General features: G+C 53.3%; 3 protein-coding genes across 7 annotated transcripts in view; all 3 read left to right on the top strand.

Annotated features, from left to right (window-relative positions):
- Positions 1 to 210: 210 nt before the first annotated feature.
- Positions 211 to 14,444, top strand: CLPTM1 (CLPTM1 regulator of GABA type A receptor forward trafficking). The gene is made up of 14 exons (XM_031963223.1): positions 211 to 342; positions 3,426 to 3,538; positions 6,293 to 6,416; positions 6,699 to 6,857; positions 7,613 to 7,730; positions 8,298 to 8,383; positions 9,985 to 10,105; positions 10,221 to 10,465; positions 10,957 to 11,050; positions 11,583 to 11,773; positions 12,165 to 12,260; positions 12,561 to 12,696; positions 13,364 to 13,531; positions 13,877 to 14,444. The coding sequence occupies exons 1-14, from the start codon at positions 262 to 264 to the stop codon at positions 14,077 to 14,079; spliced, it is 1,935 nt and encodes a 644-aa protein (XP_031819083.1). The 5' UTR covers positions 211 to 261; the 3' UTR covers positions 14,080 to 14,444.
- Positions 14,445 to 14,508: 64 nt separating this feature from the next.
- Positions 14,509 to 33,828, top strand: RELB (RELB proto-oncogene, NF-kB subunit). 3 transcript variants are annotated; one of them, XM_031963226.1, is made up of 12 exons: positions 14,509 to 15,250; positions 15,734 to 15,781; positions 17,565 to 17,573; positions 17,736 to 18,034; positions 18,109 to 18,266; positions 19,497 to 19,588; positions 19,722 to 19,853; positions 21,041 to 21,145; positions 22,268 to 22,483; positions 23,969 to 24,037; positions 24,986 to 25,063; positions 32,586 to 33,828. In XM_031963226.1, exons 1-12 carry the CDS (start codon positions 15,172 to 15,174, stop codon positions 32,927 to 32,929), a joined length of 1,629 nt encoding a protein of 542 aa, XP_031819086.1. In that variant the 5' UTR covers positions 14,509 to 15,171; the 3' UTR covers positions 32,930 to 33,828. The 3 variants fall into 3 exon arrangements, with proteins under 3 accessions (XP_031819086.1, XP_031819084.1, XP_031819085.1); XM_031963224.1 differs by having other exon boundaries at positions 32,565 to 33,828; XM_031963225.1 differs by lacking the exon at positions 17,565 to 17,573 and having other exon boundaries at positions 32,565 to 33,828.
- Positions 33,829 to 50,059: 16,231 nt separating this feature from the next.
- Positions 50,060 to 60,948, top strand: part of CLASRP (CLK4 associating serine/arginine rich protein) — a 15,405-nt gene continuing 4,516 nt past the window's right edge. For 2 of the 3 annotated variants that reach the window (XR_004233416.1, XM_031963221.1), the window contains exons 1-12: positions 50,060 to 50,254; positions 54,726 to 54,838; positions 57,085 to 57,182; positions 57,490 to 57,591; positions 57,749 to 57,828; positions 57,979 to 58,063; positions 58,146 to 58,294; positions 58,833 to 58,929; positions 59,971 to 60,049; positions 60,137 to 60,210; positions 60,490 to 60,531; positions 60,730 to 60,948. The exon at positions 60,730 to 60,948 is cut by the window's right edge and continues 15 nt beyond it. Coding sequence is in view for 2 of the 3 variants with exons in the window: in XM_031963221.1 (XP_031819081.1) it covers positions 54,740 to 54,838; positions 57,085 to 57,182; positions 57,490 to 57,591; positions 57,749 to 57,828; positions 57,979 to 58,063; positions 58,146 to 58,294; positions 58,833 to 58,929; positions 59,971 to 60,049; positions 60,137 to 60,210; positions 60,490 to 60,531; positions 60,730 to 60,948 (1,124 nt within the window). In the remaining variant the exon portion in view is untranslated. Of the gene's footprint in view, positions 50,255 to 51,035; positions 52,858 to 54,725; positions 54,839 to 57,084; positions 57,183 to 57,489; positions 57,592 to 57,748; positions 57,829 to 57,978; positions 58,064 to 58,145; positions 58,295 to 58,832; positions 58,930 to 59,970; positions 60,050 to 60,136; positions 60,211 to 60,489; positions 60,532 to 60,729 lie in introns of those variants that run through there. The other variant, XM_031963222.1, reaches the window with a different exon arrangement.

Here is a 60,948-nt window from a genome sequence, read left to right as displayed (position 1 = left end):
CGGCCGTTCCGCGCCTCGGAAATGAGGCGTCCGCGCAAGGGCGCCTGACGGCGGGAAGCCGGGCGGCAGCGGCAGCGGCCTCGGGCCCCTGGGAGCTGGAGAGCGGCCTCGGGAGAGAGCGCACTCGGGGCGGGGGGCGGGACTCCGAGCAGGATACGGTGGCCCGTAGGACCAGGGGCGCCGGCGGCCCCGGACAGTTCTCGCGAGATCGCGAGCGACGGGGAGGGGCCTGTTGGGGGGGCGGGGACACGGAGCAGGAAGATGGCGGCTGCGCAGGAGGCGGACGGGAGCCCCAGCGAAGTGGCGGCTGCGGCGACGGTGACCGGAGGCGGTTCCGGGCAGGTAGGCGGACGGGCGGCGGGCGGGGGGAGAGCAGAGGGCCCCGCCGGCGGCTCGGGGCGGCCGGAGCCGGGGCGGCGCGGCGCGGCCTCCCCGGCGGGGCCCTTCCCGCGCCGGGCCCGAGCCCCGCGACGCCTCCGGGCGGCCCCCCGGCCCCCTCCCGGCCCCCTCCCCCGCCCCCCGCTGCGCCGCGGGCCCCTCCCCCAGCGCCTGCGGCTGCCCCCGGCCCCCGGCCCGCGTCTCCTGCCCGGGGGCTTTGCCCGCTCCCGGAGGGCGAGGGTCTCCCTGAGGCTGCCCTTCGCCCCCGCCCGCCTCGTGTCCCCCTCCTCCCCCGGGTGGGCCGCCCCCTGAGGGGCAGTTCCGGAAACCCCCGTCCTCGTGTCTGTCAAAGCTCGGGCCCCGGAAGCCCCTCGGTCTCCCCCGTCGGTTCTCGAGGGGTCGGTCCTGTCCCTGCCCCTCCGTGCGGGGGTCGGGGTGGGGGGGGCTGCCTCACACGTGCACTTAGCCCTGTTCGCAGGCGGGGAAACTGAGGCAGGCGCGGCGCGCAGCAGGGCCGCGCCAGCGTGGGAGGGGCTGCAGCTCGTCCGTCCAAAGTCCGGGCTTTGGGCTCGGGCCGCTCCCTCCCTCCGGCCCCCGCGGGGTTCCCTGCCCGCCTGCCTCTGCTTCCAGCCTCTGCCCCGGCTGTGCCCCCAGACCCCGCGCCCCTGGCTGCCTTCCTGGGCCTGACGCTCGGGGCCTTTGGGCAAAGCAGCCTCTGTGCCCCCCCTGCGGGGACGCGGGCCCGTGGCGCCCCCTTCTGGGGGCCCCCCTGCCCCAAGGCGGTTCGGGGGGACCCCCAGGATCTCGGCCCCGCGGACTTCCAGAGCCGGGAGGGCCCTTGGGTTTGGCGCAGGCCCACTTTACAGGGGGGGAAACTGAGGTCCGTAGGGAGGGGCGCGCTAGCGTCTGCGGAGGAGGTAACTGCTTCCAGGCTCAGGTTCTGTGTTTGCCGGGCCAGCTTAGCTGTGGGGGGAGGGGGGGTCTCCCAGGCTGAGAGAGCTCGGACCCGTGAGGGGCTAGAAGGAGGGAGGGGGGTAGAGAGGGAGCGGGGGTGCGGCCGGCGCGCTCTGGCCCCCTCAGCGCCTGGCTGACGAATGGCACCAGAATCTCGGGGGCCCGGATGAGCCAGGGCAGCTTCCTGGAGCAGGGCACAAGCTGGGACCCAGAGCCAGGGGCCGCCCGTGTCCGGCTGGTCGGGGCCCTTGGGTGGCCCAGGCAGCTGCCCACCCGTCCCAGAAGCCACGGGTCCTGCCCGCCCACTTTGTGCCCTGGAAGCTGCCTCAAAGGGCAGACCTAGGCCAGGGGACGGGGGAGGGGGCTGGATGGGGGAGGGCGGAGGCACTGGGCCCCCTGGGGCTGGGGGGAGGCAGGGGAGGAGTTGGCCTCCAGGCCAGCCTGCTCCTCTGAGGGGTGGGGGGCTCGCCCAAGGTCACCCACTGGGAGCCCCCAACTGACCCTCAGGGAAGGGGACTGCCCAAGGCCTCAGGGGAGTCGGATGGCCCCCAGCCCAGTCCCTTCCTCCTGTGGGGGCCAGAGCAGTGGCTGCAAAATCTGAGGGTGCAGAAGCGGGGTCCGGCCCCTGTGGGTTACTGCCCTTTCCTGGCCTCCTGCACAGGAGGGGGAATCGGGCCACAGGGCCTGACCTGGAGAAAGGTCCCTGGCCGGGGGCTTCTGGGGGGCTTCCTGAGCAAGTGTTGGGGAGGGGGTAGCTGGCCTGACCTGCCCGAGACATGGCCTGCCTTCCAGGCCAGAAGTGACAAAGCATCATGGGAGCAGAAGGCAGGACTGGCAGCTGCAGGGGGGTGAGGAGGGGGGCTGGGCCAGAGAAGCTGGGGGGCACGGCTGGGCTGCAGGGGCGTGCCCTCCCTCAGATTGCTCTGGACCTTGGGAAAGGCTTTTCCGTAAGAGTTCTTTTGGAAACTTGTTTTAAAGCCTTTTTTGAGTGTCTCAGAATAAAAAGGAGGAGCAGGAGAGGGTCAGGAGGTTGGTTCCGTCCCAGGCTCTGGGCTGCTCCGTCTGTCAGCTGGGACTTGGGCTCAGTGCCTGCTCACAGCCCCCACCCCCGCCTGGGAAGGAGCCTCAGTCTGGTCTGGGCGGAGTGACCTTGAAGGTGTCATTTGCCTTCCCCTTGTTGGAGTTGGCCTCCAGGCCCGGAGCCAAGGCAGGAGGCTGCCTATCCCCCAGGAGCCCCAGCACCCGGGACGTGCTTCTGAGGTTCTTCCCCAGCAGCCCCTGGGGAAGAGCGGGGCCCAGGGAGCCTCAAGGGCTTGGCCAAGGTCACCAAGAAGTCCTGGCCGCCAGGCCTCGAAGGCGGGGTCTGGCAAAGCCCTTCCCTCCCCTGGGCCTTAGTTTCCCTGCCTGTCAGATGAGGGTGGGGCCCTGGGTCCTGCGAGCCTGAGTCTTTGGGCGGGAGGTGGCTGGGTCACCTTGCCAGGGCCGAGGTCTTCCTCCTTCTGTCCTTTCGTGTGCTGTGGGAGTGAAGCACCCGCGAGGGTGGGAAATGGCCCTTTATGTCCGGAGGCCATGATTGATTGTCCCAGGGCCAGCCTGGGAGACTTTTCCCGGGGCCTGATGGAACTGGGAACAAAGGACTGGGAGAGGGCTCCGGGGGGAGGCCGGCAGGGGCTGGGCTGGGCACGGTGGAGACCGGGCAGCCCGACCTGCCCCCCTGGGAGGCCTCTGCCAGGGCCTGCATCCTCCTGGAACCTCAGTTGCCTTAACTGTAAGAGGCAGATGATAGTGGGTGGGCTCTTTACCTCTCGGGACTGAGAAGGGTCCTCGAAGACCAGACGTGGCTGCCGTGGGGGGCTCTGGGGTGGCCGGAGGGTCCTGAGCGTCTGGTTCGGTGAGGCCAGGGCTGGGTGGCAGAGCAGGCAGGGGGCCGGTCTTGGGGCCATCTGCAGGTCCTCTGGGCCCCCTTGGACTCCGCGATGCCCTGTGCGGGCTGGAGCTTTCTCACGCCTCCTCCGGTAACATGGCGGGGCCCCGTAGGCTGGACTGGAGCGGGGCCCCTTCCTGACCCACCGCGGTTCTGTCCCGGCTCCCAGGTAACCAGCAATGGCAGCGTTGGAGGAGAAACGCCCACAGAGACTCAGCAACAGAACCGGGCCCCGCAGGCCGCCCCCAACGCCTGGCAGGTCATCAAAGGTGTGTTGTTCAGGTAAGGGATCCCCTCCCCCTGCATCCCCGCCGGGCTCCTGCAGTGGCCCGGCCCCTCGGCGTCCCTCAACCTGCGCGGCTGGGCCAGACAGGGCATCGCTCCAGGGGCTCGGCCTGGATCAGGGTGGCCCGGGCGGGCTCAGCAGCTTTAGTGTCTCGTCCCCATCGTGGCGTGGGCCCCTTGTGGTGTCCAGTGTCCTTGGCTACGGGGCCTGCTCTGTGCCAGGCCCCAGGTGGGGAGGAGCTGGCCGGGCCATCTCAGAAGGGCTTCTCCCAGAGGCCCCTGAGGCCTCGGCCTAAGGAAAGGTAGGTTCCCTGGGGAGACGTATAGTCTCTACTGTGTGCCAGCCACTGAGAGGACTTCGCAGATTTTATTTCTTCTGATGCTCACCCCCGAGAGGTAGGGGCTGAAACGATTCCCATTTAACAGTTGGGGAAACTGAGGCAGGCACTGTGAAGTGACACAGCTTGCAAACGTCCGGAGGTTCAGAAGGGACTCGCCCTGGTCTGGGAGAGGCTGGTGGCGGCTCTGTCGCCTTCCCTGATGCCGAGGAGCGGAGCCCCAGCCCCTACCCCCCGAGGGTGCGGCCTGCTTCCTCCTCGTGAGGGGTTCCCCCCCCTCCCCCAGCTCAGTGACTCTTGGCCCAGCTCAGGGTGTGAGGGGGAGGAGCCATGTGGTTCTGGCTGCCCTGAGCTGGGGGCTTGTCCTGAGCCTCTTGTTCCTGCCTTAAGACGAGCCGCGGGGTTGGGGAGGGTGGCCTTGTTCCATCTGCGTTCCTGGGGTGTTCTTGCTTGTCGGGTTCAGTTGCTAACTGGTGAGCATCCTTGGGGGGCAGTCCCCAGCCTGTGGAGCCCCCTGCTGGCTCCGGGAGCTTCTGTGTGGTGCAACATGCTGCCCGTTCTGGTCCAAGGGGCTGTGTGGGAGGGGACGTCAGACCTAGGCGGCGTGGAGGGGGTGGGGGGGAGGGAGCTGTGATAGTCCAGCAGAGAAGAGAGGGGCCCGAGGGCAAAGTGGGGCTTTCTGGGGGCCTCGTAGGGGCCTGTGGTACCGCCAGGGGGCAAAGGGCGCAGATGGGGACAAGGCGGGAGGCAGTGCTGGGGGCAGCGGGAGGGCCCAGAGATCCCTCTTGCTTGGGGGGGAGGGGTTGGCTAAGGAGGAGGAGGAGAAAGCATCAGGGCCTCGGAGGAAGGACATGGGGGGGGTCTCAGAGGCTTGGGAGGAAGGAGGGGAGCTTGGGCCTAGAGAGGACAGGGCACCCCAGGGGCAAGGCAGCCTTGCTGACAGCTCTGACCTCTGACCTTGTGGGGCTAAGATTCTGGAAGCGTGGGTGGAGACTTGGTGAGGAGGGGGCCTGAGGGAGGGTCAGAGGCCACTGGCAGGGACAAGAGCACTTGGGAAGGCCCAGCCGGCTGTCCCCCTCCCCACCAAGGGGAGCCCTGATCTGTGGGGCTCTGGGGGCAGGGGCAGGGCCCATTGGACATCAGAGGGGCCCGGACCCTCGCCCTCGCCCACCTTGAGCCCCCGACTCTCATCTCCCTGACTCTCTTGGATTGGGGGGGGGGGCGGGCAGAAGAGAGCCGGTGCTCAGGCCGGATTGTCTGCAGATGGGCTCCCCCGGGGCTGGACCTGCCTTATCTCCCAGCTGCCTCCAGCCTCCGGCTCCGGGCTTCTGGCTCTGCCCAGGACCTGGAAGCTCCCTCCCCGGCACACCTGTAGTGCAGGCACAGCTTGGGAGTCGTCCCTCAGGGGGTGTAGGGAGCGTCCCCTGGCACCGTCTCTTCCATCCACAGTGGGAAGGACTCGTCCAGCCCCCCCTTAGAGATGTGATCTTGGCTCCCCAGTTAAATGTCAGAGGCAGGATTTGTACCCAGGTCCTCAGACCCCCTCTTTGGGTTAGAGTAGGGGGGTGGGGGGGCCTGGCATTAAGAGCAAGGCAGTTGGGCCTCCCCCGGGTTCAGCGGCTGCCAGCCAGCTCAAAGGCTCCCCCAGCCCGGCCTCCCAGTGAGGCCCCGGCCCCAGCAGAGCTAGGGCTGAGTGAGGCTGGGCTGGTCCCAAGCTGCTGCCAGTGACCGCCCCTGTGTGTCTCCTGTTTGTGCCGCCCCGGGGAGCTGGGGTAAGGGAGGCAGCCCTCAGGGCTTGGGCTGGCCAAGTTGGGGGGAGGACGGGCCCTCTGCCCTTCCCCTGCTCCAAAGTGAGTCTCTTTAGTCCCTGCTTTTCTAAAGCTCCAACTTTTTCATCCTTTATTTTCAGCTGCAACCCCCCCTCCCCCCAGCGAGAAGCCAGGAGACCAGAGCGGGGCCGGGGAGCGATTGCTCTTGGCTGCGGGGAGAGCTCCTGTCTGTGTGGGGGTCCTGCCTCGCTTGGGGCCCCATGGGGGGGGGGGCAGCCACAGGGAGCCGGCACTTCCAGGAGCAGGGAGGGCTCTGGGGGTCTCTGCAAGGCCCCAGGGCCCTTGGGCTTCCCGTGGCTCGCTGGGGTTTTGCTGGCCTGACTTCAGTGTTCTCGGATGTCCAGCCCAGCTCCCCAGGGCCCAGAGACTCTGCTGACTCGCCTGTGGTCACACGGCACCGAGGTGCCAGGCAGCACAGCCCGGGGGGGAGAGCTGGCCTTGGAGGGGCCCTCACTGCCCGCTCTGCCCGTGGTCCGTGCCCAGGAAGACCCCTCCCCCAGCCCTGGCTCGCCGCCCCAGGGGCTCTCCCAACCCCTGCAGGCTTCCTGGGGCGCCTCCCTCACCCATCACCCTCTCATCCTCAGGATCTTCATTATCTGGGCCATCAGCTGTTGGTTTCGTCGTGGGCCGGCTCCACAGGACCCAACCAGCCCGGGTGGTGCCCCCCGGGTCCCCAGCCGCAACCTCTTCCCAAAAGACACTTTAATGGTGAGAGTTGGGGCGGCGGGCGCAGGGAGGGGCGTTCCTGCTGAGCCCCCGGGGGGAGGGCCTGGAGGGTGGTGGTGTCCAGGGAAGGGCACACCCCCACCCCACCCCCCCCCCCGCTTTGTCGACCCTCGGGAGGTTTAGCTCGGGCCGAGCAGGTTCTTCAGCACTTCAGCAGAGCCCACGCTGACCATAGGGCTGGGCCTCGGGGTCCTTCTTGTCCCCTGGGGGATGGGACCTCGGGCCGAGGTATAGAGGAGCCAGACGGAGCCCTTGTCCCCCCAGAACCTGCACGTGTACATCTCCGAGCATGAGCACTTTACAGACTTCAACACCACCTCAGCGCTGTTCTGGGAGCAGCAAGACCTGGTCTACGGGGACTGGACCAGCGGGGAGAACGCGGACGGCTGCTACGAGCACTATGCTGAGCTGGACATCCCGCCGGTGAGACCCCGCCTGCCTGCGCGCCTCCCCTGTGGGCCTCGGTCCCTGGGACATTTCACGTTAGGGACCCAGCCTGGCCCAGGGGGACATTCGAGGGGGGGTGGGTAGACGTGTATGTGGTTGGGTCTGACCCAGCCAGGAACACTGACAAAGCACCTATAGTGTGCTAAACTTCAGGGAAACATAAGGAGAAAAACGGCGCCTGTGGCCACCAGGGAATCCTAGGCCTGGAGTCTCAGACCCTTCCTAGCTGGGTGACCCGGGCACGTCCCTTCACCCCGTCTGCCTCAGTTTCCTCATCTGTAAAATGAACTGGATAAGGAAAGGGCGAATGAACCAAAACGAGAACAGACCCAGCCTGTGGGAGTTCCCAGTCTCCGGGAGGGACAGCGCAGGTGGCTCTGAACAGAGAAGATAGTTACGGGGGCAGGAACAGCTTCTCGTAAAGGGGGCTGTAGCAGGGGCCCAGGAGGCAGAGAGGCCCAGGAAGGGGCGGGTACTTGTGCCAACAGGGAAGGCTCCCGCCCTTGGAAGCCTGGGGCACCCTTAGGACCCCATGGCTAAGGCTACTCAGCGGCCGCCACAAAGGCCCCTGAGCCCAGGGATCAAGAGCAGCCCCATTTGTCAGGTGGGGAAGCTCATGGTGGCAGAGCCCGGCACAGAGCCGAGACTGCCCAGTGAGGGGCCGGGGCCCTGAGGGGAGGCCACCCGGTGCTGCAGGGGAGTCACCGGCCCTGCGTCCGTCTGTCCTCCAGAGCGTCCAGCAGAACGGCTCCATGTACATCCATGTGTACTTCACCAAGAGCGGCTTCCACCCAGACCCCAAACAGAAGGCTCTGTACAGGCGGCTGGCCACTGTACACACATCCCGAAGTAAGGCCCCTGCCGGCCCGGCACCCACACCCAATGGGCAGGGCTAGGGAGGGCAGACGGGCCCTTCCCTCCTCTACCTGAATGGAGCCCCCTGGCTGTGTCCTGGCAGGGGAGTCCCTCAGGTTGGGGAGCTGAAGGCAAGGGGGAGGGGGAAGTGGGCTGGGCCAGTGTGAGAAGGCTGCCGAAGGGCAGGGTGGGAGAACTGGGCCGGTGATAGCAGAATTGTGAGGGCACAAATGATAGCAGGTGCTGGAGGCCCTGAATGTCAGTCATGCTGAGCCTCCATGGTGGGGGGGGGGGGGGGGGGGGGGGGGGGTGGAGCCTGCAAGGGAGGAGGGAGCTTCTGCAGGCTCCTCTGCTCCTGTGAGAGCAGGCTGGAGGAGGCCAGTGGTGAATCTGTGGGCCCCAGGAGCCTGGGTGCAGAGGTGGGCCCAGGGTCACCACAGGGACCTACCAGGCAGTGCTGGGAAGGGAGACAGGCTGCTGGGGAAGGGGTCACTGGGCCTCCCGGGCCCATGCTCCAAACCTGGATGTCCCATGGCCCTCATGGTCTCTCCCTCTTTGCAGTGATCAACAAGTATAAACGAAGGCGATTTCAGAAGACCAAGAACCTGCTGACAGGCGAGACGGAAGCAGACCCAGAGATGATCAAGGTAATTGGAGAAGACGGCCGTTCCCAGAGGGTTAGGCGGCCAGCTCCTGCTCCAGGCTCCCTGCCTACTCCCGGGTCCCTTGTTCCAAGACCCTTCCTGGCACTGCCTTGGGTGGTCCTGGGGCATGGGGGAAGTTCTTCAGGAGCTCTGACAGGGCCAGAAATGAGCAGCAGAGGAAGTCCGGGTCAGCCTCTCCTGCGGCCAGAGAAGTCCTCGCAAAATCCTGGGGATGGAAGGGGGCCCTTGGGTTCTCTCAGTGGGGTCACGTATGAGGTCATGCGGCCCACCTTCCCAGTGGGAGGCAGGAAGATGCGGTAGGGGCAGCCGGGCCCACAGGCCGACGAGGGGCCACCCCCCAGCCCCCCGGCCCAGGCAGGACAAGGCAGACTCTTTGTGTCCAAGGTGGGGTCTAGTGCGTCTGAGGGCTGCCTCGGCCTTCCTCCTGGAGCTGACCTCGGTCTCCTGGGCCTCCCTCCCTCCTGGCTGCCAGGGCCTGCACTCCAGCCTCCGAGCCCAGGGAGCCAGTGCAGGCCCAGCCGTCCTCCCTTCCCTCCTCCCCGAGAGGGCAGCACCGCCCCGTCCCCCAGAGGAGCTTCGCCTCCGAAAGATTCTTGGGATGGGAGTAAAGTCAGAGAGACGGAGGCCAGAAAGGGGGATGGCGGCTTTGCCCCTTACCCTTTGGAGAGTGGCAGTGCCAGCTGAGGTCGCCCTCTCCAGGGCCAGTTGCTCCCTCTCCCTAGTGGGCACTGGGGCACTGGGAACCGCTGAGAGAGGGCAGAGAGGCCGTCATGGAGACGGGCTGAGGAGGTGAGAGGTCATGAAGGAGAGACCTCGGGCCTGGGGAGAGGGGAAGAGGTCACAGGCGGACCCGGTCCTTGTGTCGGTGGTCAGCCTGATGCCCGGGGAGCCGGGTTCCAGTGAAGTCCCCTGTGGAGAATCAGGAAACAGGCCCCCAGTTTTACCAGGAAATTTGGGGGCAGGGGGGAATTGCCTGGGGCTTCACAAGGGTGGGGGGTTTGGGGGTCATTGGCCCAGTGAGGGGGCTGACCCCAAGAATCCCCAGCTGAAGCCCCAGAGATCTCCGCTCCCAGGGGCAGCAGCTCCTGAGGTGGCGTGGAGGGACAGGGAACCTGAAGGGGCTGAGAAGCTTTGAAGGGGCCAAGCCAGAGAGGAGAGAACAGACCAAGGACAGGGCCCCGGCCAGGGGAACCTAGAGAGAGGAGGGAGAACCGGGCTCCGCACAGACCCCGGGGGAACCAGGGACCCTGAGGGGCGGTCCGGGAGGGGAGGGTTGCCTTGGCCTGCTGAGCCATAGCCCCTTCCCACCCCCCAAAATTTGCCCCTCCCCACCCCCGAGGCCCCTTCTTTCCAGCTTCAGGAGGGCAGTTTGGGGAAGGCCAGGGAAGGCCCCCTGGGGGGTTACGGGCCCCCGGCAGAAGGAGGTATGTTTTGAATCTGGCCCTGGGAAGAACAGGAGGGAGGGGCACTGTCCAGCGGCCCTGAGCACCATTCCCGAGGCGGCACATGGGGGAATGGGCAGGAGCTCTGGGTGCAGGCGGGGCCCCCCTCCGGCTCACATGCCAGTGCTCTTGCCCCCGCAGCGAGCAGAAGACTTTGGCCCGGTGGAGGTCATCTCCCATTGGCACCCGAATCTCACCATCAACATCGTGGACGACCACACGCCCTGGGTGAAGGGCAGCGTCCCTCCGCCACTGGACCAGTGTAAGCCCCCCTCCCCTACTTCTGAGTTCTGCCCCCCTCTCAGCCCCCCCTCCCCCGCCCCCCACAGGCTCCCCTCGCTGCTTCGGGCCCTGAGCCCCCTCTCCTGCCCCCGCAGATGTGCAGTTCGACGCGGTCAGTGGGGACTACTACCCCATCATCTACTTCAACGACTACTGGAACCTGCAGAGGGACTACTACCCCATCAACGAGACGCTGGCCAGCCTGCCGCTGCGCCTCTCCTTCTGCCCCCTGTCTCTGTGGCGCTGGCAGCTCTACGCAGCCCAGAGCACCCGCTCCCCCTGGAACTTCCTGGGCGAGGACCTGTACGAGCAGTCAGATGAGGAGCAGGACTCGGTCAAGGTGACGCCCAGCCCCTTCCCGGGCCCGGGTGGGAGTCCCGCTGTGTGCCTCAGTGTTCCCACCTGAAAGGGCCAAGCCACGCCCCTTTCCCAGGGTTCCTGTGAAGAGAAATGAGAGATTTAGAGAGCACTCAGCACTCTGGGAGACAGGAGGTGCTTAAGGGGGGGTTGCTCTCCTCCCACTCTCCCACCTCCAGGGAGAACCCATCCCTAAGCTTGGAGTCCTCAGTGCCTCCACTTGGAGGACTAGACCTGGGGGTGCCTACTAGGGAAGTGCCTGGGGGCCAGCTGTGGAAAGGAAGCCTTGAGGGTCATGGTGAGAGGAGGCTCCCCCAGGGAGCATGAGGGGGCCCCCTGTCTTTGACTGGGCCCGGCTTCCCCCACCTGCTCTGCTCTGTCCCCTTCCCCTCTTCCTCCTCCGTTTCTCCTCCTCATCCCTTCTAACTCCTGAGGACTCACTCCCAGTGACCCTGCGTGCTCCGCCTGTTCTAGGTGGCCCTCCTGGAGACGAACCCCTACCTCCTGGCCCTCACCATCATCGTCTCCATCGTCCACAGCATCTTTGAGTTCCTGGCATTCAAGAATGGTAGGGGCCCACTCTCTGTGCTGGGGAAGAGGCTCTCGCGCCACCTAGGACCCAGGCCAAGGACCCCCGGCCTCGAGGGAGCCCCTGCCCACTGTGGCCAGGGAGGGGGGAAGGAGGGGTTGCGTGGGAGCCAAGTGATGCTGCCCTTTGGTCCTGCCCCATTCTCCAGAGAGAGCGCTGGCTCCCAGGCTGGTGGAGGCTTGACAGCTGCGGGGCAGCCTGGGAAAGGGACTGGGGAAGGGTGGGGTGACAGGCGGGCACTTCCAGGCAGAGGCCAGGGAAGCTCCACCCTACCCCCACCCCGGCTTCAGGGGATCAGGGAATGGGCCAGAGGAGCCCGAGCCGGGCCAAGGGGAACTCCGGGGCTCTGGGACTGAAGAGAGGGTCCCAGCACCAGGGGGCGCCCTGGGTCAAAGTAGAGGCCGGCCTCCCTCCGCCAGCCAAGGGGGAGCCCAGACACACGGTCCTGTTCCCTGGAGCCCCCTCGTCTATGGCTTCCTTCCCCAACCCCCTCCTCCCCCTGGACTTACAGACATCCAGTTCTGGAACAGCCGGCAGTCCCTGGAGGGTCTCTCTGTCCGCTCGGTCTTCTTTGGTGTGTTCCAGTCCCTCGTGGTCCTTCTCTACATCCTGGACAATGAAACCAACTTTGTGGTCCAGGTCAGCGTCTTCATTGGCGTTTTGATCGACCTGTGGAAGATAACCAAGGTCATGGATGTCCGGGTAAGGGTCCCCACTCTGCTGGGATGGCACTGACCCCCAGCCCCCCCTGGGGAAAGTACAGACCCCTGACCTGCAGACCCCTGACCCCCAGTTCCCCCCCCCCCCAAGGAAAGCGCAGGCCCCTGACCTGCAGAAGCTCAGCCCCACTGGGGAGAGCACAGACCCGTGCCCCTCAGCCCCACTGGGTGAGTGCAGACCCCTTTGTCCCGGCTCCCAGGGCAGGACCAGGGAGTTTCCAGAACCACACTCCCATAAGGATCGGGGGAATTTGTACTGGGGATTTTCTGAGACAGGAGGAGCCCCTTGGGGCTCAGGGAATAAAGGGGCATTGGCGTGCTCCTTGTGGGGAAGGGCCTTCCTCCCTCGCCCACTCTTCTCTCCCCTCCTCTAGCTGGACCGAGAGAACAAGGTGGCCGGCGTGTTCCCCCGCCTGACCTTCAAGGACAAGTCCACGTACATCGAATCCTCCACCAAAGTTTATGATGATGTGAGCACAGGGGGCAGGGCCTGGGGTGGGGGAGGGGGGGGGCAGGGCAAGCCCTGGATGCTGAAGGACATCAGGGAAGGGGGGAGGCTGTGACCCCTGGGGGACTACAGAGGGAGGGAGCGCCACCATGTGCCCCGCGAACATGTGCACACCCTGATGCCTGCGCAGGCAAAGAAGCTCAAAGTCCTGTGTGTTACCTGGGAAGTCCCGTGGGTGGGGAGCAAGCCTGGGAGGCAGGGTGGAAGGGGAGGGAGGGGCTGGAGTGAGCCGGCCCCCCCTCTTCCCCCCCTCCCCCCCCAGATGGCGTTCAGGTACCTGTCCTGGATCCTGTTTCCCCTGCTGGGCTGCTACGCTGTCTACAGCCTCCTGTACATGGAGCACAAGGGCTGGTACTCGTGGGTGCTCAGCATGCTCTATGGCTTTCTGCTGACCTTCGGTGAGCCCCTTCCTCGGGGCCGAGTGCCCTCCTGCCATGCTTATCGCTCTGGGGCCCCCAACTTTCCTGGGGTTGGCCGAGGACCCCCTGCTGTCCATGAGGCACACAGACAGGAGCAGACAGAGCTCTGAGGGGGCCCAACGGCTCCCCAACCCCCGCTTGGACACATTGGGGGGCCGGGCCCCCGCAGCCCTGTTTGCACTGAGATAGCTTAGGGCTGGTGATGGGGGGAGGGGGGAACTGAGGCCCCACCAGGACCGGGCCCAGTTGCTGAAGGCTGCCCTGCCCCGGGAGGGTGGGCCGTGCTGGAGATGTGGACCCAGGGGTCCTGGCTGAGGGACAATAGGGGAGCTTGTGGGTCCCTCCCAACCGCGTGTCTGCCCCGCAGCGTGGGAGCCGGAGTGCTGCTTGTGGGTCAGATGCACGGACAGCAAACACTCTCCCGCTGCCCTGAGCCGTCCCCCAAGCTCCATGCTCCCATCTGGACCAGGCAGCCATCAAGCGGCCTGGACAGCCCATGCCCTGGGATGGCCCGTGGACGAATGGGCTCTGAGCTCACCCAGAGGCCTTGTGGGGTTGGCGCGGTGGGAGTCCTGGGGAGGGAGGGGGGGGACCCGAGGCCCTTGGGCGGGCGTGGCTTTCACCCGCTCCCTTCTGGACTCCCCAGGCTTCATCACCATGACGCCCCAGCTCTTCATCAACTACAAGCTCAAGTCCGTGGCCCACCTGCCCTGGCGCATGCTAACCTACAAGGCCCTCAACACGTTCATCGACGACTTGTTTGCCTTTGTCATCAAGATGCCCGTGATGTACCGGATTGGCTGTCTCCGAGATGGTGAGCGCTGCCTGCAGCCCCACTGTGTGCCGGGGCTGCCCAGGGCGGGGAGGGCATGACTAGGAACGAGGGGCGGCCGGTGGCTCCTGGGGTACTGGGACCCCAACTCTCAGGCCCAATGGTGTCCGGGAGGGGCTCCAGCTCAGAGGCACTTGATAAGCTTTGGAGGCAAATCCTGGCTGTGGGACCTTGTTCAAGTCACTTTTCTGGTCCTTCTGTGTCAAAGGAGGAAGTGGGGACTGGCCTACTGAGTGGGGAGGCCCAGCGGAGCCTGGGGCCCGAGGAAGGTGCCCCTGGGGAGGCTGAGGCCAAACCGACCCCTCACCGCTCTCTCTGCTCTTCCAGATGTGGTCTTCTTCATCTACCTTTATCAGCGGTGGATATACCGGGTGGATCCCACGCGGGTCAACGAGTTTGGCATGAGCGGGGAGGCACAGACGGCGGGGGCGGCCCTGACGCCGCCCGCAGCCCCCAGCGGGGATGGCCCCCTCCCTGGCCACGACCAGGGGCCCGCCCCCAAGCCGGCAGAGGACAAGAAGAAGGATTAGCCTCTTACCCTGGTTGCCCTGGCCACCGACATGCTTCCCATCTCCCACCCCAGCTCACTGTGACCCCGTCCCCCTGCCCTGGACAGACGGGGAGGGGTCAGGGGGACGCCCCCGACGTGAGGGGGGGAGAAGGCCAAAGGGGGGCGGGAGCAGGGGCGGCCCTGCCTGTCTGTCCCTACGTCAGTTCCAGCGCCATCTGTAATCATTGTAAGCCATTGCATCATGGCGGGGAGGCGGGGTGGGAGGGGGCCGCGGCCCCGGAGCTCTCCTGCGAACCCCACATCCATCTCTCATCCCTTCCCACGCCCCTCCTCCCCTGACACAGACTCTGGATTTAATAAATTCATATGTGGGTGTTTAACTTACTCGGGGCACCTCCTTGTGCTTGTGCCCGCGGCCGGTCCCGCTGCTGGACAGCTCCTCAAGCCCTCCCCCCACAGTGCCTCAGGGGCCTGGGCCCACCGAGCTTGGCCTCCGACAGGAGGGGTATAACCTGCTGAGGGGGGTCCCGGTTCCGGGCCGGAGGCACCTTTCCAGGCTGCCCCGGCCCCAAATCCTGGCCCGTCTCCCGGGGCTCCCTGTATCCCCGCGATTTTCAGCTGTTGCCCCTCGGGACCGCATCCCATGGCCAGCGGGACCTTTCCAGACGGCCCCCCTCCCCAAATCGCTTTCTAAAAGCCAGCGTGGAGAGGGAAGATCGACAAAGGAACAGGGACCTGGGTTCGAATTTCCCCCTCCCAAAATGGGCGGGTGTCCTCCCCCAGCGCTGGGAACCCCGGAGCCAGGCTCCTCCCCTTCTTCCCGATCAGCGCCGCCCCCGGGCCCAGGCGGCTGGTCCGAGGTCACGTGGTGCGCGGGGGTTTCCCCGCTCCACCCGCCGTGACGTCACGGGCCACACCAGGCCAATGGGGGAGGCGGGCTTCGCGGCGCCGGGGAATTCCGCGGCCCCGCCCCCAGCTCCCGCTGCCTCCCCCGCCCCCCGCGGCCCGGCCCGGCCCGGCCCGGCTCCGACTCCGGCTCGGATCTGCTGCGGCCCGCGGGGAGCCCGTCCGGCTCAGCGCGCCCTGCGCCCCCGGGCCTCGGGCCCCTGCCATGCGGAGGAGCGGCCGTCCGGCCCGCCCGGCCCCCGCTGCCCCTGCCGTGGCCGCCTCCTCCGGGCTGGCCGCCATGGGTGAGAGTCCCCACCGCTCCCGACCGGGACGGAGATCGGGGGAGTGGGGGGGGGGCAGAGAAATTAGGGGAGACAGACCGGGAAGGGAAACGGGGGGGAGGGGGGAAGACAGCGGCAGGGGGCCCTCCCAGGCCAGAGAGAGGGAGGGAAGTTAAAGAGCCTCCCGTAGGCAGGGATGCCGGGCAGGGGGAGCAGGGAGGGAGAATGAAAGGGGAGGGGGCCCTCCCAGGCCAGAGAGAGGGAAGGTCCGGACAGAGGGAGGGAAGTTAAAGAGCCTCCCCTAGGCAGGGGGAGCAGAGATGGGGGGGGGCAGTGAGGGAGAATGGAGAAGAGTTTCCCCCCCCCCCCCCCCCAAGAAGAAGATGAGTGATCCTGAGGAAGGAAGAAGCAGGCCTGGGGGTCGGAGGGGAGAGGGGACAGGCCCTGCCCCCCTCAGAGACAGTAAGTAGAACCCAGAATCTCCCGCGATTCTGCTCCTTCCAGGCCCCACGGACCTCCCCGGCCTGGCTCTGCCCACCTCTAGGACCACAGGTGGGTGACACGGCCTCCCCTGCCCTCTCGGGCCTCCTGTCGCTTGGCTCGGGGTCTGGCACACAGCAGGTGGCCAATGAACGCTCCCTGCCTGTCGGACTCCTGCACGGCTTCTTGGACTCGGTTTCCTCATTTGTGACAGGCTCTCCCTCCCAGCTCCGACACCGCTCCCGGGGCACAACCTGGCAGGCCTGGAGCCGGGAGGGTCTTTACAAGCCACTGTCATTTTAACAGCTGAGGGAAGGGGAGGGTGAAGAGTGGGGGTTACACAACAGTTAGTGCCCGACTGGGATTTGAACTCAGCCCCTGGGACGGGGACGGGGCTTTGGGCCCCTCCAGCCCAGCTCCCGTCCTGTGCCGGGCCCCAGGACCCCCCGCCCCCCCAGCTTTGCCTGCCTAATTCTGAAGCTGTCCCGGCTCTGACATTTTGGGTTCCAAGTTCCCTCCCTGGGCGCTCTGACCTTCTGAGTCCTACGGGCCCTCCCAGCTCTGACCTTCACAGGTTTCGGTTTTTGCGGGAGGGCAGCGAATTCACCTTCTCAGGTCTTTCTGATTGGAAGGGAAACTGTTCCCTGGCCTCCAGCTGGGTGGGGGAGGGGAAAGGTCACTCCAGAAGCAGGAAGTGCGCCTGGCCGGGCCAGGTACCCTTAGGTAGCCCCTGGGCCAGCCGGGAGGTGGAGGGAAAGGACTGGGATTCCCCTTCTGGGCTCCTGCCCTGCCCCAAGTCCCTTCTAGGGGAAGGGATCGGCCCGGAAGGGAGGACTGGGGAGGACTGCCTCAGTTTCCCCAGCTGTAAATCGATGTGGTCCCAAGTCCTTTCCCACACAACGGTCTATAGTCTTGACCCCAGGCCTGGAAAGGCCTCACATCAGGAGGGTGAGAGCCCAGCCTCCTCCCCACCTCCCCAGACGCCTTTCCTTTTCTATCTCCCACTGTGAGTGGCTCCGTCCCTCGCCGGCCCAAAAACCTGGGGGGAGGAGGGCCGGGAAAGCTCCCAGAGCCGGGGAGGGGTCGGGTCTGTGCACAGGGGGGGCCCGAGGGGCCAAGATCCTGGGGAAAGGAAGAAGAACCCAAGAGGAGAGGGGGGGGGAAGAGACAGTCGGGGGGGCCGGGAGGAGGAGGCAGCCCAGGGGGCTCTCCAAAGGCCAGAGCCTTGCCTGTGGGGAGGGAGGGTGGTGGCCCACGCCTCAGGGCTTAGCCAGGCTGGCTGCTGTCTCCATTTGTGCCATAAACCCTTTTTCCCAGCTTGGGACTCAGTTTCCTCAGATGTCAGATGAGGAGATTGTATAAGCTGGCTTTGAATCCGTTTCCCCTCTGAGACAGACGGCGGCACGAGTTCAAATCCTGCTCCCACCATTTCCGTGTGACTGGGGGCGGGTGGTCTTGCCACGCTGAGCACCCATTTCCAAATCTGTTCAGTGGCTGCTGGGAAAGGGGGTGGGAAGTGAGAATGGCAGGGGGTGGGCCTGGGTGAAGATGGAGGAATGGGGGGGGCCAGTGCCACGGAGCGGGGCAGGCTCGGGACGCAGTCAGGAGAGATCTGCCCCGTCTCTGGGAGGGCTCCGTCCCTGGGGATCACGGCCCGAGGCCCTTTGGCCAACCTGAGTGTTTAACAGCCTTGATTCTCTGGGCCCCAGCAACCTGTGCATGGGGCGGGGGTGGGGGCGGGGGGGGGCGGTTCCTAGCTTTTCCATCATGGCATCTGCTGGGAGGTCCAGGGGAAGTGCTGGCAAGCCCAGTGATCCCAGGACCCTGATCTCTCTCCCTTCTCTTTCCCCTACAGATGATCTGGGTAAGTGTGGAGGAGCCCGGGGGGCTCGGTGGGGACCTCTGGGAGGAGGAGGGACTCCTAGAGAGAGGAGGTCTGAGGGGGGAGCACAAAGGGGCCGGGCGGTGGGGGGGGCGGCCTGGGCTTTCAGAGGCGGGTGGCTGACCCGCTGTCACCTGACCCCAGACATCATTGACGAGTACATCAAAGAGAACGGTTTCCACCTGGAGCGGGCCCCTCCCGGGGAGGGAAGCCTTCGGCTGGTCCCCCGGGGCCCCGCCTCCCTGAGCACGGTGACCCTGGGCTGCCCCCCGCCTCCGCCCCCACTGCCACCGACCTGGCCCGGCCCCCGGCCCCACCTGGTCATCATCGAGCAGCCCAAGCAGCGCGGGATGCGCTTCCGCTACGAGTGCGAGGGCCGCTCGGCCGGGAGCATCCTCGGGGAGAGCAGCACGGAGGCCAGCAAGACCCTGCCAGCCATCGAGGTGGGTGCCCGGGGCCAGGGGCCGGGGCTGGGGGTCCGGGGGCCCGAGCCCTCGCCTCACTGCCTGCCCCACAGCTCCGGGACTGCGGGGGCATCCGCGAGGTGGAGGTCACGGCCTGCCTGGTGTGGAAGGACTGGCCCCACAGAGTTCACCCTCACGGCCTCGTGGGCAAGGACTGTGCCGACGGCGTCTGCCGGGTCCGGCTGCGGCCGCACATCAGCCCCCGACACAGGTACCGCGGGGCCCTTGCCCGGCGCGATTCCCGCTCGCCCTCAGAACCTTAGGCTGCCAAACCCCGGCAGAGCGGGGCCCAATGCGGGGCGACGCGCCTTGTCCCGGGCGCCAACCTGGGCGCTGGGCGGGCGCCGGCTCTCCCTCCTCAGCACCAGGTTTGGGCTGGAAGTGGCTCTGAAGTCCAGGGGAGGCCAGAGCCTCAGACACGGGGGACTGGCTCGCTCTTCCTGCCTCCGAGGGTCTGCACTTCTTCCCCAAGGTGACTGCCTTGGACACTTGGGTCTGAGCAGAAACAGCTACGGGAGTCTCCCTGCCCCCCCACCTGGGGTTAACTGTCAGCATCAGCATTTCCAGGCCTGGGCAGGACGCGTCCGTCACATGGGCAAAGGCCCGGCCTCCTCCCCCACAGGGCCCCCCCAGCCTCATCCCCAATAGGCCCCCTCTGGCCTCCTCCCCAATAGGGCCCCCCTCCAGCTTCCTCCCCAACAGAGGCTCCCCAATATCCCGTACAGAGGCTTCCTGGCCTCCTCCCTGACAGGGCCCCCCAGGCCTCCTCCCATAGAATATCAGCTTCTTGAGGGCAGGGCCCTTGCTTGTCTTGCCTATTTGAACATAATTAAGCAGACCCTCCCCCCGCCCTGGTGCTTTGCCAGCGCAGAACCAATGTCTTTTCATCCGTGCCCTCACGCGCCTCTGTCCCTTTAGCTGTTCGGCGAGCCAGACAGCTGTAGAACTTGCGGTCTCGGGCCTCCCCCTCTAGGGCCTCCCCCGGCCCGCCAGGGCCCGTGGCCGCCGCTCGGCCCGCAGACGGGCGATTTGAGGGCCTCGGGTTGGAGCAGGGCGGCTTGGCTGCCGCAGTCTCCGGGTCCGCCCTCTCCCCAGTCCCTGTGATGCCCAGAGAGGGCAGGGAAGCTACCCCCGCACAGCCGGGCCCAGACCTTGGATTCTCTCCCTCCGTGCGAGACCAGAAGAAAGCTTGGTCTGAGACCCCTATGGCTCATCTCTGAGCCTGACCCCAGCAGAGGTCCCTGGTGTTCCGCCCCAGCATCCCCCTGTCCCCCTGGGAGGCAGGAGGGGAGCCAAGGTGCCTGTCTATCCAGGGAGAGGAGGGAGCGTTAGGGCCCCCCCGGGAAACATGAGGAGCTGGGAGAGGGAGACCGGGTGGGGAGAGGAGAGGGCCGCTTCTCTGGCTCTGTCCGGTAACTTCCTCCCCCCTCCCCCAATGGAGCTTCAACAATTTAGGGATTCAGTGTGTCCGCAAGCGCGAGATCGAAGCCGCCATCGAGAGGAAGATTCAGCTTGGGATTGACCCGTACAATGGTGAGGGGTCCCCCCTGCCCTGGCTCCCAGTCCCCTGCCCGGCTTCTCACGGGGGCCCCCTCTCCTCAGGGGGCGGGGTGGGGCCCACAGGGCTCCCCCAGTGACTTTCTTCCCTTGGCTCTCCACGCCCCAGCGGGTTCCCTTAAGAACCATCAGGAAGTAGACATGAATGTCGTGAGGATCTGCTTCCTGGCCTCCTACCGAGATGCCCAGGGCCAGCTCAGGAGGCTGGAGCCCGTGCTCTCCGACCCTGTCTATGACAAGAGTGAGTCAAGTCCTGAAGGGGAAGGGGAGGGGGGTGTTCATGCAGGAGCTGGATCCACAGCTGGGAAGGCTGAGGGGCCTTAGAGAGGTGGGAGGGGGCTTAGAACAAGGGATGTCAAGTCTGGGAGGGGGCTTAGAACAGGGGATGTCAGGGCTGGGAGGGGGCTTAGAACAGGGGATGTCAGAGGTGGGAGGGGCCTTAGAACAGGGGATGTCAGGGCTGGGAGGGGGCTTAGAACAGGGGATGTCAGAGGTGGGAGGGGCCTTAGAACAGGGGATGTCAGAGCTGGTCGCAATCTCAATGAATCTGATTTTATAGAAAAGAGAGGATTAATAAATTCAGACAATATCTTGTCCTGTGTAAGTCACTGAGTTCTGAGGCCTCTAGGTGGCACACATTTTATATGTCAGGAAGACCTGAGTTCAAATGTAGCCTCAGATACTCCTTGTCTGTGTGACCCTGAACAAGTCTTTCTTTCTTTCTTTTTTTTTCCTTTCTCTTTCTCTCCTTTCTTTTTTTCTTTCTCCCTCCTTTCTTTTTTCTTTCTTTCTTTTTCTCTCTCTCCCTTTCTTTCTTTTTTCTTTCTTTCTCTCTCCTTTCTTTTTTCTTTCTTTTTCTCTCTCTCCCTTTCTTTTCTCTTTCTTTCTTTTCTTTCTTTCTTTCTTTCTTTCTTTCTTTCTTTCTTTCTTTCTTTCTTTCTTTCTTTCTTCTTTCTTTCTTTCTTTCTTTCTTTCTTTCTTTCTTTCTTTCTTTCTTTCTTTCTTTCTTTCTTTCTTTCTTTCTCTGAGGCAATTGGGGGTGTGACTAGGGTCACACAGCCAGGAAGTGTTAAGTGTCTGAGTCTGGATTTGAACTCGGGTACCCCTGACTTGAGGGCCGGGCCTCTCTCCACTGCTCGGCCTAGCAAATCTTGCTTACTCTGTTTCTCTCATTTTTGACTATAAGATAGGGAGAAAAAACACCTGCTCTCCAGGTTGTGATGAGGATCACATGAGATGTTTAGCCAGTGTTTGTTGGCGATTGTTGATGAGCTGCCTCCCCTGGGGAGAATCTTGGGCCCCGGAGGATCGGGCCTCTGGGCCCCTGGAGCAAAGGGCCCAGCTCCCGCTTTCCCTGCCTGGACGCAGGGGCCCGATAGAGGCCCGGCCGCCGAATTCATGCACTGCCTGCCTCCTTCCTTCCCTCAGAGTCAACAAACACCTCGGAGCTGAGGATCTGCCGGATCAATAAGGAGAGCGGCCCCTGCACAGGGGGGGAGGAGCTGTACCTGCTGTGTGACAAGGTGCAGAAAGGTGAGGGGGCGGGGACACCAGAATGGGCGGGGCCGGCAGGGCGAACCCAAGGAAACAGCCCCAGGGGCCGGAGGGTGGTGAGAAAAGGCCCCAGGGGGACCCGCAGGCCTGGAAGAAGCCTTCCAGGGGAAAAAATTGGGCTCAGAATTCTAGACTTGGAACCAAACCTCAGGCTCCTAGAATTCTAGAGCGGGAAAGGGGGCTTAGAGTTCTAGAGCTGGAAAGGGGGCTCAGACTCCTAGAGTTCTAGAGCTGGAAAGGGGGCTCAGACTCCTAGAGTTCTAGAGCTGGAAAGGGGACGCAGACTCCTAGAGTTCTAGAGCTGGAAAGGGGGCGCAGACTCCTAGAGTTCTAGAGCTGGAAAGGGGGCGCAGACTCCTAGAGTTCTAGAGCTGGAAAGGGGGCGCAGACTCCTAGAGTTCTAGAGCTGGAAAGGGGGCTCAGACTCCTAGAGTTCTAGAGCTGGAAAGGGGACGCAGACTCCTAGAATTCTAGAGTTGGAATGGTCTTTAGGCTTGTAGAATTCTAGAGTAGGAAGGGACCTTAGATTCAAAGAATTCTAGAGTTGTAAGAGACTTTAGACTTACAGAATTCTAGAATTGGAGGGAACTTTAGACTCATAGAATTCTAGAGGGGGAAGGAACTGTAGAATTAAGAAATTTTAGAAGTTGGAAAAAGTCTTTGGATCAAAGAATTCTGGAATCAACAGAGACCTTAGAATCATGGAACGCTAGAGTTGGACGGAACCTTAACCACACAGTTCTGGAGTTTGAAAAGTCTTTAGATGCACAGAGTTCTAGAGCAGAGAAAGAGCTTAGCCTTATGGAATGCTAGAGTTGAAGGCTCTCACAGAACTCCAGAGCGGAAAGGCACTGGAGAAGCACCTAGTCCAACTTCCTCATTTTCTGAATTGGGGAAGCTGAGGCTGAGCCAGGACAAATTGTCCAGAGCCACACGTTGAGCCGGTGGCAGGGAGGAGCGCAGCGGGACGCATTGTGAGCGTGTGCAGTGCTGGGGACGCGGCCAGGGTGTAGGGTGGCCCCGCCAGCTGGAGACATGGGCTGGGGGAGGCCCCTCCTGGCCCGCCCTTCCTCTCCATCACGTTCCTTGTCTCCCCACCAGAGGACATCTCTGTGGTGTTCAGCACGGCCTCCTGGGAAGGCAGGGCCGACTTCTCTCAGGCTGATGTGCACAGGCAGATCGCCATAGTGTTCAAGACTCCGCCCTATGAGGATCTGTCCATCCCCGAGCCAGTGACTGTCAATGTGTTCCTACAGCGACTCACAGATGGCGTGTGCAGCGAGCCCCTGCCCTTCACATACCTACCCCTTGACCACGGTAACTCCAGGATACTTTGCTTCTCTAGCCTGCAGCTCCTCCCTTGCCGCTCCATCTCCCTCCCTCGGCCCCTGTGGCCCAGAGCAGCTGAGCGCTTGAGTCCTAACCCCCCTCCTCCCCCCGCTTGGAAAAATCCAACCCCCCCCCCTCCCCCCGCGCTGCGTTCCCCTCACGCACCCCTCAGCCTCTGCTTGGAAACTCTCAGTGGTAGGAGCTCGCCCTTCCTGAGGCAGCCCCTCGCCCCTTCCTGAGCACACACAGAGGCCCACCTTGGGCCCCGGGCACATGCTCGGCACCGGATCCCTCTAAGCTTATGGTGTTGCCTCGAGCGTGGGATGCTGGGTAATGGTTAAGATGGTACAGCCAGGATGTGCTGAGGGGCCGCCGGCTCACACGTCCTCTGACTCTATAAAGTGAGCTGAAATCTGCCCTCCTGCCTGTGCCCTGGCTCCCATGTTCTCCCTTAGGAGAACACAACTGATTCTCCTTCCAAGGGCCATGCTGAGCCTTTAACAGAGGAGCACACAGGCTGTCCAGCCCTCATCCCATCCCCTTCCTGGCTAAGCTCTTCAGGCCTTCCTCACAGCCCGTGTCATTGGGCCTCTCCCCTTTGTGGTCACCACCAAGCTGCGTGAAACTTGTGATACCTGGTACCTGGTACTTCTGGTTCTGCCCCCAGAGGCAAGCGGAGCAGCCTTAGCTCTCATCCATGTGACAGCCCCTCCCAACGGTCTTCTCTATCTAAATATCCCCACTTCCTTCCACTGATTCTTTCTTTCTTTCTCTCTCTCTTTCTCTTTTTCTCTTTCCTTTCTTTCTTTCTCTTTCTCTCTCTTTTTTTCTTTCTTTCTCTTTTTTCTCTTTCTCTCTGTGTCTCTTTAATTCTTTCTCTCTTTTTTCTCTCTCTCTTTCTTTCGCTCTCTTTTTCTTTCTTTCTCTCTCTGTCTCTTTAATTCTTTCTTTCTCTTTCTCTTTTTCTTTTTCTTTCTTTCTCTTTTTCTCTTTCTTTTTCTGTTTCTCCCTTTTTCTTTCTTTCTCTTTCTTTTTTCTTTCTCTCCCTTTTTTCTCTTTCTTTCTTTCTCTCTTTCTCTTTCTTTCTGTCTTTCTTTCCTTTCTTTTCTTTCTCTCTCTCTCTCAATTGGTGACTTGCCTTCACTCATACAGCTAAGAAGTGTAAAGTGTCTGAGGTTAGATTTGACTGCCCAAGATTCCTTCCTTTAAAGGGCCCCTTCCAATTGTTAAGCTCTGATTTTGTGATTCACATGGCAGTCCTCATCCTTTGGTGCTCAGAACTCCCAGGCTTCCAGGTGGGGCCTAATCAGGAGAGATGCCCTTCGTATCATCCCCTCACTGTTTCTCATAATCGTTCTTGGGTTCGTTCAGCTTCCCCTCACGTAAGTTTTGGGGCTGCCAGGTCGAACCCAGCCCCACTGAGGCGTCCCACTCCCGGCTCTCCAGTTCTTAGCGTTCTCTCTCCTCCCGCAGACAGCTATGGTGTGGACAAGAAGAGAAAGCGAGGGATGCCGGATGTGCTCGGAGAACTAAGCAGCTCAGGTGGGGAATCCATCTCTTCTCTACCACCCTGCTGTGGCCTCTCTTCTCCCCCCATTTATTCTGCTACCAAAAACCTTTCCCTTTCCCCCTGAGCGGAGGTAGTCGCCCTGGATCCCTTGACCAGATAGACGTGTTCTGCACTGGGTGGGTCCTCTAGTTCTCAACTGGGATTCCCATGTCAGGCCTGGGACCCAAAAGAGAGGAGTAAGGGTAGCATTGTCATGGAGGAGAAAGCCCTCTGGACTCAGAGTCAGGAAACCATATTATGACCCCAACTCTGCCACTTAGATTGATGAGTGATCTTGGGCAACCTGTGGCTGGGACCTTCCAGTGATGGGGAGCTCACTCCCTCCTAAGTCAGCCCATTCTGCCCCGAGGCAGTTCTGGTTGCTGGGAAGTCCATTTCCCCTCACTAGAAAGCAACTTGTGTGCAGAATTTAGTACTTAATGCTTTCCCCAACCTCACTTTCCCCATTTGCAAAGGAGAGCAGGAAAATGAGAGAATTTAGAATGGAAACACTCTTGGACAAAATCTGCTGCTTCATGTCCATGCAAAGATCTTGGAACCCAGAGAGGGAGAGCTTGCCCAAGTCTTCCAGCTAATAAACAGCAGACTTGTAATTTGAACTCGGGACTCCTGAGGCTAGAAGTACTTTTCCTGCCTATCTATTGGACTGGTTGGGAGGAAAGTTGAACCGTGAAGGGCCAGAGAACTGGAAGCTTGGTGTTTAGTAGCCAGACTTCAGAATTCTGAGTCTCAGTTCCCTTTTCTGTCCGATGAGATGGATAGTAGTCTCATTGCCCTATTTGTGGCATTTCTAAAAGAAAAGAGCTTTCCAAATGGGACCCAGGAAATAGGAGCTGCTGTCGCTATTGTGACGATGATGATGATGATGATGGTGGTGATGATGATGATGATGATGGTAATATTGTTGGTTCCTCCTACAGATCCCCATGGAATTGAAAGCAAACGTAGGAAAAAGAAACTGGGCTATTTGGACCATTTTAGCCCCACATCTAGTGCCGGTGAGTTTGAGGATTGGAGGGGGAGGAGAGGGAGAAGAACATGGTACAGCTACAGCCAGAGGGAAACCCTCCTCTGCCCCTGCCGGTCAAGAAAACCGCCCTTGGACTTTGCAAAATATTTTCTGTACCTCACCCATCTCAGGCTTCTTGGTTCTGTTTGACAAATGAGGAAACTGAGGCACAGAGGGAGAGGAGAGACTCACCTCCTGCCCCAGTTTATACTCATTTACAGCCTATCATTTGCCAATCCCAGACTAACTGAGACGATGACTAACTTCAATACAAAATAAGCCCACTGACTTCCAGGTAACAGTGACAAAAATCCAAGAGGTAAGAGTGTCAAGGGAGCAAGCATTTATTAAGCGCTTAATATGTACAGGGCACGATGCCAAAAGCTGGGGAGACAGGGAAAAAGCAAAAACGTGATCCCTGCCCCTCAAGAAACTCGCATTCTAATGGGAGGAGTAAAAAAATTGGTATATGTGAAATTTATAGAGTAGATGGAAGGTTATCTCAGAAGAGAAGACAGTTCTCGCAAAGGAAGAGCTACTTGAAAGAACTATAAAATGCAACATATACATCTAAGAGTCCATGTACCAAAGGACATTCAACCCTTGTATTGTTGTATTCAACAATAAAGGGTATTATACAATAGCCTTTGTGTTTACAAAGTGCTATTTCAAGAAATAGAGAAAAATTTAAATAATTGGAGGGGTGTTCAGTGTACATGGTTGGGAGGTGTCACTGATAAAAATGTTAATACTACCCTTTTTAATACTTAGTACTTTTAATAATTTTAATTATTAATTTTAATAATTAGCATTTTTATAGTTAATACTACTAATTTACAGGTTTAATGCTAAGCTAATTAAACCAGTAAGGGAATTCCTAACAGAGCTAGACAAAACCATAACATGATTCATTTGGAAAAACAAAAGAACTTGAATCAATGGATCAGCAAGCATTTGTCAAGGGTCTGTCATGTACCAGGTGATGGGGATACAGATAAGATTTTTCCCCCACTCAATAGTATTTTATTTTTTCCAACACATAAAGACAATTTTCAGTGTTCGCTTTTTTATTTTCAAAATATATGCATAGATAGTTTTTGACATTCACCCCTCTAAAACCTTGTTTTCCAATTTTTTTCTCCCTCCCTCCCACCCCATCTTTTAGACAGCAAGTAATTCAATGTATGTTAAACATGTGCAATTCTTCGATACATATTTCCAAAATTATCATGTTGCAAAAGAAAAATCAGATCAAAAAGAAAAAAAAAAGTAAGTGAACGATAACAAAAAGAGTGAGAATGCTATGTTGTGATCCACACTCAGTTCCCACAGTCCTCTCTGAGTGCAGATGGCTCTCTCTATCACAAGACCATTGGATCTGGCTTGAATCAACTCGTTTCTACATTCATTTTTTAAATGATTTTGAGTTCCAATTTTTTTCTCCCTCTCTTCTTTCCCCCCTCCCTAAAACAAACAATCTGATATAGGCTATACATGTAAAATCGGGGTACATGTATGATAAATGGCATTCTAATGAGCGCAACAAAAGGACCTATATTAGCTTAGACAGAAATTATAAAGGGGGGGAAAAAAAGGCATACAAAGTATACAATGTAGTTTAGTGGGGAAAGCACCAGAAAAGGCTTCATATCAAGAATATCTAAGACTTCCCAAGTCCTTATTCTTCCTCCTCTTTTTTTTCTTCCTAATAATTAGTAAGGATGAGAATGAACATGTATTTATATGTATAGACATATCCTTTGGCCCAGAGCTGTGACTTCATTGAAGCTGAGGACTCCCATTGGGGAATGATCACTCTTATGAAATTTAGAGTTTCCCTAGGGGCCCCTGGGAAGTTCAGTGAGTCCCAGGATTGTCTGGCTAAGATATATTAGAATCCCGACTCGAATCCTGGTCTTCCTGGCTCTGAGATCATCAATCTCAAATAGAAATGGAGGCCATCTGGTGTGGAGGACTGACAGCCAATTCCTGAGTCAGTGGGTCATGGTTTCAAGTCCCATTTGTGACACTAGGCAAGGCACTGATCCCCTTGGAGCCCCTAGAAAACCCTCTGAAACTCAAGGTTGCAGAGACAGCCGTGTACAGAAGCAAAAGCAGGTAACTGCTAATGAAAACAAAAGTGAGCCAAGGAGGCTTCTAGGCAGCATCAGGGATTCTAAAACTCAGAAGGGACCAGGGCTGGCCATGGAAGAAAGCTAAGGAAGAAGAAAGGAAGGGAATAAGCTTTTAAAGAGCACCTACTATGTGCCGGGTACCATGCTAAGTGTTTTACAAACATCTTGTTCAATCCTGAGGATAGTCCTCCCAGGTGGGTGCTGTTCTTGTCTCCATTTTACAGTTGAGAAAACTGAGGCAGAAAGGGGTTGTTACTGGCCCACGGACACACAGCTAGGAAGTATCTGAGACTGGATTTGATGGCTGCTCTCTTTGACTCTTGGCTCTACCCACTGGCTGCTCTTCATGTCGCTTCCCTTTACATTATTGGCATTATTATGTTTATTATGCTTTTAGTTTTTCCATCTTTACTTTGTTTCTGCAATGGTGTGACCTGTGCCTGATAAAGCCACACTTGTTCTTTGCAATCGCTACCTCCTTTTCTAAATGTGCATGTACCATCCCTTTAATAATATCCTCAGGTTTTTGCCAGAATTGAAATCCAGTTTACTAGCCTATGGTTTGCTGGCTTGGTTCTTTCTTTCCTTTTTTTTTTCTTTCTTTTCTTTTTTTTTTCTTTTTTCTCCCTTTCTTTCTTCCTTCCTCCCTCTCTTTCTTTCTTTTTCTTCCTTCCTTCCTTCCTTCCTTCCTTCCTTCCTTCCTTCCTTCCTCTCTTCCTTCCTTTCTTCCTCTCTTTCTCTCTCTCTTCCTTCTTTCTTTCCTTCCTTCTTCTTGTTCTCTCTCTCTCTTTCTTTCTTCCTTCCTTCCTTCCTTCCTAGAATTAAAATTCTCCCCTTTATTTGTAAGGAATTAGACACATTGAGAGATTGTTTAAATGTCTTATAGATGGCCCAGGAAAAGAGGGATGAGCTTTGCTCTGTGTGACTCCCGAGAGGAACTGGAGCCAGTATGTGGGGCCGGCTTCCAGGAAAGGGAGGCTCAGTAGGCAGGAAGACGATGGGATGCTCTCCTAGTATTATTTTATGTCCCTCGGTAACACCTGGGACATTCTTCCTGGTGAGGAAGTGAGCCTGCTTCCCCAAGGATGGACTAGGTTCTCTAGAGCGCCCTGCAGAGTCGGAAGGACCTTGGGTCCAGACTCCTGGCTGGGCCGTGCGGCCGTGCTCTGGGCTTTAACTCTAGTGGAACAGGCTGACCCCTGGGCTTTTACTCGTCAGCACAGGGAACTTTCTCAGCAACACGAATCGGCCTCCACTTTGCCCCTGCTCATCTTAGAAAGTAGCGGGATCTTATTTAGCGTCAGGTGACGGGCCCAGCATCACGCCACCAGGGACTCGCTTGGAAGCCAGATTTCTACTTGGGCACACAAGCCTCCCGGGAGAGAAATTGTTCAGCCGGGGTTTTCTTCAAGCTACCGGTAGCTGGAGAAGGGCAGTGGTCTGGGCTCGGGGAAGGAATACTGGTTGTTTAATAGGCAATCAATATCCCCTTATTTAGCACCCACAAGGGTTCCTGGCAGACACTCAGTAACTGTTTCTTTCTTTTGCTTGTTTCTACTACTTGTTAGATACTGTAGCTACAAAGACAACAGTGACTCGGTTGCCCTCAAGGAACTTCCCATTTAAGGGGGAAACAGTATATGCTCAGATACAAAAGTGATACAAATAAATAGAAGGAAGGGGGGGGGAGGGCTCAGGAAAGCCCTCCTGCCAAGAATGACTCTGGCCCGGGAAAGTTGGGCTTCCAAGTAGAGAAACTTTGTAGATATGGGTAGAGGCTGAATGTCTGGGGTGGGGGGGAGGAGGGGGGGCGAGGGGGTCAGCAAGTCCCTGCACCTGCAGTGCTGCTTCCTTCTGGTCTTAGGTCACCCCCACCCCCACCACGCCCCGCCGCGAGAAGCCTTCTCTTGTTCCCATCAGTGTCTGCACCTTTCCCCTCTGATTCTTCCAGTCTGCCTTTATCTGTGCTTAGTTTGCTCTCCGCCTCTGTGTTGCTTATCCAGGACGTCCCTCTGGATGGGGAAAGGAGCTCTCCATCTTCAGGTCTCCCTTTTTAATGAAGGTGCGCATTTCACTGGCCTCAAGGACTGTCTGTGCCCCCTTCATTTCCAGCTTTTGTGGCAAAGTACCAGCCACCCCACCCTAGTTATTAGTCTAACTTGGCAAGAAGGGATAGCTCCACTGTGATGGAAGAGCAGAGAGATATTTAGAGGTTTTGTTATCTTCCCTCTTTAGAGTATGGGCTCCCTGAAGGCTGGAACCATTTGCTGCTATTTTGCTTAGAATAGTTCTGGGCATACAGTAGGCACTTAATAAATGCTTGTTGATTTAGTGTAAGGGACAGCAAGTAAGCCAATTTGAAACATCTAGTGTGTGAAGTGTTTGAATGTGAAACCAGGTCAAAGAGCGGGACAGGGAGCCACATGGGGAGAGGCCTTAAAGGCCAAGCAAAAAGAGACCATAGTAGACCTTGGAAACACTGGCCTCCTTCAGGTACTCCAGTGGGACTGTGAATCCCCTGGCTCTGGGCAGTCGGACCAACAGCCAGACCACTCTTGCCCACTAAATGCCCATAAGAAAGTCAGTCTCTACCACCGGGGAACAGAGGTTCCCTCTCATTTTGTTGATTTGCATGAACCCCAATAGAGCCCATGGACCATCATCCCTTGCTCTTCCTTGGTGCTTGAGCCCCCGTGTTTTCTTGCCGTATCTTCCCATCACCCTTCTTTATAACAGTTCCCCACTGCCCCACTCCATCCCTTGGCCCTGTTTATAAAGTGTTGCCCCCATTCCTTGGGCTTGTCCATGGGCCTTAGGGCAGACCTTCAACACCATCTGGGGCTTCTTGCCTCATGACCCTGTGTCCTCCCCCAAAGAGTGTCAATGCTATAAAAGATGGGGGTCTTTCAGGGAAAGCTGGGAGCCATATGGCAAACTCTGCATCTTCCCCGGGGGACATAATGCTAATGCTGAGAATAGTATTTAGTGTTTCTGTATCGCTTCAACTTTTATAAAACATTTTGCAAATAGTCCCTCATTTGCCTTGGGAAATAGGGACTTTTATTGGGCCCATTTTACAGATGAGGACACTGACCCAGACAGAGATTCAGTGACTTGCCCATTAATACATTTCCGGTCTGAATTTGACCTTGGAACCTGGTGACTCCAGGCCCAACATGCTCTCCATCCGCCCTCTAGCTCTGAGAGCTATAGAGTGCCGTGGGCCTCCGGAGCAGTTTGGGTCAAAGGCTTCAGCGAGGCATCTCTGAGGTCGTCCAACTCCCTCCTCTTACAGATGAGGAGACAGTGTCCCGGACGGGGGAAGGGCTTCCCCGATGTCACAGAGGTAGCGAGTGGCAAAGGTGGGATTTGAACCCAGACCTGGGCTCCACTACTACTTCATGCTCTGACATGTCCAGTGTCAAACATCAAATCTGTGTGGTCGCGGTAGATAACAAACCCCCATGGCGTGTGTAATATGCTACTGCAGTGTGATGAGTTTGGGGCCCAGAGCTGGGATCATACTGATGAGGAACTTCCAGTGTGGAAACTCCCTCCTCCCACGCACCTGGCAAAGACAGTGAGGGATAATAAGGTCAGAGTGTGTGGTGGGACTCGAACTCAAATCTTGGCTCCAGTGCCAGCTTCTTACGTAGCTGAGGAGATAATATATGTTGCTAGTGATAGCCAGCATACAGATCGCACATTTGATCCACGGGATAATCCTCCGAGGGAGGTGCTCTTGTTGTTCCTCCCATTTCATAGATGAAGAAACAGAGAGATTTTGGGACTCGTCCAAAGCTACTTGGATTCAAATTCATGTTCTCCTGTTGTCACTTTGTTTCCCTGTCCTATAGGCAGTGTGACATGTAGTGACATCATTTCTATATAAAAACAATGGCATGCTATAATCAGTGATTCTCATCTATGATATGATATGATCTATGATATAATTACTATGTCAATTTTGTTGATTATAATCAACAAGACTGACATAGCAATTATAGGTCATGATATAATCTACAATATAGGATAAATGATTATCATGTGATATAGTGATATATCATAGAATAATGTAATCAGTTCTCATGATATAATCAACATGATTGCTATAATAATGCTATATACCATATTATTATAGAATCTATAACATGATAGTCAATATAATTATGGTATTATATAATATCATAGCATATATTATTATAATAATCAATCCTCATAATGGGACATAATCAATATCATTGCTATAATAATGATGTAATAATATAAACCCATTATGATGTTGATAACTGATAATACAGTCAACGTGATTCTGATTTGATATGGTGATAGATTGCATATTATGACAATATAATCATGCCTATCGTATGATTATGATTTGATATAGCATGTATTATGTTATGATCCATGCTACTTATCTATAATAAAAATTAGCATGATTATGGTATAATATGTGAGATAATCAACTTGAATGGGACGTGATATACCGGTATAGCATATAATATGACACAAACGTGATATAATCAATAATCCTCAGCTATAATACGTGATATAATCAACGTGATCATGATCTGTGATTTGATGACGTCATATATTATGTTATTATCATGATACAATCAGTTGCCATCTATTTAATCAAAATGACATAATGATTTATCACACATGATGATGTCATCATAATACAATCCCTGTTCTTCATCTGTAATATATTAGATGATTGGTGATGATTTATGAGGGCATATCCTCTATTATGGTATAATCAGTGTCCTTTAGAATAATATAATGATAATATGATTATATCGTAAAATGACTATAATCGGGAGGACACAGAAATACTTTTTGAGATACATCTTTCACGAGAATGGGAATCTCTTTTGGGTTCTCATTTTAAAGAACAATTTTGTGAAACAAAAAGAATAAGGAATGACCTAAATAAAGGAACCAGCCTTCCCATCAGGCAAATCGGCAGACACTGATTAAGGACCTCCTGTGTGATAGGCCGGAGCCAGTCCTGCCCCCAGAGAGCTTGGAGTCTTTTGGAGAGTTGCAGAGGAGAGCTTTTCCAGGCTAAGAGGAGAATGAAAACAAAAGATGCAACTCCTGTCATCTGCTTTTTAAATTCTTCCTTTTGTGGGGGAGGATTTGGTGCTTTTTCACTGATCTGCTGGGAAGGTTAACTTTGGACTTCTCAGGTTTTGGATCATCCCCTTGAAGAAGGGGCTTTGTGGATTTTAAGATTATTCATTTCTGCCATCCACTAGTGTCTTGGGGGCGGGTGTTCTTCTGGGCTGGTTTTCCTTACCTGCCTGCCTTCCCCCAGCTAACTGTCATTCCTTTCCCCTGTCATGCTGGCAGCTCTCCCTTTCCTCCCACCAGCCTCCCTGATGCCTGAGCCTGATTTCTTGCCACCTGTGACGCTGCCCGGCCTGGAGCCCCCCGGTGAGCCAGATCCCATGGATAACTACGGCTATCCCTACGAGCAGTCTTCGAATATCTTCACCATGTTGGACCTGTTCCCTGGGCCTGGTCTGGGGGGCAGTGCAGAGGGCAGTGCCCCCCCAGAACCACACAGCCCAGAGCTGCTAACCCTGGACTCGTACCCTGCCTCGGGCTTTGAAGGCACGGCAAGCCTGGTAGGCAGCAATATGTTTCCCAACCAGTATCGGGAAGGGGCTTTTGGGGGGGGCAGCCTCCTCCCCCCGGGCCCGGAGGCCACATAGCAGTCAGGACTGGGGTGGAGGCACCCGGGAGGAGCGCCCCGCTCTCCCCAGGGGGCCCCAGCTCCTCCTCTTCTCCCAGACTCTGCAGGTGGTGGTGCTCCCATGCTTCCATGCTCCATGTTCTTGGAGAATTAAAAGCCCTGGATAGGAGGCTGCCCTAAAATGGATGTTGTCCCCCAGCAAGAACCCCAAACCACATGATTCCAGGTCCTTCTTGGACTGATCCGGGCTTTCTTGCATCTTGCGAGTTGCTCTGTGGAGGAGAAGCTGGGCAAGCAGGCCAGCCATCTCCCCAGGGGCTAGCCTGTACTGGATTTGACCGGGCGGGGGTCTAGCCCAGCTCCCAAGCCCTCTCTTCTGGCCTAGACTAATCGTCCATCCCCCTTCACACAATGAGCCACCCCTGCCCCACCTTAGCTACATCATCTGTAAAACGAAAGGAGCTTTTCCTCCCAAATCCAGGATCAACACCCCTCTCAGGACAGGCATTTGAGCCCTTTCCTCTTGCCCTGTCAAGTTGACGCAACTCTCTGTAAGCGCCTGCTCTGTGGCAGCCATGGCGTGTGGTCTGCTGAGAAAACCTGCTCCGCATGGGGGCCACCCAGCCCCAGCCCATGGCCAGCACAAGCCCCCCGCCCACTGGCCCAGGCCCGTTGATTTGGTCTGTCTCTGCCCAGATTGCCAAGCCTTCTTTCCCGGGCCCGTTCTGAGGGGCACAGCCCTGTCTCCAACCACTGACACAGGGGGACGAAGAGGCTGGCAGCCTCTTCCCTCTCCCCACTGACACTTGGGAGACGTGCAGGGGGGCTGGGGAGAGGGAGCGGGGCTGGGCCTGACTTTAAGAAAAGGGTCTGAACCCCTTGCCTTCCTTCCTGTCCCAATAAAGATGTGTGACTTTGTCTCTGGGTCTTTGGGTTCTCTCTGGGAGGGCAGGCTGCGGGTTCTGCAGAACATCAGTAATAGGTCACTTTTATGTAATTCTATAGTTTGTACAGTTATATCTATGTAGTTCTATAGCTATATAGTTATAGATATATCTGTAATCTTTTTTCCTTCCTCCTTCCCTCCATTTCTCCTTTCCTGCCTCCTTTCCTTCTTCCTTTCCTTCCTTCTTTTCTTCCTTCTTTTCTTCCTTTTCTTCCTTCCTTCCTTCCTTCCTTCCTTCCTTCCTTCCTTCCTTCCTTCCTTCCCTCCCTCTGAGAATTGGGCACTATAGAAATCAAGTCCCCATTTTATATATAAGAAAACTTGATGCACTTTGTCCAGAATCAACACTTTCCTGATTCAGCCACTGGCCTCTCGCTTTCATCTAGCTGCCTTTCCTTCCCTTCCAGCCCCTCCCCTGGGCTCTCAAACCTCCCTGGACTCTTGAGTCCAGCCTCTATCTCCTGCCTTTGTTTCAATTCTCCTTTCTCTCCTTTTTCTCTTGGTGATCTAATCATTCATTCATCCAGTGAGTATCTATTAAGGATGATAGCAACAATTAAGTACCTCAGGATGTGTCAGGCACTGTGCTGGGTATCATGGTAGATACAAAGTAAATTAAAAAAAAATGAAATCACTCCTCCCCTAAAGAGATTACATTCTATCCAAGGGAGAGGAAACAGTGTGGACAAGATTAAGTGAATACAAAGTTCCCAAGAAAGGCCCCAGCAGCTGAGATCAGGAAGCATAGTGGGTAGGAACTGGCTGGGAGAGGAACAAAAACAAAAAAACAAACAAACAAAAATGTAGGTATTCTAAGAGGACTCAAGGAGAAAGGGCAAAGGCATGGAGGTGGGAAATAACATAGAGAACGTCAGGCAGGTCAGTTTGGCCAAACCGGATGTCAGATAAGTCTGGTAATATAGGCTGGGAAGGGCTTGAAGTGCCAATGAGAGCTGAGAAAAGGCCCCCACGTTTGAGCAATTAAAAACCTGATCATTTCAGAGAGCAGTTTCAAGCGACAGATGAGGTTGGAAGGCAGATTACAAGAGGAGAGGAAGTAAGGCAAGAATAGACAGATTTTTCTAAGTTTGGCTGAAAAAAGGAGAAGAGGTAAAGGACGATAGATAAAGGATGCTTGAGGGGGATTGGAGGGTCAGTTTAAAGGATTTTTTAAAGGGGAAGGAGGGATAAGAAGGGTGATTTGATGTGCCTCCTTTTGGGTTCACTCTTTTTTAATTTATATATGGACTGGATGGCTAGAAGGTGGCTGCTACTTCTTCCTCTGCTTTCTAGGGTAATCCTAAGAGGCTGAGGTCTCCATGAGCCCCTATCTAGTGTGCTTTCCATTAATTATTAGCCACTTAATTCATTTTTTGAAAGGGTAATTACCTACAGAAATAGCTGCTTTCCAGAAACACGCTAAGATTCGTAATCTTCCCTTGTACACATCTCCCTGGGGAGAATGGTCTCATACTTAGACTGCACATGTTCCCAAAGAACAAACTCACTGCTCCTGCTTATTAAAAGTTCTTTTGTTCCTCCTTCTTCTTTGGAGGTCTCATGAAGTTTTCCCTTAAGTGTAGCTCTCTCTCAGTGGCTCTGTAGACTCCTGGAGCCGCCCTTGTGCATCTAGTTTGTCCTCTACTTGTCTATTGGCTTTGGAGGATACGTCAGCACCTGAAGTTTGGGGACACTGCTTCTAGCTCTGGATGGAACTCCAGATCTTCCAGCTCTTTTGAAGTTTGTAAGAGCGTCCTCTGATCGGTGATGATCATGCTTCGTTCTTTCTCCTCCCCCCACTGCTGGGACTTCTTCACCATAGCATCATTGGAATGATTGACTCCTGTTCCACCTTATTATATCCGCTGCCTTACTGGGTGTTTATGTGTCAAAAGAGTTGTCCCCCTTTTGAGTAGCATTTAAATTTAAGTTACTTTTGTTAGTACTTGAGTTAAATTTAAAGTAGAACTTAAATTCGTTTTTTGGACAACTAGCTATCATTAAATTCGATAGGCTTTTCACCCTGTGAGGGATAGAAAATCCTATCCAAAAATGACTACTCAGAGAACTCGAAGTAAAAAGCAGAAAAGTTGTTTATTTAATTAATTCTCATGAGAATGAGCAATTCCACCGTGAGGAGGGAAAGAGAGAGAGCTCTCGGTAGAAGGGCTAAAGAAGGGGATAAGGTATACAGTTTTTATAGGGTTTAGATACAAAGGATTCCATCATGAGTTGGAGAACATTAAGAGATAGGTGCCCCCCCCCCCCTTAATTGGATGTTATTCATGCCAAAAACAGCAGATTCCTAGTTCCGGGAGAACCATACATCAGGCAACTCATTGTCCAGATGTTGGTAACTTGAACAGCGATAAATGTCATCATTGGCGGTTAAATACATCTGTCTAAAATCTAAGTATATATTGGCTACCACTCAACATACGCAGGTCACAGAGACCTAAAGAAACTAAAAATACAGAAGAGGAAGTTAAATGTCCTTGGAAGTTCAGCTGCTGGAAGTTCTTCACCTTATCTTTACTACATACAGCTGCTGGAAGTTCTTCAACTACACACACACACACACACACACACACACACACACACAACCCCTAATGTAAAATCGTCTCACTATTTTGCCACATGAATTATTCTCTCCAATCAACCACAAAATATTCTCCTGTCCTTATCCAGATTCCCAAAATTTAATAGTTATTTTAACTCTAATTTATAATCCTTCACTGGTTCTGTCAAAGAGACTGGGACATGTTTCCATTACATGGAGTGAGGGTTTCTGCCTCTTCCTTTCAGAAGATATTAGTAAAATGGGGCAGCTAGATGGTGCTGTGGATAGAGCATCAGCCCTGCAAAGCCGGTCTCAGACACTTAGCTGTGTAACCCTGGGCAAGTCACCTTACCTCAAAACAAAAACCAAAACCAGAAGATATTAGTAAAGACAGGGAAATGCTGGACAATTAATTCGAAAGGAGATAAAGGAAAGGTGGGAAGGGACAGGATCAATCAATCAAGAAACATTTGTTTAGTACTTACTAAGTGCTAGGCAATGTTCAAGTGCTTTTAAAAAAAAAAAAAAAGGACAAAAATCTCTGCATTCAAGGAACTTGTATTCCATATGGAAGAACAATGTGTACACATATAAATACAAGCAAAATAAAATCCAGATCATTTCAAGAGGAGGAAGTAGCAGCTTGGGGCTTCAGAAAAGGCTTCATTTAGGATGTGGGATTGAACTCTGAAGGAAAATAAGGATTTTAAGAGCTGGAAGGTGGTCATTCGAGGCATGCTGGACGAAGGTATAGAAGGTAGAGAGGGGTTATGGGATAATGTGGGTAGAAACAAGAGCAAAAAGGCCTGTTTGGCTGGTGAGAGGAAATTTAATCTTGATCTGGCCCTGGGGAGACAAAGTACAATCCTTGAATAAAAAATAAAGTAAAAGAGGATGTTAAGAGAATTTGAGCTAGAGAGCTGGGAAACAGAGAGGAAAGTACCAAGGGAGGGTTCTCTGCAGAGGAGGGAGTTCCCTGAACTAGTCAAATCAATAAGTATTCATTAAATGCCTACTATGTATCTGACATTGTGTTAAACAGAGAAAGGGAAAAAAGTCATTGTTCTTAAGGAGCCCCTGTCCAGTCCAGGAGACATCAATCAATTAGTAAACATTTATTAAGCACCTACTGTATGCTAAGCTCTGAGGAGTCAAAAAGAGGTAAGAGAGCTTTTGCCTTCAAGGATCATATAATCTATTGGGTAGACAACATGAAAGTTTTCACAGGGACAGCTCCTGGACAGATAAACAGGAAACAATGAATGTGAATTAAGAGGGGATAGGGAAGGCTTTCTATAACACATGCAAACAGCCAAGATTAAAGCAGCTATAGGAAGAAAAGTAACAAACATGTATTAAGCAGCTATACTAAGTGATTTACAACTATGTCTCATTTGATTTTGATATAGGCAGGATAAGATGGAAGGAAGTTCAGATGGAAGGCTTTAGCATCCTTGAGCATAGAAGAAAGGCTTCTTCCAGGAGGTGGAAGTTTAGCAAGGACTTGAAGGAGGTCAGAGGGTGGGTTATAAGGAGGAAGAATTCCAGGCATGGGGGATGGCCAGTGAAAAACTCCTGACTTGGAATATGGAGTGTCTTACTTCAGGAACAGCAAGGAGACCAGGAGGTGTCACTTGATCATACAGTATCTGGGGTACAGGATCTGGAATCATCCTGGAAAGAGAGGTTGAGTCCAGATTGTGAAACACCTTCCTTCTTCCTTTCCTTCCTCCCTTCCTCCTTCCTCTTATTCTTTGCTTGCTTCTTTCCTTCCTCCTTCTCTCCCTCCCTCCATTCCTTTCTTTTTTTTTCTTTTTTGTTCCTTCCTTCCTTCTTTTTTACTTTTTCTTTCTTTTCTTTTCATTTTTAATGTTTTATTTTTCTAATTACATATAAACATGGTTTTCAACATTCATTATTTTATTTTATTTTTCTATTATAGCTTCTTATATACAAAACATGGGTAATTTTTCAACATTGACCCTTGTAAAAACTTCTGTTTTTACATCAGAACTGGTCATCATCTAGTATTGTTGTTGAAGTATATAATGATCTCCTGGTCCTGCTCATTTCACTCAGCATCAATCCCAATAGATTTTAGACAGAAAATACTATCTGCATCCAGAAAAAGAATTAAGGTGATTGAATGTAAGTCAACACATGCTATGTTCACTTATTATTTTTTCTTTTTTTTTAATCACTCCTATGGGTTTTCCTTTTTGCTCTGATTTTTCTCTCCCAATGTGATTCATAAAGCTATTTGTTAAATTAATAACTATATAAATATATATTTATATATCATATGTTATATAATATAAATATATAATATTATATAGTTAATATATAATATTAATAATGTATAATATATAATATAAATAAACCGGGAAGCTAGATGGTGCAGTGGATAGAGTACCAGCCCTAAAATCAGGACCTGAGTTCAAATATGACCTCAGACACTTAATGTTTCCTAGCTATGTGACCCTAGCCAAGTCACTTAACCCCAATGGCCTTGGCAATAAATAAACTAACTACAATGATAAAAAAAAAAAAAAAAAAAGAATGGGTACAAAAGAAAATTTTGTGCATGTATTTGGGAAAATAAAATACCATTAAAAAAAAGGAAAAGTGGTCCTTTCACTATTGATTAAAGAGATGCAAATTAAATTAAAACAACTCTGAGGTGTCACCTCATGCATATTACATTGGCTAATATGACATAATATAATGATAAATATTGGAGAAGATGTGGAAAAATCGGAACACTAATACATTGTTAGTTGTGAACTGATCCAACCATTCTAGAGAGCAATTTGGAACTATGCCCAAAGGGCTACAAAAGTGTTCATACTTTGATCCAGCAATATCACTACTAAATCTGCATCCTAAAGAAATCATTAAAAAAGAAAAAAAGAACCTATATTTACAAAAATGTTTATTACAGCTTTTTTTTTTATTTTGTGGTAGCAAAGAATTGGAAATTGAGTGGATGCTCATCAACTGGGGAATGGCTGAACAAGTTGTGGTATATAATGGAATACTCTTGTGCTATAAGAAATGATGAGCTGGAGAATTTCAGTAAAAAGACTTAAGTGACTGATATTGAGTCAAGTGAGAATTATCAGGAGAACATTATATATAATAACAGCAATATTATGGGATGATCAGCTTTGATAGCCTGCTCTTCTCAGCAATACAATGATCTAAGACAATTCCAAAAGACTCATGACAGAAAATGCTATTGATATACAGAGAAATAACTATGAAGTTTGAATGCAGATTGAAGCATACTATTTTCACTTTGGGTTTTTTCTTTCTTTCTTATAGTTTTTCCCTTTCATTCTGATTCTTCTTTCACAGCTTGACTAATGTGAAAATCTGTTTAATAATATGATTGTATATGTACATTTTTTGGAGGAGAGGTGGAAGGAAAAAAAACTGAAACTGAATTTTTATTTTAAAATTTAAAAAAAATGAATGCTGAATATTTAACATGTATGGGGGGAAGGAGGGGAAAAAAAAATAAAATAAAATCTATTGGGATTGCTTTGGATCACACTGACAGTTTTCAATATTTACCTTTGCAAAAGCTTGTTTCAAAATTTTCTCCCTCTCCTTGTCCTATTCTCCCCAAGAGAGCAAACCATCTGATATAGGTTAAATGTGTATAATTCTTCTAAACATATTTCCATATTTGTCAAGTTGAGCACACACACAAAAAAAATAGTTAAAAAAAACAGAAAAAGAAAAAAAAAAACAAGCAAACAAATAAAACCACAAAAAAGGTGAAAGTATTATGCTTTGATCCACATTCAATCTTCATAGTTCTCTCTCTGGATATGGGATGGCACTTTCCATCACAAGTCTATTGCAATTGCCTTGAATCTCCTCGTTGTTTAAAAGAGCCAAGTCCATCACAGGTGATCATCATAAAACCTTGTTACTATATACAATGTTCTCTTGATTCTGCTCACTTCACTTAGCATCAGTTTGTATAAATCTTTCCAGGCTTTTCTGAAATCAGCTTGCTTATCATTTCTTATAGAAGAATAATATTCCATTATATTCATATTCCATAATTCATTCAGCCATTCCCCAACTGAGCAGCATCCACTTAATTTCCAGTTCCTTGCCACTACAAAAAAGGCTGCTACCGATATTTTTGCACAAGTGGGTCCTTTTCATTTTTTTTTTAAATTTAATAGCCTTTTATTTACAGGATATATACATGGGTAACTTTACAGAATTAACAATTGCCAAACCTCTTGTTCCAATTTTTCACCTCTTACCTCTCTCAACCCCTCCCCTAGATGGCAGGATGACCAGTAGATGTTAAATATATTAAAATAGAACTTAGATACACAATAAGTATACATGACCAAAACATTATTTTGCTGTACAAAAAGAATCAGGCTCTGAATTATTGTACAATTAGCTTGTGAAGGAAATCAAAATGCATGTTGCATATAAATATAGGGATTGGGAATTTAATGTAATGGTTTTTAGTCATCTCCCAGAGTTATTTTTCTGGGCATAGCTAGTTCAGTTCATTACTGCTCCATTAGAAATGATTTGGTTGATTCTGTTGTTGAGGATGGCCTGATCCATCAGAACTGGTCATCATCTAGTATTGTTGTTGAAGTATATAATGATTCTCCTGGTCCTGCCTCATTTCACTCCGCATCAGTTCGTGTAAGTCTCTCCAGGCCTTTCTGAAATCATCCTGTTGGTCATTTCTACAGAATAGTAATATTCCATAATTTTCATATACCACAATTTATTCAGCTCATTCTCCAACTGATGGACATCCATTCAGTTTCCAGTTTCTAGCCACTACAAAAAGGGCTGCCACAAACATATCGTGCACATACAGGTCCCTTTCCTTCTTTTATAATCTCTTTTGGGATATAATCCCAGTAGTAACACTGCTGGATCAAAGGGTATGCACAGTTTGATAACTTTTTGAGCATAGTTCCAAACTACTCTCCAAAATGGTTGGATTCGTTCACAACAATGAGTTGTATTCTTATAAATTTGATTAATTCTCTAGATATTTTAGAAATGAATTAGCTAATGCAACTAGAATTGAAAGGAAAGCAGAAAGCTGAGAATCAATTTTTACTGCCTATGTTTCTGATAAAGGCCTCATTCCTTGCTTTCCTAATATGCTTATGGTATCACCCTTTATGTCTAAGTCATATACCCATTTTGGCCTTATATTGGTATATGGTGCAACATGTTAGTCTATACCTAGCTTCTGCCAAACTATTTTCCAGTTTTTCCTGCAGTTTTTGTCAAATAGTGAGTTCTTATCCTAGAAGCTGAAGTCTTTGGGTTTATCAAACAATAGATTACTATAAATATTGACTACTGTGTTTTGTGTATCTAACCTATTCCACTGATGCACTCTATTTCTTAGCCAGAAATAAATAGTTTAATGATTTATAGTAATATAGTATATACACTATATGATTGCATTATATACATAACATATATAGTTTTATAATATAGTTTTAGATCTGGTAAAGCCAGGCCATCTTTCTTTGCATTTTGTTTTCATTACTTCTCTTGATATTCTTGGCCTTTCATTCTTCCAGGTGAATTTTGTTATTCTTTCTAGCTGTATAAAATACTTTTTCGGTAGTTTTATTGATTTGGCACTGAATAAATTAATTTAGATGGAATTGTCATTTTTATTATATTGGCTTGGCCTACTCATGAACAACTGACATTTTTTCAATTATTTAGATCTGACTTAATTTGTGTGAAGAGAGTTTCATAATTGAGTTCATGTTTGTCTTGGCAGGTAGACTCCCAAATTATTTATATTATTTACAGTTATTTTAAATGGGATTTCTTTCTATCTCTTGCTGCTAGTCTTTGTTGATAATATATGGAAAAATGTTGATGATTCATGTGGTTTTATTTTATATCCAATAATTTTACAAAAGTTGTTTATTATTTCAAGTAGTTTTTTAATTGACTATGATTTGACCATGATATGGTCAAATGACCATGATGGTATATCATATCATTTGCAAAGTGAAAGTTTTGTTTCTTTATTACTTATTCTAATTACTTCAATTTCTTTTTCTTCTCTTTTTGCTAAAGCTAACATTTCTACTACTATATTGAATAATAGTGATGATAATGGGCATCCTTGCTTCACCCCATGATCTTATTTATTGTGAAGGCTTCTAGCTTATACCCATTACATATGAAGCTTGCTGATAGTTTTAATTAGATATTATTTATCATTTTAAGGAAAATTCCATTTATTGTTATGCTCTCTAGAACTTTTAATAACAATGGGTGTTATATTTTGTCAAAAGCTTTTTTTTTGCATTTATTTAAATAATCATATGGTTTCTATTGGTTTTGTTATTGATATGGTCAATTAGCTGATAGTTTTATTGCATTCCTAATATAAATCCCACCAGATTACCATGCATTATACTGGTAATAAATTTCTGTCATCTCTTTGTTAATATTTTTCTTAAATTTTTTGCATCAATATTGTTAAGGGAAATTGATCTGTGATTTGCTTTCTCTATTTTGGCACTTTCTAGTGAAGGTAACAGCACCATATTTGTGTCATAAAAAGAGTTGTATAGTACTCATCCTTTGCCTATTTTTTCCAAATAGCTTACACAGTATTGGAATTAACTGTTCTTTAAATGTTTGGTAGAATTAACTTGTAAATTCAATTGGCCCTAGAAATTTTGACTTAGCAATTCCATTGATGGCTTATTCAATATTTTTTTTCTAAAATGGGATTAAGTATTTTATTTCGTTTTCTGTTAATCTGGGCAATTTATATACACACATATATGATTTTTTTCTATTTATTAATGTATATTAACTTTTAATATACATTTCTTTATGAATCATGTTGGGAGAGAAAAACCAGAACAAAAGCAAAAAAAAAGAGAGAAAAAGAAAAAAAAAAAGAAGTGAACACAGTATGTGTTGATTTACATTTGGTCTCCATAGATCTTTTTCTGTATGTAGATGGTATTTTCTATTCAAAGTTTTTTGCAATTACCTTGGACAAGTTATATTTTTGTAAATATTCATCCATATTACTTAGATTGTTGAATTTATTGGCATACAGTTGGGCAAAATAACTCTAATTATTGTTTTAATTTCCTCATGTGTGGTGAATTCACCCTTTTCATTTTTGTACTAGTCATTTGGTTTTCTTCTTCTATCTAGCTTATTTCTTTCTTTGGTCTATTTTTTTTTTCATTATACCAGTTCTTATGTGGAGTTTTACATTTTACCTTCTGATTTGCTTGCATACTGTTTGAAACCTTAAGAGATTCTGTTAGTCATAAAAGTTATAGTCTAACAAAAGATGAAGACAAAATTTAAAATTTGCTTCTTAAACTTATAATGATAAAATGGGGGTAGAAAAGAGGAAAAATCCTATGTCCTTAAGCTTTAATGTGTATTTATGTATAATTTTTAAATGAGTATATTGAAACATTTTGTCCTCTTGATCTGCATATGGCCTGATTTATGATGGCTTTATTTTACTAAACAAAGTAAAAATAAAATCAATAAAAGAGTTTTCACATTAAAATATCTGAGTTTAATTTATTAATACAAGAGTTTTCTTACTATCAATTTTATTAATCTCCCCTTTGATTTTCAGAATTTCTAATTTAGTACTTAATTGAAGATTTAAATTTTTTTCTTTTTTTTTTTGTTTTTCCTGAGGCAACTGGGATTAAGTGATTTGCCCAGAGTCACACAGCTAGGAAATATTAAGTTTCTGAGGCAAAATTTAAATTCCCATCCTCCTAACTTCAGGGTTGGTACTCTATTTACTATGCCATCTAGCTGCCCCATTTTTCTAGTTCTTTTTAGTTGCATGCCCAATTAATTAATCTCATTTTCTATTTTACTCATGTAAGCATTTAGAGATATAAAATTTCCTTTAAAAACTGCTTTGGCTGCATCCCATAAGTTTTGGTGTGTTGCCTCATTATTGTCACTTTTTTGGATGAAATTATTGTTTCCATGATTTGTTTTTCCATTCATTCATTTTTCAGGATTAGATTATCTAGTTTCCAATTAGTTTTTAGGCTGCTCTTTCATGACCCTTTATTACATATAATCTTTATTTCATCATGATCTGAAAAGAATGCATTTAATATTTTTGCCTTTCTGCATTTGATTGTGAGGTTTTTATGCTATAGCACATGGTCAGTTTTTATGTAGGTGCTACGTACTGCTGAGAAAAAGGAATATCCCTTTCTATCCCCATTCAATTTTCTTCAGAGGTCAATTATATCTAATTTTTCTAAAGTTCTATTCATCTCCTTAATTTCTTTTTTACTTTGTGGTTAAGATCCACTAGTATATTTTTGCTATCTACTTCTTCCTTAAACTCACTCTAAGAATTTGGGCGCTATATCATATATATGATATCATATCATATATGATATCATAGCATATATCAAATATATACCATATATATTTAGTATTGATATTACTCCATTGTCTATAATATCTTTTAGCAAGATACATTATCCTTATATTTTTAAAATTAGATCTCTTTTTGTGTTTGCTTTGTCTGAAGTCAGGATTGCTACCCTTGCTTTTTTTTTTTTAATTTACTCCAGCTGAAGCTAATATAGTCTGCACCAGTCTTTTTTTACCTTTACTCTGTATTTACCTTTCTTTTCAAATGTATTTCTTGCAAATACCATATTGTAGGGTTATGGTTTTTAATCTACTGTGCAATTTGCTTCTGATTTCTATCTGTATATTTCCCTGTTATCTTATCTCCTCCTGTTTAAATTTTTCTCTCTCCTTTCATCCTGTTCTTCCTCACCAGTGTTTGCTTCTGACCACCACCTCCCTCAACCTATCCTCCCTTAAGTGAGCCCCCTGCACCTTTTCTTTCTCCTTTGCCCTGCTACTTCTACCTTCCTTTTTATCCATCCTTCTCCCTTTTTTTTTCCTCTTTTTCCTCCAACTTCCTGATAGGGTAAGATATTTATATATCTAGCTGATTGTATATGTTATTCCCTCTTTGGGCCAAATCTGAAGGGTGAAAGGCCAAACAAAACTCATCACCCTCTCTTCTTTCCCTCTACTATGCCTACTACTTTTTGCCTCTTCGTGTGATGTAATTTACTCTATTTTGCCTTCCTTTCCTCTCCCAAGAACAATTCCTTTTTTTTACTCCTTAACTTTTTTGTATCACCAACTTATACCTATAACCTCTGTTTATGTATAATATGTATCCTTTCTAAACTGCACTACTAAATATACATTTCTCAAAAGTTACAATATCATTTCTGTTGATGCCCATGGTAATTTCATTATCAAAGTGGGCATAATTATAAAGTATACTGCCGAGGTAAGAGAACTTATGCAGAGCATTCAAAACTTCACCATTTGCTGTAAATGATGATTCCACATATGGATGGTGTGGTGCTGGCTGATGGAGATCCTGTTTTTTCTAGGGATTAATTGTTAGGCCAAAATTAGCACAAACAGCAACGAATTGATCCATATTTGTGGCATCTCAAATTTGGAGGCTGCATGGAAGGCACAAGACTATGAAGATCACCTCGGAGGATAAGATACCAGACACTGAGGTCCTTTTTCTAACTACATTGCCAAGCATTCCAATTTTACTATAGAGAGCACAAATTTGGGAGGCTGGTCACAGTGTTTGAATGCTAAATGTCTGCTTGCCAAAGGGATTATTTTATGGAGAACTTACACATGGCAAGTGCTCACAAGGTTATCAAAAAAAAAAAAAAGCAACACAAGGACACTCTCAGGATCTCTCTTAGGAAATTTAGAATCAATTGTATGAAATGGGAGACACAGGTTCAGGACTACCCAGCATCATATGATCACATCAGAGAGATTGCTGTATACTATGACCAAAGTGGAATTGAATTAGCTCGGAAGAAACAGGAGATGTGCAAAGCTAGAGAATCCATTGCACATGTTCATAGGGACTATTTCTGTCTGACCTGGAGCAGAGCATTCAGAGCTTGAATTGGTCTGATCAGCTACAGTAGGACACATTGTAACTCAACTCGATTTCATTTCAGTCCTCTTTAAGAAGAAAGGACACCATCTAATTTATATTTTAATATATTTAACATCTACTGGTCATCCTGCCATCTGGGAGAGGAGGTGGGGGGAAGGAGGGGAAAAATTGGAACAAGATGTTTGGCAATTGTCAATGCTGTAAAGTTACCCATACATATAACCTGTAAATAAAAGGCTATTTTAAAAAGAGAGAGAAAGAGAGAAAGAGAAGAAAGGACACCAATCAACCAACCTATATTTCCCCTTGAAAGATTATGCTTACTTTTTTTGAGTAGTTGACTCTTGATTATAATTCAAGCTCCTTTGCCTTTCGGAATACATATTCCAAGCCCTGAAATCCTTTAATGTGGAGGCTGCTAAATCCTGTATAATTCTGACTTTCTCCAAAATATTTGACTTGTTTCTTTCTGGCTGCTTGCAGTATTTTCTCCTTGCCCTGATAATTCTGGAATTTGGCTACAGCATTTCAATGATTATCTTGTTCTCTTGTTCTAGGATATCTGGGCAATTTTCTTTAATAATTTCTTGAAAGATGCTGTCCAGGCTCTTTTTTGATCATGACTTTCAGGTAGTCCAATAATTCTTCAATTATATCTTTTGGATCTATTTTCCAGATGAGCTATTTTTCCAAAGAGGTATGTTACATTTTCTTCTACTTTTTTCATTCTTTTTTGAGTGTGTTTGACTGATTCTTATAAAGCTTCCACTTCCTTAATGCTACTTTTCTTTTCCAATTGTATTTTCTTTTTTTTTTTTATTATTATAGCTTTTTATTGACAGAATATATGCATGGGTAATTTTTCAACATTGACCCTTGCGTTCACTTCTGTCACAACTTTTCCCTTCCTTTCTTCTACCCCCTTCCTTAGATGGCAGTCTCATACATGTTAAACATGTTAAAGTATATCTTAAACACAATGTATGTGTACATATTTATACAGTTCTCTTGTCGCACAAGAAAAATTGGATTTAGAAAGGTAAAAATGGGAAAAGAAACAAAAATATAAGCAGTCCACACTCATTTCCCAGTGTTCTTTCTCTGGGTGTAGCTGGTTCTGTTCATCACTGATTAATTGGAACTGTTAATTCTACTTTTTAAGGAGTTATTTTCTTCAGGGGATTCCCCCCCCCCCCCCACAATGTAGCCAATTGCATTTTTTTTTTTTAGGATTATTTTCTTTAGTCAATTTTTGTCCTTTCTGTTCCAAGTTGTTGATGTTCTCTGGCATACCTCTCACTGGTTTCCCAATTTTTCTTCTCCCTCTCTTACTTGACTTTTAAAATCCTTTTTGAGCTCTTCCAAGAAGGCATTGTGGACTTGAGACCAGTTCACATTTCCTTTTGAGGTTTCTCATGTAGACATTTTGACACTGCTATATCTTCTGAATTTGTGTTTTGATCTTTCCTGTCACCATAGTAGTTTTCTACGGTCAAGGTTCTCTTTTATTTCTTGCCCATTCCTCCCCCACTTTTTGTGGTTTTAAAGGTTGAACTCTGCTCCTATAGCACAGGGGATGCTGTCCCCAGCTTAATGTGCTGGGGTCCAAAGGCCTGATCACTGCCTTTGTGGGCTGGTGGCTTGTTCTTTGTGCTGGAGGGTGGGGGGAGCAGGCATCTAAGTCACACTTCTTGTTGCTGGTTTGTCTGTAACCAAACCTGAGCTAGCCTGCCCTCCCCTTTTACTCAAGTGAAACACACCCTTCCTGAAGTCCTTCTACATTATCTTAAGCTGAAATCTTGTTCAGTTTGACTTTCTGAGGTTCTATCCCTTCAGAATGTAGAGACTTGATTTAACATTTCCAAAGAAAACTGGGAAGAGTTCAGGCAACTGCCCCTCTTATCTCTGCCATCTTGGCTCTGCCACAGTGGCTCCTACTTTTAATGCCATACAGATGAGCTGATACTTGCTCCTAGGGGTAATAAATTGTCACTGGAGTTAAGGGAGTAGAGTAAGACTAGTCAGACCTGCCTTTTGGAAAATCGTTCCAGCAGTTACGAGTTCCAAATAGTTTCTGTTTTTATATCACCTGTATTTCACCCAAATTTGGTTTCAGATTTCCTAGCCGTGTGACTCTGAATCTTTCCACATTGTTTGCCTCAGCTCTCTCATCTGTCAAAGGAGCTGGAGAAGAAAATGGCAAATCACTCCCAGATCCTTACCCAGAAAACCCCAAATCGTGTCATAGAGAGCCAGAGAAGGTTGCAATGACTGAACAACAATGCATTTCACGGTGAATCCCTTGCGGGGCCCCTCGTAGAGTCATCTCTTCTAAAAAAAGAATTTCAAAAAAGAGGAAGAAGGACCCAAAAAAGTTCCTCAAAGCAAACCAACCCATGCCCATGAAAGTTTAACGTGTTCCGCAGTGTGATATGCCTGGGGCAGCTGTGATTGAGAGAGATGGCGGTTCGGGGTGGAGAGGGAACCAGAGACTTGGTGTGGAGGCCCGGTTCCAAGCTTCTTCTGGACTGCAGGACGCTGAGCGAGCCCACTTCTTTCTTTTTTTTTTGGTGGGAAATGGGTATTTTCCTAAGGTGGGTGATCATCTCTCCACCTCGGGAGGCTGCTGTGAGGAAGTGCCCTTGTCCTAGAGCCCCAACAAACGGGACAGGCCGCCACCTCTCATAACCAAACACAGAAATGGGTTCTTTAACCTCCTTATCCCGGCCGCGGCCAGGCAGGGAGAGCCACCTTTCCCAGTTTTAGAGCCTGAAAGGGGCTCATAAAGGGCAAGGAAGGGCTCGGGCCTCCCGAACCGCAGACCCTGCAGAAGGCCAGGCTTTGGAGCCTTCCGAGCAACACGGGCCTTCAAAGCTACAAGGGTCAGAGGGGGCCCCGGGTGCAGGGGGAGCGGAGGGCGCCGAGGAAGGCGCGGGCCCCGCTCCCCCTCCCCCTCCCGAACTGTCACCCGGGAAGCCCGCGCCGCTCCCGGAGCCGAGGGCACTTGGTGGGTGGGGCCGCCTCCCACGCGTCCCGCAGGCCCAAGAGGGAGGCGCCGGACGCAGAAGCGGGTCCGCCGGCCTCGGGCGGCGCGCCGCGGGCTCCAGGCGCAAGCCACATGCTCTGCCCGGCATTCGAGGCCCGCCCGTCTCCCGGATCGCCCTCCTCGCTCGTGCCTCCGAACGCTCGTCCTTGTCCAGCCCACGGGACGGAGGAGCAGACTGAGGCGGACGGGGGAAGGGGCTTGTCCCAGGTCCCGCACCGGGAAGCTTCCCGGGGACGTTTCTGCGCCGTCCGCAAGGGGCCGGCATGACGCACCCATTCTGTAGCGGGGAACGCTGAGGCTAAGCGCTTTGCCTCCGACCTAACAAGCCCCCGGGGAGGATTCGAATTCAGGTCCGTGCGGGCTGGGGGCCGCGCTTCGAGCCGCGGCTCCACCAGCCGGCCCTGGTCGCGGCCGAGCGCGCCCGAGGCCCCGAGGGCTCTCCCGGCCGTCCCTGCCCCCGCTCCCTTCCCCCCACTTCCGGTCGTCAAGCCGCAACTCGCCCGGCGGCAGCAGCCGCCCGAGGGGGAGGGCGGGGGCGTTGGTCACGTGCTCGGCCCCCGCGTCGGCGCCTTCCTCCCCGCCCCGGGGACGCGCCTCGGCGGCAACGCGCCTGCGCGCGCCGCGGGCCTCGGGCGCAGCCTGGCCGGAGGCCCAGTCCTGGCGGAGTCGCGGTTCCGGGCCCCGCCAGCGGCCTCGGCCCCTCCCCTTCCGGCGCGGCGCGCAAGCGTACACCCCGCTTCCGGTTCCGGCACCGGCGGCTGCAGCGGAGACGCGGTGAGTGTAGGAGAGAGGGCAGCCGGACCAGGGCTGTGGTGTCTCCGCCCCCGAGCGGCCATGGGCCCGAGACCCCGCCCGAGAGGGACGCGGGGCGGCCGGGGACGAGAAAGCGCCCCCGCCGCGTCCCCGCGGGCCCCTCCCCCTCCTGACCCCGGCAGACCTCCTCGCCCCCGTCTCCCGGTGTTGCCCCTCCCCCACCAAGCCCCCAGACCTTGGGGTCGCGCCCCTCCCCCCGTAGGCCCCAGCGCCCCCGTTCCCCTGGCGGTGCCCCTCCTCGCTCCTGCCCGTGGTGGCGCCCCTTGGGCCGTGCTCCTCCCTCAGCAGACCCCCGCGTCCCCCTCCCCCTGGAAGTGCGCCTCCCCTCTCCTGCCCAGGGTGCTGCCCCTCCCCCACCAGCTCCGCCGACGCTGGGACCGCGCCCCTCCCCCGGAAGCCCCACGAGCCTCCGTCCCGCCGCGGTGCCCCTCCCCCCTCCCGCCCCCGATGGTGCCCCTTCCCCGCTCCCGAGGCCCAGACCTTGCGGCCGTGCCCCTCCCCCCGCAGGCCCTCCTCGTGGTGGTGCCCCCTGGCCTCTCTCAGCCCCGTCCCTTTGCAGCCCGTGGTGGTGCCCCTGTCCCAACAAGCCCCCCCCTCCCCCGCCCTCTGGCCTCGCCCACTCCCCAGCCGGCCCGGCCCCGTCCCCCAGCCCCTCTGTTCCTCGTCGGTGCCCCTTCCTCTGTGTCCAGCCCCTTCCTGGAGGGCCCCCTCCCCCGGGACGCCCCGGGGCCCCCGTGTCCGTGCTTCTCCCCACGTGCCGTTCCCCCATCTATTCTCCCGACCTGCGACCTCCGCAGCTCCTGGACTTTGCAGGTCCTCTGAAAACCTGCCCTCGCTGAGACCCTTCCCCACCCCCAATTTTTAACTGCTCTTCCCCTTCTCCTCTCCCAAATTCAAGGTGGGAACCTTTCCCCTTCTTGGACCAAAACTGCGGTCAGACCAAAGTCAGACTTGTCCTGCAGCGGGAGCTCCGTCTTCTTGGAGCCCCTCCCCACTTTCCCAGAAAGGCCTGGGCCTTCCTCTCCCTGGCGCTGGCCTGGCACCGGCTCCCTGGGCACCTCAGTTCCTCCCACTCCCAAATGACCTTCTCCTACCAGGCATTCCCGAGTCCTCAAGCACACTTTTCTCCATCAGAAACACTTGGAAGGGCTTCCCCGGGTTCAGTCAGTCCTTTTCTCCATCTCATGATTTGTCCCTTAGGCCCCCTCCCCCTTCCAGACTTTCTGCCTCTCCCCATTGCCTTGGGGGGCTCCAGAGCATTCGGGCCAAACTCCCGATCCAGACATAGGGATGCTTTGGCAGCATACTGACTTAGTTTTAAAGTGTAACTTTCTTTTTATTATATTTACTTTGATTTTGTTTAATATTTCTCAGTTACATCTCTTTTCCCCATAGATTAAGCTGGATCCTCTTTTCTCCATTCCCTGCCCTCCTCTGGGGCATTGTGTTGAGGTACCTCTTTTTTTCCCCTTATTCCTTCTGTGGAATTCTGTTCTCATCTTCCTCCATTCTCTTCTGGATCCTTCAAATGTCCCTTTATTTACTTAGATCCTTTTTTCCTCCTAATTAGAGGATTTCCCAGTGATCCCCCCTCTCCTGGTGCTGTCCATCCCTTCCCTGAGCTTTCCTTGGTTCCTGAGCCACCCAATGGCCCCCTCCCAAAACTTCACCAAGGACTGTTCATCCTCTTTGGGGCTCCATTCCTCTTTTTTAAAAAAAAAAAAAAATTTTTTTTAAAAAAGACAAAAACAAGCAAGAACCAAAATCTGCCCTCCCTTTGTTTCTGCCCAAGTCCCTACTGGGCCTTCGTGGTTTTATCCTTGACTGGGACCTCAAACAAAAGCCGGCCCCGGCCCAGTCAGTTCTTCTTAAACCTCAGCAGTCCATTTAAATGGCTAGAGAGTTATTCAGTACTTTGTGCTGGGGACACCGGGATAAATAATTCCTGCCCTGTTTATTCAGGACCACAGTAGGGAGATGAAGAAACGGACTTAAGCGTGTAAGAGATTGGGATGTGATTAAGTAATTAGGGTACATGAGGAAACAAGTACCTGAAAAATGAGCGAGGGAGGAATGGCCAGGAAGGCTCCATGGAGGAGGTAGCCCCTGAATTGGGCCTTGGAGGACTTGAGCAAGTAGAGAGCAGATAGGGAATGGAGGGGCACAGAGACAAGGTAGGGGAGGAAGTTTAGTTTGGGGGCTCCTTGATTTAGGCAGTTGGGTCATGGAGAGGGCCTTTTCCTGCTGAGGATTGGTCCTCAGAGCTGCATCTTTAGGTTTCTGGGGCATTTGCATAGAGGTGATAATTGAAGTCATGGGAAGAGATGAGATCACAAAGGAAAGAGATTAGAGAAAAGCTGGATGAGGACACCCTTGGGAGATGGTCATACCTGGGAGGCCAGAGAGAGCCCAGAAATGGAAGAGGAGTGCCAGGGGGAGCCCCTGAATGGGAGGGGGCTTCTGGGAACCAGCTCTTTGGGACTCTGCTTGAGAAGGAACCTCTCTGACCACACACCAGACAAGCGGCCATCCCCGAAGCTGGCCTGTTCTTGAGCAACCCCAAGGTAGCCCTTTCACTTTCACCTAGCTCCCTGATCCCGAGGCTTAACTGCAGCTTTCATCCTTGGTTCTGTTTCTGTCCAGGCCTCTTCATGGCCCTTCACATTCTTAAAGGCGGCATGTTTCCTTATGGGCCTATCTCAGGTGGTCCCCAAGGCCGGTAGCCATGTATCTTTGAATCAGTGGGGCTCCCAGAGCTGCCCGCCCCATTGCGGGGACTGTCAGCTCCCCAGCTCCAGCCCAGACACTTTCTGAGAAGGTCACTGAGGAAGCTACCTTGGTTCTAATGACTTGCAGGCCCCCCCACTGCCCAGATCTCCAAATGAACCTTAGCCACCCCTCCCCCGTCTTTTGTGACACCAGTTTGAGGAGCCTGGCTGGAGGAGTTCCTGTTTGCTTCTTAAAATTCACTCTTCAGGCAGCTCTGGAAGCTGCTGAGCCAGACCCCCATTGGTAGGGAGCCATTCCTCAAAGGGAGCTTCCTGTTGATAGAATCTTAGTCCTCAACCAAAGAAAAAAACGTCCTCTCAGATATGGCCCGTGGCTGGTTAGAATCTGTTGAGCCCTTTTTGGATCCTGGCTGTCACTGGCACGTTAGCCATCCTCGATGGGATGTCTCTGCCCTGATCCCTGGCACGTTCCTAGTCTTGGATCCTTCCAAGTTGGCATCAGATGGGCTGGAGGGGCTGGCCTTTAATCAGTTCCAAAAACTTACCTCTTTTGTCTTTTCGGCAAGAGGAGTGGGAGACTTGGTCAAGTGCGTTGCTAAAATCTGAGGAACCAACCCACGGCATGGATGCTGAGGACTTTCCTGACCCCTCTAGGCTGGGAATGGGTTCTTCCTGGGGCAGTGCGTGGTGGCTGCCATGCTCCTGAGAAGTCCTTGAACCTAAACCCGTCATGCTGCTTAAGGTCCAGGACTCTCCCAGGGTCCCGTGGGGAATAAATAGCAAAAGCAGGATTAGAATCTGAACCCTCCCCTTCCAAACCCAGCAGTTTCCCCCTATATTCTGCTTCCTCCTCTCTTTGTGCTTTGTTTCCTCCGACGGAGTCTCCTTAAGTACAGGGAATTATGGGTGCTTGTGCCTGGGATTTCTGAGCCCCAGAAACAAAGCTTGGCACTTCATAAATGTTCATGGGATTGAATTGGCCCCTCCCCTGGTCTCCTTCAGGGCAGAAATCCCTCTCCCTTGTCTCCCCAACCCCCTTCCATTCTCCCTTTCAATAGGAAATCATCCTCTTCATGCTTTCCCCCCTTCCCCCAATTCTTGCTTAGCCCTCTCCTGTCATATCCTGCTTCTTATCCTGCTTCCAGGTCTATGGGAGAAGCTTCCAGCCCCGGCCCACTCCTGTAGTCCCAGCCCAGTGCCTTGTGGCTGTCTCTGTCTTCTTGGATCTTCCCTCCCCCCAAACTCCTAAGGGAGGTGACCTCAGAGATGATCATGAAAGCACTTAGGAGCTCTACCTCCCTTCCCTGAGCCCATTCCACCTGTCGGCACACTCCAGCCCCCACTTAGGGCTAGAGACGCAGGTCATGAAAGGGAGAGTCCCCTGTGCGGACTCTGCTGGAGCTGGACCCTGGTCTTCTTAGACCCCTGTTCTACTTAGATGGCTCTTGTCCCAGCACTTTTGGCCTTGGGGGACATCCCGCTCTGGACCTCAGTTCATTTGCCTGTAAATAAGGGGAAAGATTAGATTGTTTTGGAAGTTCCCTTTTGGGCTCTGAAATCCCAATCCCGGCTCTTCCTGGGGGTCACCCGCTCCTTTGGGCCTTGCATTCCCTCCAGATCCTCCAGGGCTGCCCTAGCCTCGGTGAGGGGGGGCATCCCCTTTCTCCCCAGACCCTTCCCTTACGGTCGCGCCCTGTCCGCAGGCTTGGCCGCCACCATGTGGCATGAGGCCCGGAAACATGAACGGAAGCTTCGGGGCATGATGGTGGACTACAAGAAGCGTGCTGAGCGCCGCCGAGAATACTATGAGAAAATTGTGAGTAATGGCCGGGAGGGCTGGGGGACGGGTGCCCCACACAAGGGCCACAGAGGCAGGGGTGGCCTTCTGTGCCCTTGGCCTTTGTGTCTCCGGGTGAGGGATGCTGGACTCCAGGAACTCCCAGGCCCCTCTCACTCCAAGTGTTCTTTGTGGAGCGAGTGCCTCATGAGGCGTTTGTGAGAGGGACAAGAGCTGAGCCTGGGAGGCCCCAGGAAGAGGAGAGCTTGTCCGGAGGAACAGGACTTAAGCCCCTACTGTGTGCCAGAGCCTGTGCAAACCAGCAAGGGGGCAGTCCTAGTGCTAGTCCCTCCTCCAGGAGGGTTTGCAGACAATTCCCTGCAAGGTAGATCCGGAGAATGCCCTGGGGAAGGTGGTTGACAGCCAGACTGAGGGGCCAGGGCCTCTTGGAGGGGGTGGGGGGTGGGGTCAGAGCACCGTTGGTGGGGACTGCCAAAGGGAATGTGGGGGAGGGGAGGCCCACCTCCTGCCCCTGTGCCCTTCTGGGCATGCTGAGGCTGCTTGGAACCCTCCCCCATTCTGGACTTGGCTGCTTGGGCTCCATGTTAGACCAGGGAAGGGGACTTTATTTGAACCCCCGCAGAGGACTTAGTCATCTCTTTCTCCTGGTAGATTCAGCTCGGCATCCTCGCCTGCCCAAAATTTGGCCCCAATTCTATCTTCTAGCAGGCCATCAGGAGCATCCCCCTCCCCACCCTTGGGGTGGAGAAAGACTTCAGAGGCTCTTTGAACCCCTGCCAGCCAGGATCCTGCCCCTCCCCCTTCTTGCCAAGCAGTCCTCTGGTCAGCCCTGCCGGCTGGCAGCCCACCTGATCCGTTTTAGGGTCAGGATAAAGAAAATGAATCAGGTTTTCTTTATCCTGACCCTAAAACGGGTGTCTTTCCAGCTTGCTCTTAATTCTGGCCCATTTCACATCCCCGTCACATGATGACTCTCAGAGTACTTGAAGCTAGCTAAGCTGTCCTACCCAGCGTTCCTTTCTCTTTAATGTTTGTTCTTCAGTCGTGTCAGACCCTGCTTGGCCCCGTTTGGGGTTTTCTTGGTAGAGATGCCGGCGTGACTTGCCCTTTCCTTCACACGGTCAACAAGGGGCTGAGGCCAGATTTGAATTCAGGAAGATGAGTCATCCTGACCCCAGACCCAGCGCTCTGTGCACTGTGGCGGCCCTTGTGTATCAATCAGTGACTCCAAGAAGCCTTTTGAAAGCACCTACTATGTGCCTGGGCTGCTGGGGACCACAGACAGGAGGGAAATAAAAGATGGGTGTGGCCAGCCCCCTCGGGAGCCCTCCCGGAGTCCTTGCGCAGTGGGACTCAGAGCCAACACTGGAGACCTGAGGAGGGTGGCCCGCATGTGGGGCTCGGGCCTCTCTGAGGGCAGGGGTTTGCAGGCTGTAGGAACTTTGAGCCCTTCTCTGCCCCGTGAGCTTTTTTCTCGAGCTGTCCTTTGGCCAACTTAGCCTTGTGAATGTGGATGTTTTTGGACCCAAGTATCAGGCTGGCTTGGCTTTCTGTTAGCCCTCAGTTTCATTTTATTAGATTTGCCCTAATGTCCGAGCCTTCTGGGACCATTTCGGGTCCCACCTCTGTTTTCGAGCCTCCTCAGCCCAGTGTTTTTATCAGTTGTTGACAAAAATGTTTCAGTCTGAATTGACCATAAAGCAACAAAAGCCACCGGTGTGGCTGGCCCATCAGAGGAGCTGGTCCGGACAGAGGTGGGGGCTGGGGCGCTAGGCTCTCTGTCCATCTCATCTCTGGGCGTAGGGTTTTGTGAAGAGAAGTGATAAACTGGACCCCTGGAGGAAGGGCCGCCAGGACGGGCAGCCAGGCTGGAAACCTTTCCCTGGCTGGGAATTGGAAAAGAATTCGGCTCTCAGAGCGGCTCGGCTCGGCTATGATGGGCAGACCCAGCTGCAGGCGGCTGTAGTGCTCTCGGCTTCCTTGGCACCACGGCCCCGTGTGGCCTGGTCAGCCAGACACTTCCTCCTGGCAGGAGGCTTCTGTGGCCGGGCGTGCGTTGGTTGTTGCACAAGGTGATGACGGAATTTGGGCCCCAGAGGCCGGAGCTCCTGCCTGGGGGCCAGCCTGGCCTGGGAGAAGGGGCTCTGCTTGGGGTCAGACCCTGGCTTAGACTCTGGGTGAGCCTCTTGCTCCGGGACTCAGCTTCTTTGGCCCCAGTGAGGGATACGGACTGGGAATCCCTGAGCTTCCTTCTGTCTCTGCAGAAAAAGGACCCTGCCCAGTTCCTGCAGGTGCACGGCCGGGCCTGCAAGGTGCACCTCGATTCGGCGGTGGCCTTGGCTGCTGAGAGCCCTGTCAACATGTGAGGCCCCCGGCTGGGCGGAGGGGGGGCTGGGGGTGTGGGTGAGAGGCCCAGAGACGGCCCAGGGCCGGGAACTGGAGGCAAGGCCTGAAGGCTTTAATAGTGGGCAGACCAGGAGTGGGGACGGGGAGGAGAGGGGCAAGTTTGGAGGCCAGGCTGGACTTGCCTAGAGATCCTCATGTTCGGGGTAGGGAGGGGTTGGGGAGGGAGGCCCTCACCCCAGGAAGGTCTGTGGGGGCGGGCATCCTGGGCCTGGGTGCTGCGGGGCAGGTGCCTATGGCCGGGGCTGAGTGCCTGGGTCTCTCAGGATGCCTTGGCAGGGAGACACCAACACCATGATCGACCGGTTTGATGTTCGCGCCCACCTGGACTACATCCCCGAGTATACTCCCCCACTGCTGACAACTATGTGAGTATGGGGCTGGGCCGCAGGGCTGCTCCCCCGCCTCGGGGGCCCCACCCGGGGGGACGGGCTGGTCCTTTGGGTAGGGGAACTGAGGCCGGAGGGGTGAGCCCTTTGCCAAGCTTGTGGGAGCTCCTTCCAAGGCCCCGGGGTTTCTCCCCAGCTCTCCAGAGCAGGAGTCTGATGAGCGCAAGTGCAACTATGAGCGGTACCGAGGCCTGGTGCAGAATGACTTTGCTGGCAGTGAGTGATGGGGAAGGGCTGGGGGGTCGGGGCGGGGGAGGAGGGGCTGAGCCCAAGCTCCGGGGCTCCCCCGCCGGCCCTGCTCACAGCCAGTGTTTCCTCTCTGCCTCGGCCGTCCCGCCCGCTTCTCCTCGTCTGGCTGGGCCCCAGTCTCGGAGGAACAGTGTCTGTACCAGATCTACATTGATGAGCTCTACGGGGGCCTGCAGAAACCCAACGAGGAAGAAAAGAAAAAGTAAGGATGGGCAGTGGGGGGCTTGGGGCGGGCTTGGGGCTGGTGCAGGGACTGACGGGCCTTGCCTCTGCTTGTGGCCCAGGCTGGCGGAGAAGAAGGCCTCCATCGGCTACACTTACGAGGACAGCACCGTGGCCGAGGTAGAGAAGGCCTTGGAGAAGCCAGAGGAGGAGGAGTCGCCTGGGGAAGAGGAGAGCAACTCAGATGAGGATGAGGTCATCCCTGACATCGGTGCGTCTGGCTCCTCCCCTGGGGCACTTCTGTCCTGTTCTTCCCCTTAGGGCCCCTCCTTCCTGCCCTTGGCTCCTCTGTGCCCGAAGCCAGGCTGTGAGCTGGTGAAGGGGCCAGGAGCCCTGCGGGCACACACTGCCCACCCCTAAGACCTGCCTGCATGGATAGGTACACTCACGGCAGTGCCAGAAGTGTCCCCAGACTGCGCCTGGCGCAGATATGGGGTCTAAAGTGCGGTCGCGCACAAAGAACATCCGTCTGTGTGAGTCCCCGCCCACAAAGGCAGGGTCTCCTATGGCTTTGATGCGAGTCTTACAGCTAGAGGCCCGGGTGAGGAAGGGGTGTCAGCTCTCCAGGCCCCGGGTCCCCTGGGCGCTTCCCTTCACCCCAACTCCCTCTTCCTGTACCCTCTGCCGGCGGCAGCCTTGCCGACCATCCTTTCTCTGGGCCTGCCTTCTCCATGGCCACCAGCCTGGGCCATGCTGCCCCTTAACGCCTTTCTTTTTCCCTCCCCCTGACGGGCACTCTCTGGGCACAGATGTGGAAGTGGACGTGGACGAGCTGAACCAAGAGCAGGTAGCCGACCTGAATAAGCAGGCCACGACCTACGGCATGGCTGACGGGGACTTTGTGAGGTGAGGCCCAGGGGGAAGGACCGGAAGCCCACAAGGTCCGCCCTGTCCCCCGCCCTTCCCCTCAGCCTGACGGCTCTTCAGGGAGTCCAAAGGGCTGTGCCGAGGACCTGGCTTTGGTTCCGAGGACTACTTTTGTGGACTTGGATGGGTCTCGGCCCCCTCAGTTGTAAATAAGGTTTCTAACATTAAATGCATCTGCTCAGTGACCAGACCTGTGCCCTTGCCTGTCCAGCTGCCCGGGAGGGGGGTGAGGTCTCTGCTTCTCAGAGGTGAATTACCGCGGGCCGGCTGGCTAAGGCTCTTCAGAGACCAAGCCAGGCTTCCAATCCTGCCATAGCTGGGGAGGACACAAAGAGATCCCCCATGATGGGGGCTCAAGCTCTTGCTCTGTCATTTGCTGCTTTGGGGCAGCACAAGTGACCCACTTTCTTGTGGGGGGCTGCACCCCCCAGCCCCTCCTCCTTAAGTTGGACAAGGCAGTTGAGAAAGTAGGGCCCTGCCCCGAGTCTGCAACCCTGAGGGTGCCCACCTCGCTTTCCTTGGGGCTGGGCCGGGAGGCTGGCTCACGGCATCTCTCAGATCCTCTCTGCCCCCTCCCTGGATGATCTTTGTACTTCCCAGGGGCCTGTGGAAGGCGCCTGGGGGCCCCACAGGGAGCTCCGGGAGGAGCCTGGGAGCCCTGCAGACAAGCCCTTTGGGGTGTTGAGTAGGGAGGACACCTTGCAGAAGGGTTGAGCACAGGGCAAGACTGGCAGGGAGAGGATTCATGGAAGGAAGGCAGAGAGCAGGGGCTCGGGGAAGGCCCAAGGCCGGTGGCAGTCTGGAGGACGAGGTCCGTGAGCTCTGGCGATCTGGGTCCTGGTCCTGCTTCTGCCTCCGCCTTGCTGTGGCCTCAGGCCGGTTGTTGGGGGCCGCCTGAGCCTCTCAGTTCCATCTGAAGAAGGAATATCGTCGGCCCCACACAGCGTCTCTCTTGGCCGTGCCCAGACCTGAGCCCAGAGAGTGGGGGCCCCTGCCCGTAACCCATGTGCCCTCTCCTAGGATGCTGCGGAAGGACAAGGAGGAGGCTGAGGCAATCAAGCACGCTAAGGCCCTGGAGGAGGAGAAGGCCATGTATTCGGTGAGAGAGGGGCCCCGGCTGCAGCAGCCCCGGGGCCAAGGGGAGGGGGCTGGGGCAGCCTCCCCCTCAAACCTGTCTTGTTCCCAGGGCCGCCGATCCCGGCGACAGAGGAGGGAATTCCGCGAGAAGAGGCTGAAGGGTCGTAAGATCAGCCCCCCAAGGTAGGCCACGCTTCCATCCTGGCCAGGTTCAGACTGTCCCCCACTCTGCCGGCACCTTCCTGGGCTGGGGCTGGACGGAGAAGGGTAAGGGGGGGAGGGGTGGCGCTAGTCTGAGGAGCCAGCTTTGCCTGGAGGGGCCTTGTGTCCTTGCTGGGGCGGGTCCCTTCCACCCCTGGTGCTCCTAGGGGGTCTTGGTGCAGGAGGGAGAGATGGGATCTGGGTGTGAGAGGGCTCCCCCTGGGCCTCAGTCCCATGGGTCCCTCTGTTCTCTTTCTGCAGCTACGCACGCAGAGACAGCCCCACCTATGACCCCTATAAGCGGTGAGTCCCAGGGGCTTGGTGGGGCTGGGGTCGGTCCTTAAGCGCCACATTCCAGGGAGGCCCGTGTTGGGCTCTGGAGAAGACACCGAGCTAAGATGAGAAATGGCGCACGTCCTTGTGTGGAGGGCCTGGGCTCATTCCCATCCCCTGGGGAGCTCTCGGGTGCGCGGCTGATGGGCTCTCCTCCGGCCACCACAGGTCACCGTCCGAGTCCAGCTCCGAATCTCGCTCCCGCTCGCGGTCACCGACGCCGGGCCGGGAGGAGAAGATCACCTTCATCACCAGCTTCGGGGGCAGTGACGAGGAGGCGGCGGCCGCTGCTGCCGCCGCCGCCGGTGCTGGGGCTGCGCCGGGGAAACCTCGGGCTGGCCAGCCCCCGATGGCCCCGCAGCCAGGCGGTGGCCCCGCGCCAGGTCG

Source organism: Sarcophilus harrisii, chromosome 3 (assembly GCF_902635505.1).
Source record: "Sarcophilus harrisii chromosome 3, mSarHar1.11, whole genome shotgun sequence".
In the NCBI taxonomy this organism is placed as follows: Eukaryota; Metazoa; Chordata; class Mammalia; order Dasyuromorphia; family Dasyuridae; genus Sarcophilus; species Sarcophilus harrisii.
The sequence above is the reverse complement of the archived record's forward strand: the minus strand, read 5'-3'. Positions and strand labels throughout refer to the sequence as shown.

Coding starts and splice junctions, on each gene's coding strand:
- CLPTM1 (XM_031963223.1), top strand. CDS start 262: ATGGCGGCTGCGCAGGAGGCGGACGGGAGCCCCAGCGAAGTGGCGGCT. Junction 10,106..10,220: donor CCCTCCGCCACTGGACCAGT/GTAAGCCCCCCT, acceptor CTGCCCCCGCAG/ATGTGCAGTTCGACGCGGTC. Junction 12,261..12,560: donor CCACCAAAGTTTATGATGAT/GTGAGCACAGGG, acceptor CTCCCCCCCCAG/ATGGCGTTCAGGTACCTGTC.
- RELB (XM_031963224.1), top strand. CDS start 15,172: ATGCGGAGGAGCGGCCGTCCGGCCCGCCCGGCCCCCGCTGCCCCTGCC. Junction 19,589..19,721: donor TGGGATTGACCCGTACAATG/GTGAGGGGTCCC, acceptor TCCACGCCCCAG/CGGGTTCCCTTAAGAACCAT. Junction 24,038..24,985: donor CGGAGAACTAAGCAGCTCAG/GTGGGGAATCCA, acceptor TTCCTCCTACAG/ATCCCCATGGAATTGAAAGC.